This window comes from Triticum aestivum, chromosome 2D, assembly GCF_018294505.1.
Source record: "Triticum aestivum cultivar Chinese Spring chromosome 2D, IWGSC CS RefSeq v2.1, whole genome shotgun sequence".
NCBI classification, from domain to species: Eukaryota; Viridiplantae; Streptophyta; class Magnoliopsida; order Poales; family Poaceae; genus Triticum; species Triticum aestivum.
This window is the reverse complement of record NC_057799.1, coordinates 112,001,516-112,073,604: the sequence shown is the minus strand read 5'-3', so window position 1 is coordinate 112,073,604 and position 72,089 is coordinate 112,001,516. Positions and strand designations below refer to the sequence as shown.

The following is a 72,089-nucleotide window of genomic DNA, read 5'->3' as shown; positions in this document are numbered from 1 at the left end:
CCATAAAGTGGCACTTTTCCCAGTTCAAGACAAGGTTAGTGTCTTCACATCTCTGCAAAACTCGATCAAGGTTGCTCAAGCAATCATCAAAAGAGGATCCATAAACGGAGAAATCTATCATGAAAACCTCACAAATCTTTTCACAAAAATCAGAGAATATAGCCATCATGCATCTTTGAAAGGTAGCAGGTGCATTACATAAACCAAAAGGCATACATCTATAAGCAAAAGTACCGAAAGGGCAAGTAAAAGTGGTCTTAGCTTGATCATCAGCTGACACAGGTATTTGAGAGAAACCAGAATAACCATCTAGAAAGCAAAAATGTGTATGTTTGGATAATCTTTCTAGCATTTGATCAATGAATGGCAAGGGGTAATGATCTTTTTTAGTAGCTTTATTTAATTTGCGGAAATCAATTACCATCCTATAACCTGTAATAATTCTTTGAGGAATCAATTCATCTTTATCATTAGGAACGACAGTAATACCTCCCTTCTTAGGGACACAATGGACAGGACTTACCCACTGGCTGTCAGCAACGGGATAAATTATACCTACCTCAAGGAGCTTTAGTATTTCCTTTCTTACCACTTCTTTAATTTTAGGATTCAGCTGTCGTTGATGATCAATAACTAGTTTGGCATCTTTCTCCAAATTTATTTTGTGTTGACATAGAGTGGGACTAATGCCCTTAAGATCATCAAGAGTATATCCAATAGCAGCACGGTGCTTTTTCAGAGTTTTCAATATTTTTTCTTCCTCCTTCTCTGAAAGGTTAGCACTAATAATAACAGGATATATCTTCTTTTCATCAAGATAAGCATATTTAAGAGTGTCAGGCAATGGTTTAAGCTCAAACACGGGATCACCCTTGGGTGGAGGAGGATCCCCTAAGATTTCAACAGGCAAGTTGTTTTTCAGAATAGGACCCTGTTTAAAGAACACTTCATCTATTTCCCTTCTTTCATTCATAAACATATCATTTTCATGGTCTAGCAAATATTGTTCTAAAGGATCACTAGGAGGTACGGCAATAGAAGCAAGACCAATGATTTCATCTTTACTAGGCAATTCCTCTTCACGGTGTTGTCTACGAAATTTAGAAAAGTTGAACTCATGAGACATATCACCTAGACCAGTAGTAACAACATCCTTCCCGCAGCCTATCCTAGCATTAACAGTGTTTAAGAAGGGTCTACCAAATATAATGGGACAAAAGCTATCTTGTGGGGAACCAAGAACAAGAAAATCAGCAGGATATTTAGTTTTCCCACACAAGACTTCAACATCTCTAAGAATTCCAATTGGTGATATAGTATCCCTATTGGCAAGCTTAATTGTGACATCAATATCTTCTAACTCAGCAGGTGCAATATCATGCATAATTTCTTTGTATAAGTCAATAGGTATTGCACTAGCACTAGCACCCATGTCACATAAGCCATGATAACAATGATCTCCTATTTTAACAGAAATAACAGGCATGCCTACCACAGGTCTATGTTTATCTTTAGCACAAGGTTTAGCAATTCTAGCAGTTTCATCACAGAAATAAATAACATGCCCATCAATATTATCAGCCAAGAGATCTTTAACAATAGCAATATTAGGTTCAACTTTAACTTGCTCAGGAGGTGTATAAGTTCTAATATTGCTTTTACGAACCATAGTTGAAGCTTTAGCATGATCCTTTATTCTAACAGGGAAAGGTGGTTTCTCAACATAAGCAGTAGGAACAATAGGATCATTATAAGTGATAGTCTTTTCTTCAACTTTAATAGGTGCAGCTACTTTTACTTCTATGGGAGGATGATATTTAAACCACTTTTCCTTAGGGAGATCAACATGAGTAGCAATAGATTCACAGAAAGAAGCTACAATCTCAGAGTCAAGTCCATATTTAGTGCTAATTTTACGAAAAACATCGGTATACATAAAAGATTTAACACAATCAAACTTAGGTGTCATACCTGACTCCTTAACTTCGTCGAGATCCCAATCTTTAGAATTGCGTTTAATTCTTTCCAATAAATCCCATTTGAATTCAATAGTCTTCAACATAAAAGAGCCAGCACAAGAAGTATCGAGCATGGTGCGATTGTTATCAGAAAGCCGAGCATAAAAATTTTGAATAATCATTTCTCTTGAGAGCTCATGATTGGGGCATGAATATAACATTGATTTAAGCCTCCCCCAAGCTTGAGCGATGATTTCTCCTTCGCGAGGCCAAAAAATATATATATATATATATATATAATTGCGATCACGATGAACAAGATGCATAGGATAAAACTTCTGATGAAATTTCAATTTCAATCGTTTGTAGTTCCATGACCCCATATCATCACATAGCCTATACCATGTCAATGCATCTCCCTTCAAAGATAAAGGGAAGACCTTCTTCTTGATAATATCATCGGGAATACCTGCAAGCTTAAATAATCCACAAACTTCATCCAAATATATTAGGTGCTCATCAGGATGTAGTGTTCCATCTCCTGCAAAAGGATTAGCTAGCAGTCTTTCTACCATACCCGAAGGAATTTCAAAGTAGACATTTTCATTTTCAGTAGGTTCAGTAGGTTGAGGAGAAACTCTTTGCTCTACTGGTCGGGGTGAAGATACCCCGAACAAGCCCCTCAGAGGATTACTTTCCATAGTAACAAGTGACAGTAAATTTCAGCACACTATATGAATTTTTCCTTACCAAATTCCACCTACCAAAGGCGCTTCACTCCCCGGCAATGGCACCAGAAAAGAGTCTTAATGACCCACAAGTATAGGGGATCTATCGTAGTCCTTTCGATAAGTAAGAGTGTCGAACCCAACGAGGAGCAGAAGGAAATGGTAAGCGGTTTTCAGCAAGGTATTCTCTGCAAGCACTGAAATTGTAGGTAACAGATAGTTTTGTGATAAGATAATTTGTAACGAGCAACAAGTAACAAAAGTAAATAAGGTGCAGCAAGGTGGCCCAATCCTTTTTGTAGCAAAGGACAAGCCTGGACAAACTCTTATATGAAGGAAAACGCTCCCGAGGACACATGGGAATTACCGTCAAGCTAGTTTTCATCACGTTCATATGATTCGCGTTCGGTACTTTGATAATTTGATATGTGGGTGGACCGGTGCTTGGGTGCTGTCCTTACTTGGACAAGCATCCCACTTATGATTAACCCCTATTGCAAGCATCCGCAACTACAAAAGAAGTATTAAGGTAAACCTAACCATAGCATGAAACATATGGATCCAAATCAGCCCCTTACGAAGCAACGCATAAACTAGGGTTTAAGCTTCTGTTACTGTAGCAACCCATCATCTACTTATTACTTCCCAATGCCTTCCTCTAGGACCAAATAATGGTGAAGTGTCATGTAGTCGACGTTCACATAACACCACTAGAGGAGAGACAACATACATCTCATCAAATATCGAACGAATACCAAATTCACATGACTACTAATAGCAAGATTTCTCCCATGTCCTCAGGAACAAACGTAACTACTCACAAAGCATATTCATGTTCATAATCAGAGGAGTATTAATATGCATAAAGGATCTGAACATATGATCTTCCACCAAATAAATCAACTAGCATCAACTACAAGGAGTAATCAACACTACTAGCAACCTACAGGTACCAATCCCGGACTTGGAGACAAGAATTGGATACAAGAGATGAACTAGGGTTTGAGAGGGGATGGTGCTGGTGAAGATGTTGATGGAGATTGGCCCCCTCCCGATGAGAGGAGCGTTGGTGATGACGATGGCGATGATTTCCCCCTCCCGGAGTGAAATGTCCCCGGCAGAACAGCTCCGCCGGAGCCCTAGATTTGTTCTGCCAAGGTTCCGCCTCGTGGCGGCGGAGTCTCGTCCCAAAAGCTTGCTTCTGGTTTTTCTTCAAATGAAAGACTTCATATAGCAGAAGATGGGCACCAGAGGGCCAACAGGGGGCCCACGAGGCAGGGGGCGCGCCCCCCACCCTCGTGGCCAGGGTGTGGGCCCCCTATGGTATTTCTTCCGCTCAGTATTTTTTATTATTTCCAAAAACAACTTTTGTGGAGTTTCAGGACTTTTGGAGTTGTGCAGAATAGGTCTCTAATATTTGCTCCTTTTCCAGCCCAGAATTCCAGCTGCCGGCATTCTCCCTCCTTATGTAAACCTTGTAAAATAAGAGAGAATATGCATAAGTATTGCGACATAATGTGTAATAACAGCCCATAATGCAATAAATATCGATATAAAAGCATGATGCAAAATGGACGTATCAGCGAACGCCGCATCCGGAACTCAGACCGGCTTGTGAATTTAGGCTTTGCCACGCCTTCACCGCGTCACGCCGACGCCCTGTATCGACATTGACTTCGGCGCTAGGCCACATCTCTTTGAATAAATTATTTTTGCAAAAAGCAATTATGCAAGGATTATATATATATATTATTGTTGTCCTGCACTATTTTACATGTGCAGGTAATGGACTTTGACTGCATCACGTGGTCTCTTCGGCAAGCCGACGTCGTCGCCCCAATCGGCGTAAATCGGCTCGCGTGATCACCTTGTTGGTCATGTTGCCATACCGACATCGGGGACTTCGGCATCGCCGAGAGAGCTCTACCTCATCGAGTGTTCGGCGCACAGGCCATATTTCCTTTATTACTCACTTTGCATAAATTATTTATTATGCAACAATTTTTTAAAATTTATTATTATTACTATTATCTACGGTTTGCACTATTTTTTGTGCATAGGTAAATGATCCGGCTCGGGCAGTGTTGTCACCTTGGCTGGACGGGGGGCTTCGTCAACACTTCATTAACCCGCGCCGGGGACTTCGGCGTCACTCTGCCGGCCTGCATTGGCCATGCTATGTCACCACTTCGGAGTGCCGAGCTCTTCGCTCCGCCACCTCGGTACCGGCTTGGGGAATGGAACCTTGTCCCACATCAAGCTCGGACCGCGTCATCAATGTCGAACACATTAACCAGCTAAGTCGCTTTCATGCTCAAAAACTTTCAGTTTTAAATTTTGTTCGGTTCGACCAAGCATTATATTTTTTTGGCAAAAAGTTGTTTATGAAAAATTCCTTGTCAAAACTTTGTTTGTGACACACAAATTCAAATACCCCGTCTACTTGGGGGCTTCCTTTATGAAGCTTTTCCTTTGGCATATGATTATACTTGTATGGCTTCGTTCCTTGTTCGTGTATTACACCACAATATGCACCATGTTGACTTAAGTGTTCCGCAAGCTGGGTTGCCTTGCTCCTATGTTTACCCCTACGTTCACGATTGTTCGGCTAGGGAGTAAAGGGAGCACCTCTGCGATTGTCACGATCGGGTCATCCGAGCTCGGACCTCAGACTGGGTGAAGCCAAAAGCTAGCGCTCTTATTGTTTTCAATCATGGTCGGCACACAACGGAACTCATGAGTACAAAAAATCTATTGCACGAGTCTCATAGTAACAATGAGCAACCGAAGAAAGGTATCGGTGGGGGTACTATTTTCTTCGAAGATGCTTCTTACACTTCGTCAGTAATATAGCATAAGTTCCTTGAGCGCTTTGTCTGTTACGGCCTTATGGCCTGATTGCCTGGTTATCAGAAACACCGTCGATATTCTCGACAGGTGGAGTACATAACACTTTTCGGCCCTTGACCGAAGAGGGAGAAGCCGACGGTCGGTTAAGACGCATTTAAAGTTCGGGTGAACACAGATATGATATAAGTACTTTGGTACATACAATCATAAAATTCTTTTACCCAAGTCACTTGGGGGCTCTTAAATTTATGTGAGCTGTTTTATAATAAGTGTTCTTCTTCTTAGTCGTTGCAAAGTCTTTTTCTATCACTCCTTTTTTCGACGCGAGTGTGTGGTCAAATAGCCGGGGAGCCTAATTTCTCTCTCAAAGCCGCTAGAGTTTAGTTTGCTAACTGGCCCAACGAGAAGTACTCCACCTTCGGGATAGGAGGTTGAAGCCGTGGGCTGACCCGCTTTAAGTCTTGAGATAGGATGTGTCATGTTAAAGCACGACAGAAGCACAATTTTTTTCTCTAAGACCAATTTTTGGATTAGCACCGAACACTTGATCTAGTTCGGACGTTAAGTTTTTACTGAAGTTTTTTGGTTTTCCAAGCCTGTGGCACCTTTAAACTATTTGTGTGTTTCCAGCATAAGTCTCACAGTGCAACGCCGGACACCTTTAGAGGTTCGGCAAAAACATTCTCAGATATAGCTATATATGCATCGGTTTCGAATTGTGTCTTCGGTCAATAGTTGGGTTGCCCGGCTCCTGTGCTTGCCTCCTACGTTCCGCTTTGTTCGGCTAGGTGTGCAAAGGGAGAACCACTTCGATTGTGCTTACAGCTAGCATGGTTAAAGCACCTCAGTGGAGAAAGCCGAAAACTGCCTGTCACAATAAGCGCAAATTGGTCAGCGATCCGATGACTGTGTTAAACTATAAGATCGATAGAGGTCACCCCGTGTTAAATGACGGGCCGTTCATAACATTGGCTGAAGTGTTTACGGCTTGACCTTGACTATCACTGAACACTAACCGGGGGCTAGTAACTGGCCTCCCAACTTTAAACTCCTATGACTAAGTGAAAGTTATAAAGCCCGCATATCTGATTGCCTTGTTTCCGCTAACACAACCGCCTTCGGGCACCGAGACGTCGGCTAAGGGTTGTCTTGTTATTGCGAAAACACCCTGCGTAGCATCTACAAGGGGGCGGAAGCCGACGATGGGCCACTTTCAACTGATAAACGGTCGCAACGGAGTCAAAATAAACATATCATCAGCGTTTGTATTTAATATACGAAGGCCGCCTTCCGCAATCATCGTTATAAAGTCATAAATATGCATCAATTTGACTTAAGATTTTGGCCAAGCTGGGTTGCCTAGCTCCTGTGCTTACCCCTACGTTCCTGATTGTTCGTCTAGGCGGTAAAGGGAGCACCTCTGTGATTGTTACTACCGGTTCGTTTGATTTAGTACCTCAGACTGGGAGAAGCCGAAAGCTAGCGATCTTAAAGGATATAATTGGTCGGCAACGACGGAAGTTAATATTTTGGTTCATTAATACCATAGAGTTCGGGAACTTTCCCCGAACTAAATCCTCAATATTTTCCACCCACATTGAGCGGAGGTGAGGTTTCATGATCATGATCAGCATGACAACCCAAAGAAAGGAACCGATAGTGGGACTATTTTGCTTGGAAGATGTTTCTTACATTAAAAAGTAATATAACATATCTCTCCGCGTACCTTTGTTTATACAACCGTATGACCGGATTGCCTTGTCTGTCATAAATCTTTCTCTTATAAAGGCTTTATAAAGAAGGACAAACACTCCCCGGCTGCTGGCCTAGGAGGTTGAAGCCGGTGGTAGGTCAACAAAGTTTTGTACAATATGGATCCGAGCATTAATGATGTAAAATACTTGGATACATAGGATCATAAAATGCGAGTAAAGTCGATTTATTACAGCCCATCTTTTAAAGACCAAGGGGCACAATCTCACTGAGACAACTGAGCAACTTACATAAAGCTCTCCTAAATCCCAAGTGGCATCGATTTCCTATCTATTAAGCCCCTTGGGGCCAACCTTGGCGAGCCCAGCTTTCGCTGGCTCTAGCTCCTTTAAGAGATCTTTATTCTCTTTTTGAGAAGTTTGTGTTAAACACAACAAATTTTTTCTGTCAAACGGATATCGATCCTTAATTTGGCCACCCGTGCCCACATTAAGGCTCATGGGCTACTGGGCTTTGTGCTCATTATTTACTAATATTAAGGGGGCACATCGATCCCCTGATTTGGTGTTGCCACATGACCAGTGTCTCGGGGGCTACTGCATTGGCAATCCAGTGCAGAAAATTTAAGTGCAATATAGTTTTTGAGGAGATTATGACCCTCAAGTTGGTCGGCCGCACCCAACCTGAGTCTCGAGGACTTTGCACACCGCTTTTTGTGTCCCGAAGTATTCTTCCGAGCTAGGAGTTGATCCTCAGGCCGATTTTGCGAATCAACCTGAGTCTCGGGGGCTACTGGGAATAGCGGTCTTATGTCATCCTATAGGTGCATCTCCGGTTTTAGACCGATACACACCTTGAGGGCTACTGGTTATATATCTCGGCAGAGAATAAATTGCACCAATCAAAAATATTGACAAAAAATCGGCCCGCAGTCGGGGTGTGATACGTCTCCAACGTATCTATAATTTTTTATTGTTCCATGCTATATTATATTCTGTTTTGGGTGATTAACGGGCTTTATTATACACTTTTATATTATTTTTGGGACTAACCTATTAACCGGAGGCCCAGCCCGAATTGTTGTTTTTTGCCTATTTCAGTGTTCCACAGAAAAAGAATATCAAACGGAGTCCAAACGGAATGAAACCTTCGGGAACGTGATTTTTGGAACGAACGTGATCCAGAGGACTTGGAGTCTACGTCAAGAAATAAATCAGGAGAGCACGAGGCAGGGGGCGCGCCTACCCCCCTGGGCGTGCCCTCCACCCTCATAAGGCCCACGTTGCTCCACCGACGTACTTCTTCCTCCTATATATACCTACGTACCCCCAAACTATCAGATACGGAGCCAAAAACCTAATTCCACCTCCGCAACCTTCTGTACCCGTGAGATCCCATCTTGGGGCCTTCTCCGGCGCTCCGCCGGAGGGGGCATTGATCACGGAGGGCTTCTACATCAACACCATAGCCTCTCCGATGATGTGTGAGTAGTTTACCTCAGACCTTCGGGTGCATAGTTATTAGCTAGATGGCTTCTTCTCTCTCTTTGGATCTCAATACAAAGTTCTCCACGATTCTCGTGGAGATCTATTCGATGTAATCTTCTTTTGCGGTGTGTTTGTTGAGACCGATGAATTGTGGGTTTATGATCAAGTTTATTTATGAACAATATTTGAATCTCCTCTGAATTCTTTTATGTATGATTGGTTATCTTTGCAAGTCTCTTCGAATTATCAATTTGGTTTGGCCTACTAGATTGATCTTTCTTGCAATGGGAGAAGTGCTTAGCTTTGGGTTCAATCTTGCGGTGTCCTTTCCCAGTGACAGCAGGGGCAGCAAGGCACGTATTGTATTGTTGCCATCGAGGATAAAAAGATGGGGTTTATATCATATTGCATGAGTTTATCCCTCTACATCATGGCATCTTACTTAAAGCATTACTCTGTTTTTATGAACTTAATACTCTAGATGCATGCTGGATAGCGGTCGATGTGTGGAGTAATAGTAGTAGATGCAGAATCGTTTCGGTCTACTTGTCGCGGACGTGATGCCTATATACATGATCATACCTAGATATTCTCATAACTATGCTCAATTCTATCAATTGCTCAACAGTAATTTGTTCACCCACCGTAATACTTACGCTCTTGAGAGAAGCCATTAGTGAAACCTATGGCCCCGGGTCTATTTTCCATCATATTAATCTTCCAACACTTAGTTATTTTTATTGCCTTTTATTTTACTTTGCATCTTTATCATAAAAATACCAAAAATATTGTCTTATCATATCTATCAGATCTCACTCTCGTAAGTGACCGTTGAGGGATTGACAACCCCTTTATCGCGTTGGTTGTGAGGTTCTTATTTGTTTGTGTAGGTGTGAGGGACTCGTGCGTGATCTCCTACTAGATTGATACCTTGGTTCTCAAAAACTGAGGGAAATACTTACGCTACTTTACTGCATCACCCTTTCCTCTTCAAGGGAAAACCAACGCAGTGCTCAAGAGGTAGCAGGGTGGTGCACCACCTTGGAAGTAGTCCGGCATAAAGCTCGGGCGCCAGTGGCTGGCTCCATAGAGGGCATTTTCGGCATTAAGCTCGGCTAAACTCCTTCAACTTTTTTGAACCAAGGTGATCTACGACACCTCGGATACAGTCCGGCGCTAGAGCTCGGATACATTCTGGCGTTGGAGCTCGGAAGCGGCCCGGCGTTGGTGCTCGGCTGCAAAAGATACCTCGAATACAGTCCGGTGTTGGAGCTTGGACGCAAGAGGACACTGCCGCCCGGGAACAACTTCAAACCCGAGGTGTGGCATAAAAATAACAAGGCATTGATAAAGGCCGGAAACTTAAAGGGGCTCCTCGGATACCCGACGTGTAAACTCTTCGGATTTACTTCGGCGATCCTCAAGATCGAAGATAAGAAGATTTGTTGAACCAGTTTTCAAGACCGACGACCGGAGATGAAGAACAGTTCAGAAGGATCGAGGAGCGTCCCCAACTTGAAGACCGGTCCAGGGGGGCTACTGACGGTGTCCTGGACTAGGGGGTACTCACCGCATCGTCTCCCGACCAGGTGGATCGGGCCGAGGACCCCCATGGCGGTTCACTCATGGGCCACTTCGGGCAGCCCATGTCGCATACAAGGAGTATTCCAGAAGACTTGGTGATCAAGACAAGGACTCCTCTCCACCAACGTATTTGGCTAGGACTCTTGTTATCCTAGGCCTCTGGTGCATTATATAAGACAAGGCCAGGCTAGTCGATAGATTATTATGACACTAATCATCATACACCTAGGGTTTAGACCACAGCTTGTAATCTCTATATTCATCAAGATCAATCAAGCAGGAAGTAGGGTATTACCTCCATTAAGAGGGCCCGAACCTGGGTAAACATCGTGTCCCATGTCTCCTGTTACCCATCGATCCATGACACACAGCTTGGGACCCCCTACCCGAGATCTGCCGGTTTTCACACCGACAACGACAGCTTAGGTTTCTTGCCAAACCATAGTTCATACGGTGTCGTCTCAACGGATTTAGATGGTGCCCTATTAACGTGAATGCAGCCATCTCTAAAGCATAACCCCAGAACGATAGCGGTAAATCAGTAAGAGTCATCATAGATTGCACCATATCTAATAAAGTACGGTTACGACGTTCGGACACACCATTACGCTGTGGTGCTCCAGGTGGCGTGTGTTGCGAAACTATTCCACATTGTTTCAAATGAAGACCAAACTCATAACTCAAATATTCACCTCCACGATTAGATCATAGAAACTTTATTTTCTTGTTACGATGATTTTCCACTTCACTCTGAAATTCTTTGAACTTTTCAAATATTTCAGACTTATGTTTCATCAAGTAGGTATACCCATATCTGCTCAAATCATCTGTGAAGGTCAGAAAATAACGATACCCGCCACGAGCCTCAACACTCATCGAACCACATACATCAGTATATTATTTCCCATAAGTCAGTTGCTCACTCCATTGTTCCGGAGAACGGAATCTTAGTCATCTTGCCCATGAGGCATGGTTCGCAAGCATCAAATGATTCATAATCAAGTTATTCCAAAAGCCCATCAGCATGGAGTTTCTTCATGCGCTTTATACCAATATGTCCTAAACGGCAGTGCCACAAATAAGTTGCACTATCATTATTAACTTTGCATCTTTTGGCTTCAATATTATGAATATGTGTATCACTACGATCGAGATTCAACAAAAATAGACCACTCATCAAGGGTGCATGACCATAAAAGATATTACTCATATAAATAGAACAACCATTATTCTCTGATTTAAATGAATAACCGTCTCGCATTAAACAAGATCCAGATATAATGTTCATGCTCAACGCTGGCACCAAATAACAATTATCCAGGTCTAAAACTAATCCCGAAGGTAGATGTAGAGGTAGCGTGCCGACGGCGATCACATCGACTTTGGAACCATTTCCCACGCGCATCGTCACCTCATCCTTAGCCAATCTTCATTTAATCCATAGCACCTGTTTCGAGTTGCAAATATGAGCAACAGAACCAGTATCAAATACCCAGGTGCTACTATGAGCATTAGTAAGGTACACATCAATACCATGTATATCAAATAAACCTTTCACTTTGCCATCCTTCTTATCTGCCAAATACTTGGGGCAGTTCCGCTTCTAGTGACCAGCCCCTTTGCAGTAGAAGCACTCTGTTTCAGGCTTAGGTCCAGACTTGGGCTTCTTCCCGGGAGCAGCAACTTGCTTGCCGTTCTTCTTGAAGTTCCCCTTCTTCCCTTTGCCCTTTTTCTTGAAACTAGTGGTTTTGTTAACCATCAACACTTGATGCTCCTTCTTGATTACTACCTCTGCAGCCTTTAGCATCGCGAAGAGCTCGGGAATTGTCTTTTCCATCCCTTGCATATTATAGTTCATCATGAAGCCTTTATAGCTTGGTGACAGTGATTGAAGAACTCTGTCAATGACACTATCATCTAGAAGATTAACTCCCAGCTGAGTCAAGTGGTTATGGTACCCAGACATTCTGAGTATATGGTCACTAAAAGAACTATTCTCCTCCATCTTGCAGCCATAGAACTTGTTGGAGACTTCATATCTCTCAACTCGGGCATTTTCTTGAAATATTAACTTCAATTCCTGGAACATCTCATATTCTCCATGACGTTCAAAACGTCTTTGAAGTCCTGATTCTAAGCCGTAAAGCATGGCACACTGAACTATCGAGTAGTCATCAGCTTTGCTCTGCCAGACGTTCATAACGTTCGGAGTTGCTCCTGCAGCGGGCCTTACACCTAGCGGTGCTTCCAGGACATAATTTTTCTGTGCAGCAATGAGGATAATCCTCAAGTTACGGACCTAGTCCGTGTAGTTGCTACCATCATCTTTCAACTTAGCTTTCTCTAGGAACGCATTAAAATTCAAGGGAACGGTAGCACGAGCCATTGATCTACAAAAACATAGATATGCAAAAATTATCAGGACTAAGTTCATGATAAATTAAAGTTCAATTAATCATATTACTTAAGAACTCCCACTTAGAGAGACACCCCTCTAGTCATCTAAATGATCACGTGATCCATATCAACTAAACCATGTCTGATCATCACGTGAGATGGAGTAGATTTTCAATGGTGAACATCTCTATGTTGATCATATCTACTATATGATTCACGTTTGACCTTTCGGTCTCAGTGTTCCGAGGCCATATCTGCATATGCTAGGCTCGTCAAGTTTAACCCGAGTATTCTGCACGTGCAAAACTGGCTTGCACCCGTTGTATGTGAATGTAGAGCTTATCACACCCGATCATCACGTGGTGTCTCGGCACGACGAACTGTAGCAACGGTGCATACTCAGGGAGAACACTTCTACCTTGAAATTTAGTGAGGGGTCATCTTATAATGCTACCGTCATACTTAAGCAAAATAAGATGCAGAAAAGATAAACATCACATGCAATCAAAATATGTGACATGATATGGCCATCATCATCTGGTGCCCTTGATCTCCATCTCCAAAGCACCGTCATGATCTCCATCGTCACCGGCTTGACACCTTGATCTCCATCGTAGCGTCGTTGTCGTCTCGCCAACTATTGCTTCTACAACTATAGCTACCGCATAGTGATAAAGTAAAGCAATTACATGACGATTGCATTTCATACAATAAAGCGACAACCATAAGGCTCCTGCCAGTTGCCGATAACTTTTACAAAACATGATCATCTCATACAATAAACTATATCGCATCATGTCTTGACCATATCACATCACAACATGCCCTGCAAAAACAAGTTAGACGTCCTCTACTTTGTTGTTGCAAGTTCTACCTGGCTGCTACGGGCTCCTAGCAAGAACCATTCTTACCTACGCATCAAAACCACAACGATTTTTCATCAAGTGTGTTGTTTTAACCTTCAACAAGGACCAGCCGCAGTCTAACTCGATCCAACTAAAGTTGGAGAAATAGACACCCGCCGGCCACCTGTGTGCAAAGCACGTCGGTAGAACCAGTCTCATGAACGCGGTCATGTAATTTCGGTACGGGGCGCTTCATCCAACAATACCGCCGAATGAAAGTAAGACGTTGGTGGTAAGCAATATGACTATTATCGCCCACAACTCTTTGTGTTCTACTCGTGCATATCATCTACGCATAGACCTGGCTCTGATGCCACTGTCGGGGAACGTAGCATGCAATTTCAAAAAAATTCCTACGATCATGCAAGATCTATCTAGGAGATGCATAGCAACGAGAGGGGGAGAGTGTGTCCATGTACCCTCGTAGACTGAAAGCGGAAGCGTTATGTTAACGCGGTTGATGTAGTCAAACGTCTTCACGATCCAACCGATCCAAGTACCGAACGTATGGCACCTCCGTGTTCAGCACACGTTCAGCTCGATGACGTCCCTCGAACTCTTGATCCAGTAGAGGGTCGAGGGAGAGTTCCGTCAGCACGACGGTGTGGTAACGGTGTTGGTGATGTGATCCATGCAGGGCTTCGCCTAAGCACTACAACGCTATGACCGAAGGAGTAAACTGTGGAGGGGGGCACCGCACACGGCTAAGAGAACAATTGATGTGCCTTTGGGGTGCCCCCTGCCCATGTATATAAAGAAAGGGGAGAGAGGCCGGTGGCCAGGAGGGGCGCGGCATGGGGGGAGTCCTACTTGGACTCCTAGTCCAAGTAGGATTCGCCCCCCCCCCTTTCCTTTCTTCCGCCGGAGGGAAAAAGGAAGGAGAGGGAGAGGGAAAGGGAAGGGGGGCCGCGCCACCCCCACCCCCCCCCCCCCGGCTTCCCTCTCTCTCCCTTAGGCCCATGTTGTCCCAACACTTCCCCGGGGGGTTCCGGTAACCCCTCGGTACTCCGAAAAAATACCCGAATCACTCGGAACCATTCCGATGTCCGAATATAACCTTCCAATATATGAATCTTTACCTCTCGACCATTTCGAGACTCCTCGTCATGTCCGTGTTCTCATCCGGGACTCCAAACAAACTTCGGTCACCAAAACACATAACTCATAATACAAATCGTCATCGAATGTTAAGCGTGTGGACCCTACGGGTTCGAGAACTATGTAGACATGACCGAGACACATCTCCGGTCAATAACCAATAGCGGAACCTGGATGCTCATATTGGCTCCTACATATTCTTCGAAGATCTTTATCTGTCAAACCGCACAACAACATACGTCATTCCCTTTGTCATCGGTATGTTACTTGATCGAGATTCGATCGTCGGTATCATCATACCTAGTTCAATCTTGTTACCAGCAAGTCTCTTTACTCATTCCGTAATGCATCATCCCATAACTAACTCATTAGTCACATTTCTAGCAAGGCTTATAGTGATGTGTGTTACCGAGAGGGCCCAGATATACCTCTCCGATACACGGAGTGACAAATCCTAATCTTGACCTATGCCAACCCAACAAACACCTTCGGAGACACCTGTAGAGCATCTTTACAATCACCCAGTTACGTTGTGACGTTTGATAGCACACAAGGTGTTCCTCCGGTATTCGGGAGTTGCATAATCTCATAGTCAGAGGAATATGTATAAGTCATGAAGAAAGCAATAGCAATAAAACTTTATGATCATTATGCTAAGCTAACAGATGGGTCTTGTCCATCACATCATTCTCTAATGATGTGATCCCGTTCATCAAATGACAACACATGTCCATGGTTAGGAAACTTAACCATCTTTGATTAACGAGCTAGTCAAGTAGAGGCATACTAGGGACACTCAGTTTTGTCTATGTATTCACACATGTACTAAGTTTCCGGTTAATACAATTCTAGCATGAATAATAAATATTTATCATGATATAAGGAAATATAAATAATAACTTTATTATTGCCTCTTGGGCATATTTCCTTCACGTCGGTGGTGACCTCAATGGTCATGGGTGGCACCGCTTGCTTGATGTCGAGGAAGGCCACCATCTGCGCCCCCCTGATGGCCGAGAGCACGGTGGCGCGCCATAGTGCTTCATTCCCTCTCGTAAGTTTCTCGGTTGCAATGGGTGCAAACGGAGATGAGGGGAAATAATTTGCAGAGGAACTCGCCATGGATGAATCGGAGGTAGGCTCTCATTACCATGAAAGAAAAGGTGTGAAGTGTTTGATGATCTCATTAGGAACGTGTTCGTGTTAATATATATGACAAGGTACATGCGGTGATAGGCAGGTTGTTGAAGTCTTGACCCCTAGTTCAAGCTATAAAAGATAAGGGTAGACTTGCTAACAACCTTGCCTGATACACACATACACATATTTTGTACATACAAGTCGACACGCTACTAACCTATCGTTTAACACTGTGGAGTATGATAAATAATTTGAAGTTTCTTGGGATGTGCTAGCTGCTAAAATCGCAACTAACCATATTTAAGATAACATCCTTTATATTGGAAATTATAATGACGATAAAACTCCCTCAAATTTGCAGTCGGGTCTCTTCTGAAGAAAAGGATGACACTAAGAATGAACAACCTTTTAATCTTGTTGATCTAGGAAAAAGAGGAAGTCTTATACCAAAAGAACCGTTGTGGTTACTCGACTTCTTACCAGGAGCCAGAAGACTGCTCATATCTCTATCCAATCCCCTGAGAGCAACTCCAACGGGGCGACTCATTTCGTCCGCGGGCGTCCGTTTGGGTCGGCGCGGACACAAAAGTTGGCCCAACGCGTCGACCCAAACGGACGCGCGTCCGCTTTTCGTCCGCGGGCGACCCACTCCCTGCCCATTTTTTAGCTGGATTTGCATCGGCGCGGACACGAGACAGACGCGCGCTCGCCTTCTCCCCCCGGGCCCGCTAGTCGGTGGCACATTGGCCTCTCCCCATCCAACAACATACCCTCGCCCGCCTCATTCGTCGCCGACGCCGCCGCTCATTTTTTCCGGTGACTCTGCTGACGGCGCCGCAACATCCGCTCTGCAACGCTACCACCTCCCACATCATCCCACCACCGTCGTCTTTCCGCCGGGGAACCGACAGCTTCCCACCCCTGCTCCCCCTGACACAGTCGCGATCGCGACCAAGAAGCCGCCTCGCCGCCCCCCGGCCAGATCCTCATCGGCATGCTCGCCGGACGCCGGCAGGGTAGCTAGCTGGTCCGTGCGCGCCGCGACTCCCTTCGCCGGCCGTCTCCTTCGTCGATGCCCGCAAGCTGTTCGACAGTTTGCCAAGGTACAAAATGGACTCCGTCGACGAGTTCTTTTTCACAATTTCCTTTGCGACTCCGATGATTCATCGTCCGATGACGAGGAGGAGATATTGGCTGCCGTGTTGGTCCATCACCACCTCAATAGCTAGCGCCCGACGTTCCATGGCTCCATTCCGGGTCACCTTCCGGCATTGAATCCCAACCGAGAGAGCGGGCATTTCATTCTTTGGAAGGACTACTTTGATACAACAAATCCATTGTTCAAACATCAGAAAATCCGCCGTCGTTTCCGTATGAGTAGGCATCTTTTCAACCGTATTAGAGAGGGGGTGCTCGGCTATGATGACTATTTCGAGTGCAAAGAGGATGTCATTGGAAAGATTGGTTTCTCCTCTTATCAAAAATGCACTGCCGCCATCTGAATGCTTGCATACGGAGTGCCCGGTGATCTCATTGACAAGTACGTCCGTATGAGCTAGTCTACATGCCTAGACTCCCTGTATAAGTTCTGCAAGGCTGTTATTGCTGTATTTGGCTCTGAGTACTTGAGAGAGCTGACTCCTGAAGATACAACCCGTTTGTTGGCGACGAATGCCAGCAGGGGCTTCCCAGTGATGCTTGGCAGCATAGACTGCATGCATTGGGAGTGGAAGAACTGCCCTTCTGCTTGGCAAGGGCAGTATAAGGGCCATGTCAGGGCTTGCACTGTCATACTAGAGGCCGTGGCGTCTCAAGATCTCTGGATCTGGCACTCTTTCTTTGGCATGGCCGGATCACACAATGATATCAACGTGCTTCAGCGCTCACCGGTGTTTGCTAGGCTTGCCGAAGGCAACAGCCCAGCAGTGAACTTTACTATCAATGGCCACAACTACGACAAAGGATACTACCTGGGTGACGGTATCTATCCTCAGTGGACCACAACTGTGAAGACAATCTCCAACCCCGTCGAAGAGAAGAGGAAAAGATTTGTGCAAGAGCAAGAGAGTGCTAGGAAGGATGTCGAGCGTGCCCTTGGTGTTTTGCAATCTCGATGGGGCATCATTCGGTATCCTGCTAATACTTGGAGCACGCAGAAACTGTGGGAGGTGATGACTGCTTGTGTGATCATGAACAATATGATCGTAGAAGATGAGCGCCCAGAAAGTCTATATGATCAAGGATTTTAGTTTCAAGGTGAGAATGTTGTGCCTGAGCATGGAGGAGCGGCAATGTTTGAACACTTCACCCAATTTCATCATGACATGCGTGATTGAGAAACTCACGTGCAACTGCAAAATGATTTGGTTGAGTATATGTGGGCTCATCTTGGCAACCAATAGATGTATCTTCTTTATTCGGCTTGCAAAACTATGTGAGACATTTTTACTTTTATTCGTCTTGTAAAACTATGCTATTTTATTCGGTTGAAACTATGTTATTTGACTATATGTTTGAATGAAAAAGTTGTGTGTGAAACAATGCAAAAATGAGCTATTTGTTGAAATAGGGAGGCCAGCAGGCCATGCCGGCACATATGGGTCGGCGTGTTGGGCGCACTGCCGACCCAAATCTAAAATAGGGCGGACGCCGGGTGGGTGGCCGACCACGGACAAAAAGCGGACAAAAGCGCCGTCCGTTTGGGTTGGCCCGTTGGAGTTTCTCAGAAAAGAGCTATCAAACCAAGAAATATGCCCCGTTGGAGTATGATAAATAATTTGAAGTTTCTTGCAATGTGCTAGCTGCTAAAATCGCAACTAACCATGTGAAAGATAACATCCTTTATATTGGAAATTATAATGATGATAAAACTCCTTTAAATTTGCATCGAGTCTCCTCTGAAGAAAATGATGACACTAAGAATGAACAACCTTGTACTCTTGTTGATCTAGGAAAAAAAGGAGGTCTTATACCGAAAGAACTGTTGTGGTTACTCGACTTCTAACCAGGAGCCAGAAGACTGCTCAGATCTCTATCCAACCACCTGATAAGAGCTATCAGAACAAGAAATATGCCCAAAAGATTTGTCTGGAACTACAGGGGAAGGTAAGAGCATCAACAACTGGGCGCCCCAAACCAGCCTTAAACGCTCGGGCAGCCCTCCCGGTCACTGACCAGTCACGATTTTTTGACCCAGACACCCCCTCAAACGGGCCTCTAACGCCTGGGCTAACGGGCACCCCTCATATCCATGCCAAATATGGGGCGGATATGGGGCGCCCGGGCATGCCCGGCACGTAGGACTGACGGCATGGTCCCACGGGAAAATGCTCGGAAACCCGGCGTTCCGAAGCTTGTCTCCTCCGTCAGACCGATGTCGCCGTGTGGCGCCGCTCCGGCGGGCCGCGTAGTGCCTAGCCCGAATATTTTAGTCGATCGGTGGCACCGACTCCTACCATCCACATTTTCCTCTGCCTGTCCGCGGCCGCCGCCACTTTCCACTCCGCCTAGTAGCCATGCCCCACGCCGTCGGGTGAGGAGCCAGCCATTTCAAACGTCGGAGCACCGGCTCGAGCTCCTTGAGCAGATCCGGACAAGGCATGAAGGTTGGATTGCCGCGGAACTACCTTCGAATGCAGTGGACCCGAAGGAGGAGTTGGAGGAGGAGGAGGTGGTGGAGGATGACGACGAGGAGGAGGTTGAGGAGGAGGAGAATATGGGGGGCGCTAGCGACGCGGATCTGCATGTGGAGCAGCAGGCCATCCTCGATTCCCTCCGCTCCAAGTCGGCTGTGGAGGCCATACTTCGTTGCCGGCAGGAGATGGAGGCCACTGAGGAGGCGAAGATGCTCGCCTATATGGATGAGGTCGAGCAGGAGGAGGATGAGCCGGATCCCTCCTATCCGCCTGTCCAGCCGGCGCCCGACATCGTCGTTGTGGACTTCTCCGATGATGAAGATTAGCTAGGGTAGTATGTAGTACGTAGGATCCGTTTGCATGCTTTGTATGGATCTAGGGGTTTAAATATGAGAGACTCAGATGCAGAGTGGCTAATTTGAGGCGTGACCGGCCACTATCCGTGGACGGGCCCGGTCGCGTCCGCGGGCGTTTTAGGGACTGGATTTGCCAAGTCCGGCTATAGATGCTCTAAGAAGGTTATGTCTTCCTGCCTCACTGAACTTATTAGAAATCGAACCCGGCAAGAAGATAGTAAGGAGGACTCCACCCTCCTCCCCCCCCCCGCATCACTCTCGCCCAGGGCGACTCGGGGGTGTCTCCATAACTTAACCATAGTGCGCTGCCGACCAATCCTCCCCTGCCCCACGCCGCCGCCGGAGGACGCCGCCGGGCGAAGCTCGTGCGGCTCCAGCTCAGGCTGGGGCGGTGTATCTTGGCGGGAACCGGCGGTGGCCCGAGCGTGCGTGGCCCTTGACGTCCGACGGCGTGCTGGCGGGTCTCGGCGGGGGGCTGTAGGTGGTGGTGGAGGGGTCGGTCATTCCCGCTCGGGCTGTACTGCTGCTTGCGACGGCGCGCTGTGGCGACCTGCACGGTGGCAGTGCTCTGCTTTCCTTGGGCGGGCGCATCCTCGAGAGCAGGAGGGGACCGTCTTGGCGGGCTTTGGTGGACGTGGTGTGCTCGTGGCAGCGGCGCTCCGGTGCTCCGGGTGGTGTCTTCTTTGAGCGGCGTGAGGTGGGTAGCGGGCATGTGGTGGCGATGCTGATTTGCAATGGATCTAGCGAGGCATCTCGGCCCGGTGCGGTGGCGCTGCTCGGGTCTTCCGGATGGTGACGGGGCGGCATGGCCGTTCTGGTTCGACGGCGGTGCGATCCGGGTCGTTGGCGTCTTTGATGGGCGGCACGGATCTGGCTAGTGGTGGTGGACGATGTCTAGTGGCGCGCCGGTATGACGCTGACTATGTCTGTGTTGCTTGCCTTTGCGTTGCGCCCTTCTTACTTGCTGCCTGCTTGGCTCGTCGGTCCGAGTCGGGCTATCAAGGTGTTGCTGTGTCGTTTGACGGATCGGCACCGATGACCATGGATATGGCGGCGTCCGAGTGTGCTCGACGGCGGCCGTCGGTAGTCACTGGGTTGTATACCCCCTCCCCCCGGTCCACCAGGACCGGGAGGGGACGCAGGCAGGGGCGCTTCCTATGGTGGGAGCGCCGACCCAGAACCGGTGGCTGATGTCGGGATAGGAGAGAAAGGAGGTCTACCGTGGTTAGGTGGCCGTGATGTTGATGATTGGCTGTGCATGGGGGCATGGATGTCGGGGCGGAGGTCCTGGACGGCGGGCTTCACGGTTGGCTTTTCGGAAGGCTCCGTGGTGGCTTTACTTCTTGGTCATGTGGGCGACAAGGTGTGTAGTGATGGGAGGCTCCGGTCTGCCCTGGCAGTGCCCAGATCCGATGTGTATGGATTGGCCCTCATTATGGTGGTGATTGGGACTCCTCTCGGTGGTGTAGGCGAGTTTCCGAGCGAAAGCTCCGTGTCTCCAACGCCGGCGACGATGGCGCTTGTGGGTGTCGCTTGCTTCCTGGAGACGTCGTCGTGGGTCTCGTTCTTGTGCTAGGGTTCTGAGTGAAAACTTTTGTCCGGTTATTCAGACTCGGCAGCGGCGACGCTTCACGCCGTTATCCTCCTAGGGTCGTTGTCTTGGAGCTCAGGAGTCTTCGACCAGGCAGTGTGATGTTTGGCTTGTCCTAGGTTCATGTTGTATCTCTCGATCTGCTTTGTAAGGGGACCTCCCCACCATATTGTATCGTTCGGCCATGTACTTTGATGTGTTGCTTTATATGTAAAACGGGGCGAAAGCCTATTTCGGAAACTTATTAGAAATCATACCCTGCATATCATTGCCCTTCAAGAAGAATTCACGGTTGAAGTAGAATATATTTCTTGAACAATAAACAGTGGCTCGACAATATTACTGATGTTTACAACTCACAAACAAAACAACATTACACAGCACATCCATACATTTTTTTTCCAGACTGCACCCATGCTTATTTATTCGGCAGATTAACTGAACGAAGTGGAGACTTGCATGGGCCTTTATTCCAGTATAGGCTAATTAAGCTAGCTTAGCCAATCTTGGGAACCTCTGCCACCGTATCGACCCAGACGCGAACGCGATTCAAATCGAAGTCTGCTGTCACAATAGTACTTCCTACCGGGACAATTCTGACTTTGAGGTCCGGCCGGTCCGCCTTGATCTTCTCCTTCGCCTCCTTGATCGTGCGCCCGACCAGCTCCGGCCACTCCGTCTTGGGACCGTCGCCTGGCGTGCTCATGTTGGAAACGAAATTGGACAAACGCCTGCAAGTAGTAGTGCTTCCTGGTCAACATCAGCGAAATGAATTTTCAGTTCCCATTTAAGTAGGCTTCACTTTTAGCTAGGCCACATCTCAATCCAGCAGTTGGTCTTCGGCTTAATTTTTCCTTTATAAGTTTGTAAGTAGTACTCCTAGTTTGGAGCATGTAAAGAAAACACTTTCTAAGTACAAAAAAGAGAAAATAGTGAATAATATGAAAAGAGAGAAGACAATGGATACTATGAATTTCTGATCATGCTGCTAGAGATGCCCGCGATAAATGATAATCTAAACCGAAGAATAGATAGGATAACAAAGATCTACTCAAAAAATAGTGAGGAAAGACATGGTACTCACCACCAGCTCTATGTACCTCTATGTGATTTGGTCGTTTCTAGCACTGGCTTGCTTTCCAGATGTGGATGTTTGGATGAAGCTGCCATGTATTTATAGGCAATGCTAAATAAATACTCCCTCCGTTCCATAATATAAGAACGTTTTTGACACTAGTGTAGTGTTAAAAACGTTTTTATATTTTGGGACAGAGGGAGTAAAAAAGAGATGTTTGGAAGCCGTGTCTGCGCAAGCTTCTCATGGCATCCATGCACATTCACGTGCATGTTGAAATGTTGCTATTGTCAACATTTCAGGCTCCGCAAGCCCGCACACGTTGATACGTGTAGGTATGAAGGTTTGACCAAAACCTTATCATCTTATAGCAATGATGACTAGATACAAATGCAACTACTAGTTCACAAAGATAATTGAGACATTGCAAGAAGTAACGAACATTTTTCTAGTGTGTGATGCTAAATTGCGGGTCAAGGCGTGACCGTATGGTTAGGACGTGATAGCTTCACGACAAGTAATAAATTAAGTTTGGAGGAGCCGATACGGTGGAAATGTATCTATTTTTCTGGCCACTTTGTGTATAATGTGACATATAACTTTACCCTAATAAATAAATCTCATCGTTACAAGCATTGTTTTTGGCAAAAACCCAAAATTGTGTTTGTGAATGTGTAGGAATTTAAATCTAGAGAAAATAATATAAAAATATATTCCAGAGTTTCAGAAGAAAAATAATGGCACACAAAACAAAACTTGGCATGGTCCACACTTGGGGCTCTCACACCCAGGTCGTGCATCTAGGGCCTGGGTATGGGTGTGCTGGCCCTAGGTGCACCTCATGAGGCTTCCCTTAGGGCATCTACAACGCTTGCCACACATGCGCCTCATGCGGGAAAGAAAGAATGAAGCGCCCGCTGTATATCTTTGTGTCCTAGCGCATCTTCAGGAGGCATCCCGCGTTGGAGATGCCATTATGATTACAAAATAACGGGTTCAACCGAAAACCGAAAAGATTGTTTTTCCTTTTTTTTCTTCCACGACGAGAGACGATGTCTCTACCGATCTTTATTTAAGGGATAGATCAGATTGCCTTCTCCGCTGTCGGGGAGGCCTCCTCTCCGCAGTCGTTGACACCATGTGTTCCACCATCGATGATGTCATGTTTTTCCGCTCATGTGTGAGCGATTTGGGTATGAGATGGATGGGAATTGGGTGATGTCAATCATATAATAGTGTTATTTTAGCCGATGTAACAGTGTTTTGATGTTATATTAGTGGCTCTAGTTCTATTGTTGTTCTTGAACTATTGTTTCTTGCAACTTTGTTGTTTGTAATGTAGCAATGTTTTCTTTCTTCAACTAGGGACCAAAAGTAGCAACATTTTGGAACTGAATCATATATATTATCATGATGTTAATTTTTTAGATTATTTCTATAAGTTGTTTCGCCTTTATATCTCCAAATAGGTGCCCCTAAGGGCAACATACCAGAATATCATGGGTGTGGACGATGATTTGTGGATCAAATGTGTCCATTCAATGCTATTGTGTTGCTTCGATGGCCTTGAAAAATGATCATCTTAGTTAAACTATATATATTCACTGTGACTTGTGGGGTGGGACAAAAGATGGCGGATACCTATATATGTACATCTAATAACATTAGGAACACATGCCTACATAGACAAAAGTACATGTATTTCGAATTACTTGCTCAACTAAATATACACAATCATATGAGTAATTATCATCCATTCGATGTTCCATATTCCACCCTCGCATTTTAATATTCTCAGCTTGCTTTTACTAGTTTTGGCTACCATCTATAGCCATCACTTTTATTTATTTATTGTCAACAATCACCAATATCCTTGCACACCATCCAATGCCTTGATGCAACATGGAGCGTTGATGTCGCGACACCTCTCTCCTTCATCAGCTCGAAGTCGCGCATGCCGTTGAATTTGTGGTGCTTCTTATCCCCATCGCGTTAATGTTGTATGAAGCCTCAATATTGTGACCTCGCTTGCTTTCACTAAATTGAAGCCATGTGAATCCTCGACATTGCATGCCACCTCCATCGCCTCAACTCCAAATATAGCCTCGGAGCCGTGAAGTCCTGATGCGTCTCAAATGTATCTATATTTTTTCCATTTAATGCTACTTTTATATCGTTTATACACAGTTTACCACTTTTTATAGGATTTTAGTGGACTAGCCTATTATATAGTGCCCAGTGTGAACTGTTGTTTTGTACATGTTTTTGGAAATTTCAAAATTATTATTTTCCAAGCACTAAGAAATCAAATAAAAATATGTTGCAAAGATTCAACACCAGAACGACACTACGGGCCGGAGAGCCGCCAGGGGAGGCCAGGTACACCAAGCGGGTGGGCCACGCGACTAGACCCCCTAGTCGCGTCATATGGCCGCACCCCCCCCCCCTAGTGATCAGCTCCGCCGAATGTTGGTCCCCTGGATCTATATATACCCAAGAACCCTATATTTATCGAGATTTTTTACGTTGCGGCCTGGATGCATTTCGAGGTGACCCAATCTGTAGTCCTTTTCCGGTACTCTATTGGAGGGGAAAATTATTACCGGAGCCATCTACATCAACCTTATTGCTCCGATGATCATGCGTGAGTAGTATTCCTTCAGTAGATATGTGGCATCTCCTCTTGTTTCTCAATACAAAGATCACATGAGCTGCCCTACATGATTATGATCCATCCGATGTAATTTCTGATGTGTTTGTTGCAATGTGATGGATTGTCACTTTATTATATATGGATTTCTATTTGGTTTATTTGAGTTCTTTGATGCATGATTTATATACATGCATGCTCTTCAATCTAGTAGTCTTGCACTGACCATGTTTAAATGAATGATCTTCAAGAGAGAGAGTTATGTATGCAACACGGGTTTAACCTTGGAAGTAATCTATCTTAGTGACATAAAAACAAGAAAGATCTTGTATTATGTCATTGCCACTGAGGATAAAAAGATAGTTGCCTAGTTATCTACTGATAAACGGGAGGTAAAGATAATACTCTATCGACATTATGTCACCTTGCTTCATGCAATACTCTATTTTACTTAATACTTTGAAATGTATGATGGAATTGTATTTCAAGTGGAGTACTAGATATAGATGCAGTTGAATAATGGTCTACGCTATGTAAGTACGTTAGGCCCATATGCAATCATGACATCTATGATTACTCATAACACTGTAATTTAATCAATATGCAACTATAATTTGTTCACCACACATATGTTACTTTTGGAGTGATGCCACTAGTGAAATTATGGATCCCGGCACTTTATTCCTCATAAATACAACATTGTTTGCTTTTTTCTATTCTTTTACAATCCAAACTTTTACTTTCATCAATTAAAAAATCTATTCTAACCACACACTACATTAATTCTTGTAAATAGCAAAGATAGTAGGATTGACAACCTCAGTAGTCTAAGTTGGGGACCAACAGAAGTTTTCTAGTTGTGTCCATGTGTTGATAATTGACTCGTTAAAGAACTCCCCGGATTGATACATTGGTTATAAACTGAGGGAAACGCACTTCGTGCTATAAACTGTTGCTCTTTGATACTTATATCCTTCATTATCTTGTGGAAAGAGTTTGTTGGGCCCCAAAGTGCAAGTGTTTGTAGATGCAGCCAGTCTTCCCACCATTGAGACTCAGGGTATCAATCCACGGGGTCCTGATTTAAAACAAATGGTCAGTACCTGCACACAAATAAGACACTTCGCTTCGTCTGCAAGGGTATCCACCTTACTAGTCTTCCTAGTTATAAGTATTAATGTATTTTGTGGTTGGAAGTAGTGGTTGCAAGAAAGTGAACAAACCAGTTCAAAGTGTAAACAATAATAAAAAGGGTTGATCGAGGTTGTGATCATAAGGAATAATGCACTGGGATCCATAACTTCACTAGTGGCATCTCTCTGGAAAACATAGTATATGTGTGGTGAACAAATCACAGTTGCACATCGATTAAATTGAAGTTTCATGATTGACCTTACATGTCATGATTGCATATATGCGTTACCACCTTGTATCCATAGACTGTTATCCAATTGCATATGTAGCTAATACTCCACTAGAGACTGCTATTCGGCATGCATCTCTAAGTATTAAGTAAAAATAGAGCATTGCATTAAGCAACATGACATAATGTTGATAGTATATTGTCTTTACATCCGGCTCATCACTCAGACAACTAGGAAACTATCTTTTTTCCATTAACACAATACAATCCCTTTTCTCTTTTCGTCACTGAGATGGATTACTTGCAAGACTAAACCCGAATAATATACACAACTCCCTCTTGGGGATCATTTATGTAAGATTGAAACAACGACCTAGGATTTACACCCACAGCCCATGTACGGGGAGAGGAACCACAATGATGCTCCGAACAGGGGTGTGATACCCACATGCATCACCGATGCCGAAACGCGGAACTTTGTCTTGGAGTCTCACTCACGCCACACCAGGGTACCAAGGTTGCCAACCAACTCAGAGGGTAGGCCCACCACCACGAGATTGAGGCTTCTAGATCACGATTTGTGAGCTGTTAATTCCGAGGTAGAACCACCACCAGGACCACCGCCAATGTGTGGTTTCTTTCATGGTCGCTCGGTTCGCTGTTGACCGGTCATGGTCAGTTGTTGTCCATTGACTTTTCAAAAAATGAATTTAGAAAAACAGGAATTCAAAAACAAATGCTCATGAATTTTCAAAAAGTTTGTGAACTCAAAAAAGTTCACGGGTTTGAAAAAAGAACTCGCTAACTTGAAAAGTTCACAGGGTTTGAAAAAAGAAACTCGTGGGTTTAAAAAAGTAAAAAAACATGGAGTTAAAAAAAGTTCATGGATTTGAAATAAAGTACCTGCATCGATAAAGTTCATGGATTTGATAAAAGTTCATGCATTTGAAAAACTTCACAGATTAAAAAAATCATGATTTTTTTTATGAATTTGAAAAGGTTCATAAATTTTAAAAATTTAGAAAAACTTTGCTAATTTGAAAATAGATCAATAATTTGAAAAGGAAAATAAAATGAAAAATACTAAGAGACATTGAACGGAAGCTTCCAGAAGCTTCCCAAGCCAGGTTCTGGAAGCTTCCCAAACCGGAATGAAGCTGTCGTTTGAAAACGCTTATCAAACGCGAAGGAGAGCATGTGCAACAGTTGCAAAAACGCGTGTAACTGGCGCGACAGGTGCCAAATCAGGTTTGGGCTAAAAAAATGCGTGAGGGATGTATGTCACATGTATTGATTCCTCCTAAAATCTAAAAAGTGCCTACGCACTATTTGATGTTCCCGAGCGGCCGCTCTATCACACACATGCATGTGTATTTATTTTGTCTCGTAGCGCATGTGGGTGCTGGCATTAAATGTATTCACACTAGTTCTATCAGTTAGAGAAAACAGATCCACGTACATTTATTTTGGGATTTCAAATTATTTTAAAGTCATATCTTTTAAACCACATGTCGGAATTCAGTTCCGTTTTCACCGTTGGATTCATCGCGACGAGATCTTTGAAATTAGATTCTGCATGGGTATGTTTCGACGAATTGTTTTTGATGCCAACTTTTGGTGCTATATGGTGCAACTAAATTACTTCATTGTGCAATTTTAGTACTATATGGTGTAGCTTTTTTTAGTTGCACACACATTGATATTTAGTTGGCAGGGAGACTAGTTGCACACACATATGCTCTGTTGGCTTGTAATTTAGTCTAGTTGCACACACATTGATGTTTAATTGGCAGGACACTAGTTGCACACACATAGTTGCACACACATATGCGCAATTGATGCGGCAATGTAGTCTAGTTGCACATATATTGATATTTAGTTGGCAGGACTAGTTACACACATATATGCTCAGTTGGCGCGGCAATGTAGTCTAGTTGCACACATATTGATGTTTAGTTGGCAAGACTATTGGCACACATATGCTCAGTTGGCGCGGTAATGCAGTCTAGTTGCACACACATTAATATTTAGTTGGCAGGACTATTAGTATACACATATGCTCAGTTGGCGCGGCAATGTAGTCTAGTTGCATACACATTGATGTTTAGTTGGCAGGAAGACTAGTTCATCGAAATATCCCCATGCGGGATCTACTTTCAAAGAGCACGTCGCGAGGGTTTCAGCGGTGAAAATGGATCTGAATTTCGACACACGGATTGAAAGTTATGCCTTTTTAAAATTTTAAAATCACAAAAAATGCGAACAAACACATGCACATGCATATGCATGTACAGAAGGAGATGCATATGCTGGCATTTAATACGCAGCAGGAAAAGAGACTACTAGATGACCAGTCTAATTAAAAGGGAAGACAAGAAATTACCTAAAGTGCCCAGACGGCCGTGCGCCGGCTAGACCTGGCCTTGATTCCTTTATAGAAAAAGCCTACAGGCCACGTCTAGTGCGCCGACCCAGTAGTGCGGCTTGTTCCCTGCCCATTGTAGGTTATTTCAGGCTGGTTTTCTATGGGTTTTTTTCTTCTTTTTCATCTCTTTTGTTTTTTCTTTGGTTTCGTTTGTTTTCCGTGACTTTTTTCCATTTCTCTCCATTTTGCTTTTGTTTCCTTTATTTTCTCATTGTTTTGTTTGTTTGTTATACTATTGTTTTCCTTATATTTCTTTCTTGGTTTTCTTTGGTTTTCCTCTCTTTTCTTTTTTTAGTCTTCTTTTTCTTTTTAGTTTTCTTTTTCAACACATATCTCTTTTTTAAGTACACAATGTACATTTTTAGAGCACATCTTAATTAATTTTGTGATAGATGTTGGAATATATTTTAAAATGTGTCATTCATTTTTCAAAAAATAAATCTTTTGAACACTTTTTTGACTGTATGGTAACATTTTTCTGAAAATAGATGTTTTACATTTTTAATGGCAATAAAAAATTCTAAACTACACAAACATATTTTCATTTGCATACTATACAAATGTTAGAGAAACTTCATGGAAATTTTTTGGAGAGGTATGATTATTTATCTAAAATGTCACATACATTTTTAACGTATGGTTTTTGTCACATTGTATATAATTTTTTTTAAATGTCACGACATTTTTATGAAACACAGAAATATTTCCGTAAAATATCATGTAAACTTTCTAAATGATATGAATTTTATTGTGTAAGTACACAAGTTTTTTTAAAAAATATACACATTAAAAACGCATGTATTTTTTAAAACATCAGAATATTTTTATTGGGACAAACATTTTTTTTTGAAGTTATCAACATTTTATTAAAACAGTGCTAACACTTTTCTACTAGGTTATTTTTTTTCAAATTCCTGATTAATTTTCTGAAGAAAAATTAAGTTTGTCACAATATGCATTTACAATATAAATAAAAAGGAAAAGGAGAAAATCGAGTGACATCAGCCCGACAAGCCTATCATACTCGAACGGTCCACCACCGCGCCCTGCAGGCGAGGTAGCGATGTGCATTGCAGTAAGCCAGTACACAAGTGAAATGAGCTCTATGGTATGCACGACGGCAGGCCCTTCATGAAAGCATCTTTCACAGTCCGCTATATATTCACAACTTCATCATGAAGTATATCCGAGAGCTGGAGGAGTGCAAACCTAAGAAAGTACCAAGCACTGTATGTGCAAATAATTAACGATCATAGCCAAGGTGGATTCCACCACCGCTGGGGATTGCAAAGATTACAATGGACATCACTGTTTGTAGGAACAATATGGAGGGCTCTTTCAGTGCCATTTGCAGAGACTGTCGGTGTTTTCTTGGGCGCTTCGGTTATCAAGATTCAAGGGATCACGGATCCTGCTACTCTAGAAGCCTTAGCGTGTCGGGAGGCCCTTGCACTTGCATCAGATTTATCCTTGTCGCAGGTAATCATCGCTTTTGTTTGCCAAGGAGTTGTCCAAGACATCGACCAACGAACGGGGGGTGTATACGCCAGTACTGTCAAGGAGATAATGGGGACCGCAAGAATTTTTCTCCATTGTACCTTCATCTTTGAGGGTTGATCTACCAACCTCGAGGCACGCAGCCTCGTTAAGCCTACTTTCGGTCTGAATTATGGGCATCATTTGTGGCTTATAAACCCACCAAATCTTCATTGTATCCCTAAGAACATTACTGAGCAATAACGGAAGTGTATTTAGACTTAAAAAAGAGTGAAATGAGCCACAGGGCCAAAGCCAGGGGCCTGGGAAGTATCCTTGCCATGCCAATAGCTATCATAAGATACCCTGTTGTAGTACTCCGTTCCATAATATAGTGCGGTTTAGATGTTCAAAATGTCAAACTTTGACCAAATTTTATAAAGAAAAATATCTAGAATTATAATCTATACCTAATAATAAAAGGGCTATTTCTTCTGGCAGTGCGTTATCAAAATTGTCTTCGATGTTGCAAAATATTAACCACCGATGCGACCTATAAGTGATAAAAAAACATTTCGCACAGGGGAATCCTCGCCTGAGCCGGCCCATGCAGTAGGAACATTCTATACTGTGCTCTGTGCGCTGGGATAAGACACAGTGTGCCTGTTTGGCCCGGCCCATGTCTGGGGGCCTTTTTTCAAATTTCTTTTTAAATTTTTCTTTTTTCCTTTTCGTCTTCCTTTTTTTCCACTTTAAATAATTTGGGACTACCAACAAGTTCCAAAAATTAAAAAAAGAGCATTTTTCCGGTTCAAAAAATGTTCATGAATTGAAAAATATCCTAAAATTTCAAAAATTATCCGTGACTTACAAAATAGTTTATTGATTCATAACACATTCACTGATTCAAAAAAATGATCATGCATTTCAAAAATTGTCCGTTAAAACAAAAAAAATATTCGTGAATTTCAAAATTGTTCCACCAATTTCCAAAAAATGTTCATCGATTCTAGAAATGTTTGCCTATTCATGAAAAATGTTTTAAAAAATGTTTACAATTAGAAAAAGGCTTGCAAATAGTATAAATGTTCATGAATTCAAAAAATGTTCATGATTTTATAAAATGTTTGAAAATCTGTATAAATGTTCATGAATTTGAATTTTTTTCACAATTTCAGGTATTTTCATGAGTTTTAAAAAATGTTCATGATTTTTAAAAATTGTTCACGATTCCATGAAAATGAGTGATAGTGTATCTCGGTGATGCAGTAAAATGTGGTCACGGTCATTGGAGATTGTGATATATTTTTTCTCCCGTTGCAACGCACAGACCGTTTTGCTAGTATAAAATAAATACCATTAGATGCATTATGAGATATATTGTATTTATTTTGACATTTTCCTTCCTTGGATAAATTTGATCAAATTGCGCACTATATTATGAAACGGATAGGAGGGAATACACACTAAGTTAGAATAGTGCAATGGTAGTACATATCGGAAGTGGATCCTCTAACATCTTCAAGGGATGTCACGAAGCTACAGTGAAATGTGTGTGTAAAACGAAAAAGGGATGTTAGGGTACCGTAGCATGTACAAAAATATGTGTACACGATTTACTGTAGTATGTACAAAAATAAATCAAAAAATAATTTTATTGCACCATAATTTTGTTTGTACGTAATTTTTGTAAATATATATAGTAGATTTGTAATTTGCAAAATTAATTATAATCATTTTAGGCTTAATCATATGGATGTGAAGGAGGGATGTCACGGTTACTGTAGCTTACGTGACATCCTTTGAGGATGTTAGAGGATCCGGTTCCGTACATATCGTGCACAGACTAAGTGCAGTTTAATTGTTGCACACTCCTCCTGAGCGCCGTGTAATGGCCGAGGAGTTGATTGCACGCAATGGAAGCCTGGTTGCACGACGCTGAAGCTGAAGTTAACAGATCTCCAAATGAGACAACAAATCTTGCGCACCTACGTACGTACGACACATCAAGGCCATCATAATTAGCATATCCAAGGTGAGCCTGCCACGACTGGTAATGTGATGAGACACGAAACTTGAACCACCGAATCATGTCACGGGAGTACTCCGTTCTACGTGTTGTGTTGGGCAACCGGCCGGCCACCAGAACACCATGAAAATTGTACAACCTTCGTCCAAAATTAACTGTCGTTGAAATGAGCGGACGTCCGTTTGAAACTCCTCGTTTGTTCATCAAAACTTGCATGTTCTTACTGACAGCAACTTGAACTTCGCTCTTACGTGCAGTTTAACTTCGCTCATTCCGAGAAGCTTCTTATCGGTTATTGTTTCTATTACTAGTATTTCTTCAAAATGCCAAAACCTAACAACCACGTCGTGGTTGTCTGCTAATATTCGATGCTAACTAGTATCCAGCTAATCCTTTTTTTAGTGACAAGGCGACAGGGTTTTTTCCAAAGAGAATATAGGAGGCATACTAATTATCGTCTGTGGGCCTGTCAGATTAAAATACTTGTGTTAGTGCGAGTGATTAGGCCAGTCTTCAGTAAACTAGTGTTAGATCTAGATATTCGTACCACTCAAAAATAAAAAGATCTAGATATTCGAGCCGTTACTAAATCTTTCCACGTGGTGGACAGTGATCTTTCCACGGCGCAATGGTCCTCGGCAATGATTTAAGGTGATTTCATACTTGCCTATTGATAAGTTTGAGTCTCAGGCAAATACAGTAGTGTATATAGATATCTCATTAGAGATGCTTGAGCCATTTAGAAGGAAGGTCATAGCTATGTAATTGGAGGTCCCGTCATGAAATATGAAGTTGACCTACATGATATCTCAACTAATGCCTTTTTTATTCGTACAAATTTTACTGTCTCTGATACGAATCAATTGACACAGCCTCTAATTCGGATTGGAGGGAGTAACATTTTCTAACATGCTAGTCTTGAAACTCTTAAGAGATTAGACACCTTTGAAAATAAAGAAAATATATTGATGTCCCTAGATGGTCGATTGTCTTATAGTCTCAAATGGGCCAATAGCGTGTTGCACGGTTGCCTCTTCGTCATTGGAGCCCGCCAATCATTGCTAATCATGGATAAGATGGCATCAAAGCCATGGTCATAACGAACCATCGCCCTAGAGAAGAAACCATCGAAGACGTTACCACCGAAAGATCCAAGATCCCAACCTCCAAACAAGCTGACAAGCCTCACTCCGGACCGAAGGTCACACCTAGGAGGCAAAGCGAAGCTGCCCTCGCCACCATGTTGACAAACCCTGTAAACCCTAACTCAACGACCAGAGAGACTAACATGAATCTACGCCAATTGAGCCATCTACACGACCGCAACCGACACTGTTGAGATGAGGAGACTCAAGAAAACATTATTGACCAGATCGGCACCGTCGCCACCAACCTACTAAAAACTCCAAAGCGAAGGGAGGGGGAGAACTCCATTCAGTAGGTCGGGGCCTCCCTGCACTCCATTCAAGTCAATGAAGGAGGGATGACCTACAAACGGATGAGGTGTGGCGGCGCAGTGTGCCCAGAAAAATCTCAATGCGTTTTAATAATGTAAAATGTGTGAAATGAGATAAAAAAATATTTGCGTCGAAGTAAGGCAGTAGAGCGTATATATGAATGGATTATGACATCAAGCAGGTTTCTAGGTGGCCGATCCTATCAGTTTATGAGCAACAAAAACAACGACCCCATGTCGATCGAGAGAGGGAAAACGAAAGGAAAACCAAAAGTAAACGCAAAAGCCACCTTCCCTGATCCGATCCATTCCGGCACAACCCCCCACCCGGGTGGTAACTCGACCGTTAGTTCCAAACCCTCCGTCCAACATAAAAGGACTTCCACCACGCAACGCAACGCCCCCGATCGCTTCGCTCTCTCACTCACGGAAGCCAAACACTTTGCCTCCGGCCGGCCACCAGCTTACCTCCGGGTTGCCCAGTTCCAGTTCCAGTTTCAGCAGGCCAAGAGCAAGAAACCCGGCAACAATGCCTCACCACCACGGCGCGCTCCCCGACGAGGAGGCCCCGTCGCCACGGCCCTCCGCGGCCGGCTGCTACACCTTCCTCCGCTCGGCCGCCTCCCGCCGCGGCCACGGCCACGGATACCGGCGCCTCGAGTCGGCGTCCGTCGGCGTCGACGTCGTGAGGGTGGAGGTCGGCACGACGGGGAAGGCGAGGAGCGTGTTCCACGTGGACCCGGCGGTGCTGGAGGCCGAGCCGGTGCGCAGGTTGGTGGCCGCGGCGGGAAGGCGCACCGCGGGCGGCGCGGTGGCGGTGACCGTGGACGCGCTGCTGTTCGAGCACCTGCTCTGGCTGGCCGCCACCGACGGCGCGGCCGCCGACGACCTGTCGGAGATCGTCGAGTTCTACTCGGAGGAGGAGGACGACGAGGAGCACCACGACGACGGCCACGGGTTCAAGCTCAAGCGCTAGTTAAGCCTCTTCAAGCTATAAATTCGATTCATCTAATGATGATTCTCATCGTATTACGCACGTACGTGTACACCATAGCATGTACTACTACTCCGTGCAGTAATCCGATCATCCTCTAGTACGTACACTAATTAAGCTGCATGATCCACGCATGTGTCCGTGGATCGATTCAACTGGATGCAGGTTCATAGCGCGAAAGAGCGTGGAACCTGGTTGATTACTTTATGTACGCTTATTATTGGGTTAATAAATAATGTGATGATGGAAGAAACATTTGTTTGCAACAAACACATGATGGACACTTGATGTCTGGCATCCACTGCAGATTCTCTTGCGAGCCTGCTGCTTTTGGCCGTCGCCTAGGTGCGTAGAACTGCAACACCCGCCGTGGCGACGGATTTCCGAGCACGACGACTCTTGGTGAAAAAGAGTCGATGGACCGGACGTGGCAACTACCCTGAGCGGTCGTGGATGGCCTCAGTGTCAATGATCAGTAGTGTGGCAGGGGCAGGCAGGAGGCCACATGGATGATGGGCAGACGGTGTCGGCCGGCCAGCCGGAGCATCCCAAGTGCCAAGGTGTGCCTCCAACCAGCACGACGCTCCGTCGCCGGTAGGCTCCCCGGCCGGCGGCGGCGGGCCAGGTAGGTGCTGCTGCAGCGCTAGCTAGCCGACGTGCGGGGGCGAAAATTGTTGCTCCCGGGTCGATGTCGTCGAGGCGTATCTGTGATGGATTGGATCGGTTGCCTAGGCCCCAATCAAATCAAACAGAATGCAGGCGATGTACTTAAGGCTTAAAGCGACACGAGACGTGACGACAGCCGCCGGATATGCGACGAGGTCGCTGCCTGAATATGTTAAGCCTGCCTGCGTGCATGATCTTCCACGGAAGGTGCATTACATATGCAGCAGGCCTCGTCGCCATCCCTTCGTCTCTACGGGATCAGCTACGGCTATATACAGCTTACTTACTTACCCAGCACCTACCTTGCGATGCAGACGCGCGAGCTAGAATCCAACACGCCATGCCAAAAGGGTCGAGGCTCACGACACGATCCACAGCCGGCGCCCCGGTTGAGCTGAACACCGGGAGTCGTTGGTTCGCCTCCATCCCAACTTCAACTCGTGTCACCTCACCTCTCGCACCGGAGCGTCACCACGTGCAGAGCGATGCGCTCGACATGAAGAGCCCATGGCTTCCCTGGGGACTTAACTTGCTGCTACGTGGAAGGAACCCGACACCCGCATACCATACCGGCGTCGGCATGGCCAGCGATCTGGTTTCGTCAGCAGCAAACCGCCGCATGGTGGTGTCACCATCATCTGAACTTGCCATGTTCTGTCAACTGTCCTGGTATCACTTGGAGCGGCATCGCTGCCAAAAAAACAGATAACGTACAGCCGGATCATAATTGTTGAACATGTGTACATGTACGTAGGTCTGGGTTCTGTATGCAGTACCTGTAGTATTTGTCTTTCTCTGTATGTACGTGTACCTTAGGAGACAAGATACCGGACGCACCCCTTGTACCTATATATATGTGCCTAGTGCACTATCAATCAATTATCGATGCATCAAATCATTCTCTACATGGTATCTATCGCAAGTCGATCTTCCAGCTTCCGCTAACCCTAGCCGCCGTCTCGGGCCGCCGCCGCCGCCGCGACCTCCCGCCGCCGCCCCAAGCCGCCGCTACCACCCCTCCTCCCCGCGCGCCACCTCCCCACCGCGCGCCTCCACGCCGCGCCGCCCCTTCCCGCCGCGCCGCCTGCCTCCCGCCGCTGCGCCGCCTCTCCTTAGTCGCGCCGCCGCCTCCCTCCCCACGATCTCATCGCCATGTCTTCCAACGCCTCCACCTACTCCAACCCCTTCGCCGTCGACCCTGCCGAGATCCGCGACATCAACATCTATGCACGCGTCCTCGTGACCCTCGACGCCTCCAACTCCACGTACTTCACGTGGAAGACGTACTTCACGCTGCTCTTCCGCGAGAACAATCTCGTGGATCACGTGGATGGCACCGTGGACTCCCGCACCATGGTGGCCGACGCCGAGTGGACCGCGATCGACGCCACGATCATCCGGTGGTTCTTCACCACCATCTCCAAGACTTGTTCCACACGGTCGTGAGTGCCGGCGACGACGCCCACGCCATGTGGGTCAAGCTGAACGGCCTCTTCACCGACAACAAGCTTCAGCGCCGCGTTTTTTTGCAGCAAGAATTTTTTGACTGTCACCAGGATGAACAGTCCATTGATGACTACTGCCGCCGCCTGAAGACGTTGGCGGACGAGCTCCGTGACATTGGAGACAAGGTGGATGACGACCTCCTCCTCAGCACGCTCACCGCCGGCCTCAACGAGGACTTCGGCAACGCCGCCTCTAACCTCACCTTGATGCCGGAGCCCTCCTTCCCCAAGTTTGTGGCGTACTTGAGGTTGGAGGAGCGCCGGATGAAGGGGGTCAAGAAGCGTGTGCAGCACCACGCCCTCGCCGCCGGCACCTCCCGCGGCGCCCCTCCACCGACCGCCCCACCCGCGCCGCGCCAGCAGCCGCCGCCACCAGCGCCTCCGGGGTACTTCCCCCTCCCGCCCGCGCCTCCCGCCCCTCCCGCTGCCCCCAGCAGCCGGGTGGCGGGTGCCGCGGCAACCGCCGCGGGGGCGGCCGCAAGCAGCAACAGGCGCCGGGGGGGGGGGGGGGGCGTCAGCAGCAGGTGACTCCCCCATGGACGTACGACACCAACCCGTGGACCGGCGTCGTCCACGCCTACTCCATGCCGGTCCCTCGGGCTCCGGCTCCGGGCATCCTTGGGCCCCGCCCGGTGAGTCACCAGGCCCTCTTCGCCGCGCAGAACGCCGCTCCCTACAGCGGCTATGGTACCGCCCCCCTGCCGGCGCCCGCCTACGGGTCCGCGCCGGCCTATGGCGCCGCCGCCGCGCCGGCCTATGGGACCGCGCCCTCCTTGTTGGGAATCGTAGCATAATTTTAAAATTTTCCTACGTTTACCAAGATGCATCTATGGAGTATACTAGCAACGAGGGGAAGGGAGTGCATCTACATACCCTTGTAGATCGCGAGCGGAAGCGTTCCAATGAACGTGGATGACGGAGTCGTACTCGCCGTGATCCAAATCACCGATGATCGAGTGCCGAACGGACGGCACCTCCGCGTTCAACACACGTACGGTGCAGCGACGTCTCCTCCTTCTTGATCCAGCAAGGGGGAAGGAGAGGTTGATGGAGATCCAATAGCACGACGGCGTGGTGGTGGATGTAGCGGTTCTCCGGCAGGGCTTCGCCGAGCTTCTGCGCGAGAGAGAGAGGTGTTGCAGGGGAGGAGGGAGGCGCCCAAGGCTGTAGTGTGCTGCCCTCCCTCCCCCCTTTATATAGGCCCCTGGGGGGTGCGCCGGCCCTGGAGATGAGATCCAAGGGGGGGGCAGCGGCCACAAGGGGGGGAAGGGGTTGCTTGCCCCCCAAGGCAAGGGGGAACTCCCCCCTAGGGTTCCCAACCCTAGGCGCATGGGGGAGGCCCAAGGGGGGCGCCCCAGCCCACTAAGGGCTGGTTTCCTTCCACTTTCAGCCCACGGGGCCCTCCGGGATAGGTGGCCCCACCCGGTGGACCCCTGGGACCCTTCCGGTGGTCCCGGTACAATACCGGTAACCCCCGAAACTTTCCCGGTGGCCGAAACTTGACTTCCTATATATAATTCTTCACCTCCGGACCATTCCAGAACCTCTCGTGACGTCCGGGATCTCATCCGGGACTCCGAACAACTTTCGGGGTTTCCGCATACATATATCTCTACAACCCTAGCGTCACCGAACCTTAAGTGTGTAGACCCTACGGGTTCGGGAGACATGTAGACATGACCGAGACGCCTCTCCGGTCAATAACCAACAGCGGGATCTGGATACCCATGTTGGCTCCCACATGTTCCACGATGATCTCATCGGATGAACCACGGTGTCGAGGATTCAATCAATCCCGTATGCAATTCCCTTTGTCAATCGGTATGTTACTTGCCCGAGATTCGATCGTCGGTATCCCAATACCTTGTTCAATCTCGTTACCGGCAAGTCTCTTTACTCGTACCGCAATGCATGATCCCGTGACTAACGCCTTAGTCACATTGAGCTCATTATGATGATGCATTACTGAGTGGGCCCAGAGATACCTCTCCGTCACACGGAGTGACAAATCCCAGTCTCGATCCGTGCCAACCCAACAGACACTTTCGGAGATACCCGTAGTGCACCTTTATAGTCACCCAGTTACGTTGTGACGTTTGGCACACCCAAAGCACTCCTACGGTATCCGGGAGTTGCATGATCTCACGGTCTAAGGAAAAGATACTTGACATTGGAAAAGCTCTAGCAAACGAAACTACACGATCTTTTATGCTATGCTTAGGATTGGGTCTTGTCCATCACATCATTCTCCTAATGATGTGATCCCGTTATCAATGACATCCAATGTCCATAGTCAGGAAACCATGACTATCTGTTGATCAACGAGCTAGTCAACTAGAGGCTTACTAGGGACACTTTGTGGTCTATGTATTCACACATGTATTACGATTTCCGGACAATACAATTATAGCATGAATAATAGACAATTACCATGAACAAAGAAATATAATAATAACCATTTATTATTGCCTCTAGGGCATATTTCCAACAGTCTCCCACTTGCACTAGAGTCAATAATCTAGTTACATTGTGATGAATCGAACACCCATTGCGTCCTGGTGTTGATCATGTTTTGCCCTAGGGAGAGGTTTAGTCAACGGATCTGCTACATTCAGGTCCGTATGTACTTTACAAATATCTATGTCTCCATTTTGAACACTTTCACGAATGGAGTTGAAGCGACGCTTGATATGCCTGGTCTTCCTGTGAAACCTGGGCTCCTTCGCAAGGGCAATAGCTCCAGTGTTGTCACAGAAGAGAGTCATCGGGCCCGACGCATTGGGAATCACCCCTAGGTCGGTTATGAACTCCTTCATCCAGACTGCTTCCTGCGCTGCCTCTGAGGCTGCCATGTACTCCGCTTCACATGTAGATCCCGCCACGACGCTTTGCTTGCAACTGCACCAGCTTACTGCTCCTCCATTCAAAATATACACGTATCCGGTTTGTGACTTCGAGTCATCCAGATCTGTGTCGAAGCTAGCGTCGACGTAACCCTTTACGACGAGCTCTTCGTCACCTCCATAAACGAGAAACATATCCTTAGTCCTTTTCAGGTACTTCAGGATATTCTTGACCGCTGTCCAGTGTTCCATGCCGGGATTACTTTGGTACCTTCCTACCAAACTTACGGCAAGGTTTACATCAGGTCTGGTACACAGCATGGCATACATAATAGACCCTATGGCCGAGGCATAGGGGATGACACTCATCTTTTCTATATCTTCTGCCGTGGTCGGACATTGAGCCGTGCTCAATTGCACACCTTGCAATACAGGCAAGAACCCCTTCTTGGACTGATCCATATTGAACTTCTTCAATATCTTGTCAAGGTATGTACTCTGTGAAAGACCAATGAGGCGTCTTGATCTATCTCTATAGATCTTGATGCCTAATATATAAGCAGCTTCTCCAAGGTCCTTCATTGAAAAACACTTATTCAAATAGGCCTTTATACTTTCCAAGAATTCTATATCATTTCCCATCAATAGTATGTCATCCACATATAATATGAGAAATGCTACAGAGCTCCCACTCACTTTCTTGTAAACACAGGCTTCTCCATAAGTCTGTGTAAACCCAAACGCTTTGATCATCTCATCAAAGCGAATGTTCCAACTCTGAGATGCTTGCACCAGCCCATAAATTGAGCGCTGGAGCTTGCATACTTTGTTAGCATTCTTAGGATCGACAAAATCTTCCGGCTGCATCATATACAACTCTTCCTTAAGGAAGCCGTTAAGGAATGCCGTTTTGACATCCATCTGCCATATCTCATAATCATAGTATGCGGCAATTGCTAACATGATTCGGACGGACTTCAGCTTCGCTACGGGTGAGAAAGTCTCATCGCAGTCAACCCCTTGAACTTGTCGATAACCCTTAGCGACAAGTCGAGCTTTGTAGATGGTCACATTACCATCTGCGTCCGTCTTCTTCTTAAAGATCCATTTGTTTTCTATGGCTCGCCGCTCATCGGGCAAGTCAGTCAAAGTCCATACTTTGTTTTCATACATGGATCCTATCTCGGATTTCATGGCTTCTAGCCATTTGTCGGAATCCGGGCCCGCCATCGCTTCTTCATAGTTCGAAGGTTCACCGTTGTCTAACAACATGATTTCCAGGACAGGGTTGCCGTACCACTCTGGTGCGGAACGTGTCCTTGTGGACCTACGAAGTTCAGTAACTTGATCCGAAGCCTCATGATCATCATCATTAACTTCCTCCCTAGTCGGTGTAGGCACCACAGGAACATTTTCCCGCGCTGCGCTACTTTCTGGTTCGGAAGGGGTGACTATCACCTCATCAAGTTCCACTTTCCTCCCACTCAATTCTTTCGAGAGAAACTCCTTCTCCAGAAAGGACCCGTTCTTGGCAACGAAGATCTTGCCTTCGGATCTGAGGTAGAAGGTATACCCAATAGTTTCCTTAGGGTATCCTATGAAGACGCATTTTTCCGATTTGGGTTCGAGCTTTTCATGTTGAAGTTTCTTGACATAAGCATCGCATCCCCAAACTTTTAGAAACGACAGCTTAGGTTTCTTCCCAAACCATAATTCATACGGTGTCATCTCAACGGATTTTGACGGAGCCCTATTTAAGGTGAATGCGGCAGTCTCTAAAGCATAACCCCAAAATGAGAGCGGTAAATCGGTAAGAGACATCATAGATCGCACCATATCCAATAGAGTGCGATTACGACGTTCGGACACACCATTTCTCTGAGGTGTTCCAGGCGGCGTGAGTTGTGAAACTATTCCACATTTCCTTAAGTGTGCACCAAACTCGTGACTTAAATATTCTCCACCACGATCTGATCGTAAGAATTTTATTCTCCTGTCACGTTGATTCTCAACCTCACTCTGAAATTCCTTGAACTTTTCAAAGGTTTCAGACTTGTGTTTCATTAGGTAGACATACCCATATCTACTCAAGTCATCAGTGAGAGTGAGAACATAACGATATCCTCCGCGAGCCTCAACACTCATTGGACCGCACACATCGGTATGTATGATTTCCAATAAGTTGGTTGCTCGCTCCATTGTTCCGGAGAACGGAGTCTTGGTCATCTTACCCATGAGGCATGGTTCGCACGTGTCAAATGATTCGTAATCAAGAGACTCCAAAAGTCCATCTGCATGGAGCTTCTTCATGCGCTTGACACCAATGTGACCAAGGCGGCAGTGCCACAAGTATGTGGGACTATCGTTATCAACTTTACATCTTTTGGTATTCACACTATGAACATGTGTAACATCACGTTCGAGATTCATCAAAAATAAACCATTGACCAGCGGGGCATGACCATAAAACATATCTCTCAAATAAATAGAACAACCATTATTCTCGGATTTAAATGAGTAGCCATCTCGAATTAAACGAGATCCAGATATAATGTTCATGCTCAAAGCTGGCACTAAATAACAATTATTGAGGTTTAAAACTAATCCCGTGGATAGATGCAGAGGTAGCGTGCCGACGGCGATCACATCGACCTTGGAACCATTCCCGACGCGCATCGTCACCTCGTCCTTCGCCAGTCTCCGTTTATTCCGTAGTTCCTGTTTTGAGTTACAAATATGAGCAACCGCACCGGTATCAAATACCCAGGAGCTACTACGAGTACTGGTAAGGTACACATCAATTACATGTATATCACATATACCTTTGGTGTTGCCGGCCTTCTTCTTGTCCGCTAAGTATTTGGGGCAGTTCCGCTTCCAGTGACCACTTCCCTTGCAATAAAAGCACTCAGTCTCGGGCTTGGGTCCATTCTTTGACTTCTTCCCAGTAACTGGTTTACCAGGCGCGGCAACTCCCTTGCCGTCCTTCTTGAAGTTCTTCTTACCCTTGCCCTTCTTGAACTTAGTGGTTTTATTCACCATCAACACTTGATGTTCTTTTCTGATCTCTACCTCAGCTGATTTCAGCATTGAATATACCTCAGGAATGGTCTTTTCCATCCCCTGCATATTGAAGTTCATCACAAAGCTCTTGTAGCTTGGTGGAAGCGACTGGAGGATTCTGTCAATGACCGCGTCATCCGGGAGATTAACTCCCAGCTGAGACAAGCGGTTGTGCAACCAAGACATTCTGAGTATGTGCTCACTAACAGAACTATTCTCCTCCATTTTACAGCTGAAGAACTTGTCGGAGACATCATATCTCTCGACCCGGGCATGAGCTTGGAAAACCAATTTCAGCTCCTCGAACATCTCATATGCTCCATGTTTCTCAAAATGCTTTTGGAGACCCGGTTCTAAGCTGTAAAGCATGCCGCACTGAACGAGGGAGTAATCATCAGGACGCTGCTGCCAAGCGCTCATAACGTCTTGGTTCTCAGGGATTGGTGCTTCACCTAGCGGTGCTTCTAAGACATAATCTTTCTTGGCTACTATGAGGATGATCCTCAGGTTCCGGACCCAGTCCGTATAGTTGCTGCCATCATCTTTCAGCTTGGTTTTCTCTAGGAACGCGTTGAAATTGAGGACAACGTTGGCCATTTGATCTACAAGACATAGTGTAAAGATTTTAGACTAAGTTCATGATAATTAAGTTCATCTAATCAAATTATTTAATGAACTCCCACTCAGATAGACATCCCTCTCGTCATCTAAGTGAAACATGATCCGAGTTTAATTAGGCCGTGTCCGATCATCACGTGAGACGGACTAGTCAAGATCGGTGAACATCTCCATGTTGATCGTATCTTCTATACGACTCATGCTCGACCTTTCGGTCCTCCGTGTTCCGAGGCCATGTCTGTACATGCTAGGCTCGTCAAGTCAACCTAAGTGTATTGCGTGTGTTCCGATGCCATGTCTGTACATGCTAGGCTCGTCAACACCCGTTGTATTCGAACGTTAGAATCTATCACACCCGATCATCACGTGGTGCTTCGAAACAACGAACCTTCGCAACGGTGCACAGTTAGGGTGAACACTTTTCTTGAAATTATTATAAGGGATCATCCTACTTGCTACCGTCGTTCTAAGCAAATAAGATGCAAAAACATGATAAACATCACATGCAATCAAATAGTGACATGATATGGCCAATATCATTATGCTCCTTTGATCTCCATCTTCGGGGCACCATGATCATCTTCGTCACCGGCATGACACCATGATCTCCATCATCATGATCTCCATCATTGTGTCTTCATGAAGTCGTCACGCCAACGATTATTTCTACTTCTATGGCTAACGCGTTTAGCAACAAAGTAAAGTAATTTACATGGCGTTATTCAATGACACGCAGGTCATACAAAATAATAAAGACAACTCCTATGGCTCCTGCCGGTTGTCATACTCATCGACATGCAAGTCGTGATTCCTATTACAATAATATGATCAATCTCATACATCACATATATCATTCATCACATCTTCTGGCCATATCATATCACATATATCACTTGCTGCAAAAACAAGTTAGACGTCCTCTAATTGTTGTTGCAAGTTTTTACGTGGTTTGTAGGTTTCTAGCAAGAACGTTTTCTTACCTACGTATGACCACAACGTGATTTGCCAATTTCTATTTACCCTTCATAAGGACCCTTTTCATCGAATCCGTTCCGACTAAAGTAGGAGAGACAGACACCCGCTAGCCACCTTATGCAACTAGTGCATGTCAGTCGGTGGAACCTGTCTCACGTAAGCGTACGTGTAAGGTCGGTCCGGGCCGCTTCATCCTACAATGCCGCCGAAACAAGAAACGACTAGTAGCGGCAAGAAGAATTGGCAACATCAACGCCCACAACTGCTTTGTGTTCTACTCGTGCATAGTAACTACGCATAGGCCTGGCTCATGATGCCACTGTTGGGAATCGTAGCATAATTTTAAAATTTTCCTACGTTTACCAAGATGCATCTATGGAGTATACTAGCAACGAGGGGAAGGGAGTGCATCTACATACCCTTGTAGATCGCGAGCGGAAGCGTTCCAATGAACATGGATGACGGAGTCGTACTCGCCGTGATCCAAATCACCGATGATCGAGTGCCGAACGGACGGCACCTCCGCGTTCAACACACGTACGGTGCAGCGACGTCTCCTCCTTCTTGATCCAGCAAGGGGGAAGGAGAGGTTGATGGAGATCCAATAGCACGACGGCGTGGTGGTGGATGTAGCGGTTCTCCGGCAGGGCTTCGCCGAGCTTCTGCGCGAGAGAGAGAGGTGTTGCAGGGGAGGAGGGAGGCGCCCAAGGCTGTAGTGTGCTGCCCTCCCTCCCCCCTTTATATAGGCCCCTGGGGGGTGCGCCGGCCCTGGAGATGAGATCCAAGGGGGGGGCGGCGGCCACAAGGGGGGGAAGGGGTTGCTTGCCCCCCAAGGCAAGGGGGAACTCCCCCCCTAGGGTTCCCAACCCTAGGCGCATGGGGGGAGGCCCAAGGGGGGCGCCCCAGCCCACTAAGGGCTGGTTTCCTTCCACTTTCAGCCCACGGGGCCCTCCGGGATAGGTGGCCCCACCCGGTGGACCCCCGGGACCCTTCCGGTGGTCCCGATACAATACCGGTAACCCCCGAAACTTTCCCGGTGGCCGAAACTTGACTTCCTATATATAATTCTTCACCTCTGGACCATTCCGGAACCTCTCGTGACGTCCGGGATCTCATCCGGGACTCCGAACAACTTTCGGGTTTCCGCATACATATATCTCTACAACCCTAGCGTCACCGAACCTTAAGTGTGTAGACCCTACGGGTTCGGGAGACATGTAGACATGACCGAGACGCCTCTCCGGTCAATAACCAACAGCGGGATCTGGATACCCATGTTGGCTCCCACATGTTCCACGATGATCTCATCGGATGAACCACGGTGTCGAGGATTCAATCAATCCCGTATGCAATTCCCTTTGTCAATCGGTATGTTACTTGCTCGAGATTCGATCGTCGGTATCCCAATACCTTGTTCAATCTCGTTACCGGCAAGTCTCTTTACTCGTACCGCAATGCATGATCCCGTGACTAACGCCTTAGTCACATTGAGCTCATTATGATGATGCATTACCGAGTGGGCCCAGAGATACCTCTCCGTCACACGGAGTGACAAATCCCAGTCTCGATCCGTGCCAACCCAACAGACACTTTCGGAGATACCCGTAGTGCACCTTTATAGTCACCCGGTTACGTTGTGACGTTTGGCACACCCAAAGCACTCCTACGGTATCCGGGAGTTGCACGATCTCATGGTCTAAGGAAAAGATACTTGACATTGGAAAAGCTCTAGCAAACGAAACTACACGATCTTTTATGCTATGCTTAGGATTGGGTCTTGTCCATCACATCATTCTCCTAATGATGTGATCCCGTTATCAATGACATCCAATGTCCATAGTCAGGAAACCATGACTATCTGTTGATCAACGAGCTAGTCAACTAGAGGCTTACTAGGGACACTTTGTGGTCTATGTATTCACACATGTATTACGATTTCCGGACAATACAATTATAGCATGAATAATAGACAATTACCATGAACAAAGAAATATAATAATAACCATTTATTATTGCCTCTAGGGCATATTTCCAACACTCCTACGGCGCCGCCGCCGCTCCGGCCTTCGGGGCTGTTCCCGCGCTGGCCTACGGAGGGTTCTACCCTCCTCAGGCGCTGCCGCCGTGGGACCCGGCCTTGCTCGCTGCACTACACTCCGCCCCGTCACCGAGCTCCTATGGTGGCGGTGGTGACTGGTACATGGACTCGGGCGCCACTGCTCACATGACTGCTCATCCCGGTAACCTCACATCTGCCACTCCCGTTCATACTCCCACCCGTATCACCGTTGGTAACGGTTCCTCCCTACCCATTACTCACGTCGGTCATATGTCTTTTCCTTCTACTTCCACTCCTGTGCATATGTCTAATGTTTTTGTGTCTCCTGACTTAGTCACTAATCTTGTTTCCGTTCGTCGCCTTGCTCGTGAGAATCCTATAACTGTTGAATTTGACGACATCGGTTTTTCTGTGAAGGACGCCCGTACACGGATGGTGCTCCACCGATGTGATAGCCCGGACGAGCTTTATCCAGTGCATCCCTCCAGCGCCACCACCACCCGCCGCCCCGCCGCCTTCGCCGCCAGTGTCGATCTTTGGCATGCCCGTCTCGGTCATCCCAACTCCACCGTTATGCGTCAGATTCTTCAAAGTTTTTCTTTCTCATGTAATAAAGTCGACGATCACTCTTGCGAGGCTTGCCGTCTTGGCAAGCACGTTCGTCTTCCCTTTAGCGCGTCTACGAACATTTCCACCTTTCCGTTTCAGTTGTTGCATAGTGATGTTTGGACGTCCCCGGTTGCTAGCAACACGGGCTATTTATACTATCTGGTGATATTGGATGATTTTACTCATTATGTGTGGACCTTCCCTCTCCGTCGCAAGTCCGACGCTCTTGCCACCCTCACTGCTTTTTATTCATATGTCACCACACAGTTCGGTCGTCCTATTCTCGCCTTGCAAACTGACAACGGCAAGGAGTTTGACAACGTCGCCGTCCGCAATTTACTTGCGTCCCACGGCACCATCTTTCGCCTCACCTGCCCCTACACGTCTCAGCAGAATGGTCGCGCCGAGCGCGTCCTTCGCACGCTTAATGACTGTGTCCGCACGTTGCTCTTCCACTCCTACGTGCCTACTCGGTTCTGGCCGGACGCGCTCGCAACAGCCAGCCTCCTCATTAACATTCGCCCCTGTCGTTCCCGCTGGAACTACACCCCTCACCAGCTCCTCTTCGGTGCGGTTCCATCTTATGATGGTCTTCGCATTTTCGGGTGTCTCTGTTATCCTAGCACCGCGTCCACTGCTCCTCACAAACTCGCGCCCCGGTCCCTTCCTTGCATCTTCCTTGGCTATCCTCCCAACACCAAAGGTTACCGGTGCTATGATCCAGTCTCCCACCGCGTTTTCACTTCACGGCATGTGTACTTTGATGAGCTCGTGTTCCCGTTTCAGCAGGTACCGTCACCTTCGGAGTCTCCTGCGGCGCGGTTCGTCTCTGCCTCCACCTCTAGCGGACCGCCCAGCCGCGCCCCGGGTCCGGCTCTGCCCGCGCTCCCCGCGCCGGCGGCCCCTGGCGCCGCGGCCCCTGGCGCCGCGGCCCCCGACGCAGCGGCCTCCTCGGCCGCCCCCGCGGCCCCTGTCGCGGCCCCCGACGCCGCGGCCCCCTCGACCGGCCCCGCCGTGGCCCCCGTCGCCGCGGCTCCCTTGGCGGCTCCCGTCGCCACGGCCGCACCCCTCACCGGTGTGGTCACTCGGGCTCGGACTGGGACCCTGCGTCCCAGCACGCGCTACTCGTCGGACGAGTACGCATGCGCGGCTTCTACCTCGACGCCGTCACCGCTCTCCACCTCCGCTCGCGCAGCCCTTCGGGATCCGAACTGGCTAGCTGCGATGCGTGAGGAGTTTGACGCCCTGCAGCGCAACCGCACGTGGCAGCTTGTCCCGCGGCCACCCCGTGCCAATGTCATCACTGGCAAGTGGGTCTTCCGCCACAAGACTCGCCCCGACGGTTCTCTCGAGCGCTACAAGGCGCATTGGGTGGTGCGCGGCTTTCGCCAGCGCGCTGGCATGGACTTCACCGACACCTTCGCCCCGGTTGTTAAACCGGGCACGATTCGCGATGTTCTCCAGCTTGCTGTTTCTCGCGCTTGCTGTTTCTCGCGCTTGCCTGTCCACCAGCTCGATGTGTCTAATGCTTTCTTGCATGGCCATCTCGACAAGCAGGTGTTCTGTCAGCAGCCGACTGGTTTCGTCGACACCGACTATCCGGACCACGTGTGCTTGCTCTCCCGTTCTCTCTACGGGTTGAAGCAGGCACCTCGGGCCTGGTACCAGCGGATCGCGGCCTTCCTCCAGCAACATGGGTTCCGGTCCACACGGTCCGATGCCTCCCTGTTTGTCTACCACCAGGGCCATGCCACCGCATACCTCCTCCTGTACGTCGACGACATCATCCTGACTGCGTCCTCGCCAGCGCTTCTTCAGCAGATCACAGCTCGCCTCGACACCGAGTTCGCCCTCAAGGACTTGGGGGCTCTCCACTACTTCCTCGGCATCGAGGTAGTGCGCCGGGCTACTGGCTTCTTTCTGCACCAGCAGAAGTACGCCTACGAGCTTCTGGAGCGAGCGGGCATGCTTAATTGCAAGCCTGCTTCCACTCCTGTCGATACGAAGGCTAAGGTGTCCGCCGTCGAGGGCTCTCCGGCGTCCGACGCTCCCTTCTACCGCTCCATCGTCGGTGCGCTTCAGTACCTCACACTGACGCGTCCGGACATTCAGTATGCTGTCCAGCAGGTGTGCCTTCACATGCATGCTCCTCGTGACACCCATTGGGCTCTCGTGAAACGTATACTTTGGTACATACGTGGCACCACAGCCATGGGTCTCACCCTGACGGCCTCACCTACTCCGACGCCGACTGGGCTGGGTGTCCCGACACTCGACGCTCCACTTCCGGCTACTGCGTCTACCTCGGGGCCTCTCTGATTTCGTGGTCGTCTAAACGACAACCCACGGTCTCACGATCGAGCGCCGAGGCCGAGTATCGGGCCGTGGCCAACGCCGTCGCGGAGTGTTCCTCGCTACGACAGCTCCTCCAGGAGTTGCTATGTGAGGTCACCAAGGCGACGCTCATCTACTGTGATACCGTCTCCGCGGTGCACCTCGCTGCCAACCCTGTCCATCACCGACGGACGAAGCACATCGAGCTCGACATCCACTTCGTCCGGGAGCACGTCGCACTTGGTCGTGTTCGTGTTCTACATGTGCCCACCGATCAGCAGTTCGCCGATGTGATGACGAAGGGACTACCCACCTTGACTTTCGAGGGCTTTCGGTCCAGTCTTTGCGTCACCGGCGACGCTTCGACTGCGGGGGGTGTTGAACATGTGTACATGTACGTAGGTCTGGGTTCTGTATGCAGTACCTGTAGTATCTGTCTCCCTCTGTATGTACGTGTATCTTAGGAGACAAGATACCGGTCGCACCCCTTGTACCTATATATATGTGCCTAGTGCACGATCAATCAATTATCGATGCACCAAATCATTCTCTACAATAATACTATGCATATCTCTCTCTCTCCCTTGTATGACAGGCTCTTCTTGAGCTAATTATATGAAAATTCAGGTGGGCAGTCTTTTCTGACCCCCGGTGACGTTTAAAAAAAAATACTCTGCATATCTTCTCTTTTACTTCTTCGCATTAGCCAAACACCAGTCGCCTGAAAATGGGATCGGCGTCGATCAATTTCCCCGATGAGGACGCACGCCGTGGGGACGGCGACGCCAGCCACGGGTGGAGGTGAACGTGAACGGGAGTCAGGCACGGCGGGTAAACATCAGAGGATGAGGACGGCGACGGAGGAAACGACTGAAATGATTTTTCTGTCAGGCAAAGAGGTGTTTCATCCCCAACACCAACAGGTAATAAAACTTTCACTTCGAGATGGCAAAAACTAAATAACCATACAAAGCAGGATTTCTTTTTTTTCCCATTCCTTTCATTTTTTCTGTTTCTGAAACATGCAACAGACCGGACCTGAATTCTCACCAAGGTAGCCAGATATGGGGTTGAAGGTCATAGCCATGCCCAAAGATTCAGCTACATGAATAATTGGATACATACAGAAGTGTGACTGATTTGCGAATACACTATCTGCACAGAGATGTAATCAAACGGCAGCTTTACACATGAAAGAGCCAGAAAAAGAACTCACGAGTAACCGACTACCCGTATATAAACACGCACATTCAAGGTGAACGGGTCTAACTAGATTAACTCCAGGAGAAAAGAACACAACACAACAGCTCCAGTTTACCAAGACGTGGAAGAAGAGAATAACCCGGAGTGCTGGAATACCTTCATCATCTTACAAGATGTGTAGATGGCTCCTGTAAGCTGCCAGGGAGTGGAAGAGCATCGCGTATCCCGCCGAGTCGCTGGAGTTATGTACACTAAAATGAGTTCGATGCTAGTCTCGCAATGGCCTTGCTTCAAATCCCCCTTCCTTCCGGCTCAGTAGGTCGTAGGCCATGTGGGTTCCTAGGATTCTGTCCCATATTGAGAAGAACGGCTGAGAGTAATTGTACTTTGTGCCTTGGAGCTGATGGTGGATATCATGGTACGCCGTGTTATTTTGGAACAAGTGCTGGAAGATGTTATATGGCAACCAAAGTCCGCAGTGATCATCGACCGTCTTGAGCACAGCGAAGCAGAAGAAGAATACGGCAGTCCTTGGCGTCATACCGGAAACCAAGAAGGACATAGCACCACCTAAAGTGTCCAGTAGAAGCCCCTCCAATGGGTGGTTGTAGAGAGCCCCGATGGCATAAGGAACGATCAGCCGGTGATGTTGTGAGTGGATATGTTGATACAGGAATTTGTTCTGATGCATGTAGCGGTGCACGAAATACTGCCATGTGTCCATCACCAGCATTGCAACCAGGAACTGAAACGATTGAACCACCATAGATGGCTGGACTAGAACAGTTGAACTATCTGAAGTAATCTGCAAATAATCCCACAGAATCAGGTTAGATAGGTTAAACGATGAATTAGTTGTCCACTAAGGGGAAAACGGCACCTATTGAAAGTCCTCATCAACAAACAGATGCAACGTAAACAGACCAGCAAAAGCATACAGCCGTTCTAATGTTGGCACCATCGACAAACAGTTGCCTTGCTTTTCTTTGTGATTAGAAATCTTCAGGGCAGTAGAGATAACTAAAATGAGTGAATTTACGAAGCGTGCCTGAATCTTTAGGATAATATCGAGTGAATAGCATAAAACTACCACTTTTCGTGTTATGGTTCCAAAAAACTACCGAAAATTTGTTTGTGACTGATAACTACCATTTTCGGAGTCGATTGTTTCAAAAAACCCAAAACGCCCGTTGCTAAGAAATTAATCTGGTTTATGACAGGTCGGGCCCGCACCTAAATGGACCGTCAGTTTGACCGTTAGATGACATATGGGGCCCACATGTCAGTGCCTCTTCCTCATAAAAACAATTGGGTCCCCGTAAATATTCTAAAAATGCAATCAGGTCCCTGTAATCTTTTGAAAAAAGCTATCAGGTCCCTCCCATGGCCGTGCGCCCGCAGCCATGCTCGCCGGCCAGCAGCCGCTGTGAGGAGCTTGCCGGCCAGCCATGGCGCCGCCGTGGAGCTTCCTTCTGTCGCTCGTCGCCCTCCAGTACGCGCAAGGTGCAGGTGGATGGCTTCGTCGCCCTGCTGGACGCCGCCATGGAGGACCGCATCCAGGGAGGCCTCCTGCCGGAGTTAGCCGCCCGGTCCACCCGCAGCCGTGACCCATCGCCGCCTGGACCCTGCACGAGCGGTGGCTGCCAAGGTTGGCCTGGCAATGCGGCGCAGCGCCTCATGCTAGTGGCGCCATGGCTCCAGGCCGTAGAGGACGGCGCGGCGGGCTGCAGACTACGGGCAGGAGAAGAGGGTCTTGGGAGAGGAGGCAGTTGGGGAGGCGGAGGAGCGGCCGGCCGACGCCGGCAAGGTGGAAGAAGGTGCGGCTGGCGCTGGTGAAAGCGGAGGCGGCCGGCGCTCCGTGGCCCTGCTGAACGCCGCCCTCCGCAAGGACGCAGTTTCGTGGATGGATGCGGTCGTGCGCATAGGCCAGCGGTGTGGCCGGCGCCCATGGCCGCGCCGCTGTCTCCGGTGAACTTCAGGGTTTGTCACTGGTGGGAGTTGACGTCGAAGAAGGAGAAGGGAGGCAGAGAGGAGTGAAGGAAATGAGGAAGAGACACTGACATGTGGGCCCCACATGTCATCTAACGGTCAAACAAACGGTCAAACTGACGGTTCATTTAGATGCGGGCCCGACCTGTCATAAACCGGTTTAATTTCTTAGCAACGGGCGTTTTGGGTTTTTTGAAACAGCCGACGCCAAAAGTGGTAGTTATCAGTCACAAACAAATTTCCGGTATTTTTTGGAATCATAACACGAAAAGTGGTAGTTTTATGCTATTCACTCGATGATATCAAGAGGTGCAAGTTTGCTTTTAGTTCTGCAAGCATGCAATGCTTATAAGCGATGGTCCATTCATCCATTGAATGCAGCTAAAATCATCCAGAATGAAATAACCTTTCTGAGCAGATTGCATACAAACGCGGTGATGTGCTGATGTGTTACTTCTTAGGAGTCTACAAGCTGCTGTTCTTTCTTGATGAATAATGTGAACTTTAGTGAATTAGGCCAGTGAAGAGTACTGCTAATTTTGAGAAATTATGGACTGGTATACCACATTCGGTAAATATGACATCTTTTAGGAGACAGCGATTAGCCGCACTCATCGATCAATGGATGGATTATCTGTTTCACTCTGTAAATTTTAGATGACATTATGGCTGGATAGAAGCCAGATTGAGCAGAGCTTTTCAGAGCCAAATGTTTTTAAAACAGAGATGTTAAATTAGAGGAAGCCAATCGACCGATAGGTGGTAGGTATTTAAGCAATCATAATTTAACTGCCGACAATTTCTCCAAAAATTAACTAGTTAGCCAGAAAAAGGACTCTATTTGAGATCGTTACAAATGTAAATCCACATAGAGCAAAGGCCAGAAGACAATGAACATATACATTCGCTGTATCAATGACAGCAGTGATAATCTTTACCAAATGAACTGCCTACGTGAAAACTGTTAAGAAACTGCCTCCAAGTATTAGGTGTGCAGCAATTATGTAAATCTTGTTATTTCTTACGTGCCGAAGCTCTTACAATACAGCATATTATTTTTCCTTGCCTAAGAATTATCACCATAAAGACAAGAGAATCGACTCTGCTCTGAAGGTTTTCCATTGAAGTTTTTGAGTAACTTTTTATCAGAATATTTTTTGAGTAATTAACCATATTCATATAATGATGGCGGCAGCCTAATGTACCAATGGTCTGCAATGCAAAAGAGACAGAAAAAAAAGATGTAACTGTAGCACAAGCCAAAATGTGAGGAATTAGTGATTAGCTCGGCTGGGTTTCTGTTCATCTCCATGGCAGCTTACGTCACTGAAGTAATGGGAGCAGCAATGCCAAAGCCTGAAGGGATTGTAGGCTTACTTACCATGAAGAGGATCATGGCGACGATGGCCTGCACGAGCTGCTGCAGGAGCACGCCGCGCACGACGGCGGGGAGGGCGACGAGGTTCTTGTCCTCCTCCTCGGCCCGCGTGTGGAGCCTGTAGCGCTGGAGCGGGCGGCGGTGCAGGAGGAGCTGGTAGCCGCCGGCGTAGACCCAGTAGAGCAGGATGGGCGCGAAGGTGCCCATGGTCTCGTCGCTCACGTAGCCTTCCCACGGCACCATTGCTGGGCTGGCCGCCTCCTCCTCCTCCTCCTCCCCTTATCTCCCGCGGCAGGTCGCAGGAAGAAGAAGAAGAAGAAGAAGAAGAAGAAGAAGAAGAAGAAGAAGAAGAAGAAGACGCGCAGCCAGCCGCCAAGATTGGGTTTTGACGGCGGGGGCGCGCCCTCTCTGCCTCTCGCCGCCGCCACGCAGATCTAGGGAACAGGGAACGGCCGGCCGTGTTCTTGTCCGCCTCGGATGGGGGGATTGAACGTGGACGGGGCCAAAACGAAATGGCACGACCGAGGAGGGTACGGATTGTGCAGGGAGCACGGAGGGGAGAGGGGAGAGGGGAGAAGGAAGGATCAGCTGATGATTAGCAGAAGAATCAAAGAGGAGACCGGATGACAGGGAGGGAAGAGAAGATGACGCCGCCTTGAACAAGGGCGTCGTCTCCTACTCCTCGTCGAGAAAATTATTGCATGGAGGGGGATCTTTTATTTGCTGGACATCAAAAGTAAGCGCCGAAGAGGAGACCTCGCCTCGCCTTGGGTCTACGCTTGTTATTTGTGAGAGTCTGACAGGGGAGGTGATTCAGGATGTTTCCCATTCTAAGCCCTCAGCCCCTCACATGCAGCAGCATCTCGTTTCTTTCACTGAAAAAAAAAATCATATGATATGTACGTACTCCCCCCATTCAAGACCGAATGCGCCGGAAGCAAAAATTATACCACTAAATTCGTATTTTCAATATGAATTCAGTGATTTAATTTTTGCTCCCACCACAGTCGGTCTCGTTGGTTAAATATATGGTCAAACTTGAATCTCGAAAAACGTGGACGCTCCAGGGAGTACCTCTTTTCTGTCTGAAAACCATGTGAGTCCGCCTCCGCCACATGAAGGAAAAAGGTTCCATGATTGATTTCATCCAGTCACACACGTCTTCCTTCCCCCTCTCCAAAGACGACCAGGGCAAAGTCTGCGTCCCCTCGATCTTCGCCGGCGAGCCCATGGGTTTGTCTTCCCTCTTACTGCCGCTCGACGACCGGTGGTTAGTAGATAGTCTAGGGTTTTAGCCTTCGCAAGGATGACGCTCGGACGGATGTCGGTGCTTCTTTGAGTCACAGGGTCCAATCCTCCTCAACTTTATCTGTCGACACTACACGGAGCTCCAGCGTAGCTTATGCAAACTTCTCAGGCAGCGAGGTTGGGGTTTCTCGTCATGCGTACACAGCAGCGAGATTTGATATAGGATCGGTTCAAGGGTTCGGTGACGACTGTAGCTCCAGTACGACTTCCTAGCTATCATCTTTGGCTCCGGTATGTGAGTGGCGGTTCATCCTGACAGCAGCAGTGATCGTTGCATGGTCTAGGGACCTCAATGTACTAATAGTTAAGATGTTTCGTACTCAGAGGGAGTACTTCTCATGAACTTTTGTGATAAATGAGTCATTTAGAAAAAGAAAAGATTCTACATCGCACTGTGCAACTGATCCGGACGAGGTTCTTGTCAAATCTAGTACTGTATTTGTTTGTACTGCCAAATGGAGACTGATGTGACCCGTATGACCCATTTAGAGATGATAAATGGTGACATTCCACGTCAAATCAGCTGCTACTGGTAGTGGATGCTCCGAGATCATGGGAAGCATCGACAGATAAAGCCACGTTCTCACAGGTAAAAAAGGAAGGAGCGTCAAACCAAATGGAGATCCACACGTCCCAATCATTGATACCAGCGAACATGCGTACACCCACAACTTGACAAGGCACCGTCACATGCTCGCACCACAACAGCGATGCCCCGTACAAGGATGCTGCCAGATGGTCAAGGATCATAATGCAGGTCGATATACAACCAAACGATACGGGATCTGGTAATAGTTATCACAACCAGTACACTTGCCATGTTATCCTCAAGTTTTTGTCCATCATTGGCAAAGTAATCATCAGCCCCATCATCAGGGAGATCAGAAACGATAAGCTAAACCAAACTGAAACGCTTAAACAAGCTATAAGAACCATCTTAGCATCTTCTCGAGATAGATATGCATCTTTCCATGTGTTCGGTTCGGCGGTTGTGGCATGACAGGCATCAGTCACAATTACATATGGTTACTTGGCACAAGCTAATAAATAAAAAAACTGTCCACATTTTGTCTTGTGATCGAAACCAGATTTTTATGCAAACAGCGGCCCGACGACGGGGCATCACAGCTAGCAAAAGGAACAAGGGCCCTAACGTTAGCTGCTTCTCAAAAAGTTTCATAGCTGAGAACTCCTTCCTGATCTGCAAAACAGAATCGCTCGGCACCACGGTGTGTAGCTTATATTTTCTTAATGATCTGAACAACGTCCTCGTCCTCAAGCTCATGCTCCTGCAGAGATCTTGCGGATTAGTGCTAGAAAGGACACAGTGTAACACGACAGTGGTTGAAGAATGCATACCTTGCCAACTCTCTGAGGCTTATGCTTCACGCTAGAACCCCACACCAGTGCACTGCAAGTTTACCGATCAATTAGCCTCACAGATTAATGGTTACAGGGGAGCAAATAAGCCTGGAGATGTGGCTCTACTCACTATTTAAACTGTTTCGCCATGTCCTTGTGGATTTGGTTGCAGAAGTCTTCCACTGTTTTCCTCTTGGATGATAAGATCACAGGATCCTCGTAGTCTGGGTTCAGCCCTTTGGGTTTTGTGTATAGCCTGCACAAATCTAGGTATTCCCAGACCATCTCTAGAAGCCCATCAAGGTTCCACTCCAGATGTGCACTGTCAGCAGGTAACAGACAGAAGAAAGTGCTTTAGTGGCCAAGGAAAAATACATGAGAAACCACACATATCAAGAAGACAAGTGAAGACTCGCCTAATTGGGCAGTAATGGGGAAGTTTGTCCAAGATATCCAGCTCTTCAACTGTGATCTGGTCAATTTTGTTGACGACGTAGATGCAAGGCATGTAGATTCTACTTCCCTCAATGACATCTATAAGGTCATCTGCTGTTGCATCAAATCTCAGGGAGACATCAGCATTATGAATCCTGTACTCACTACAGATTGCTTTTACAGTGTCAAGGTCCAAGTGTGTGTTCGCTACTGTTGATGTAAAATTGATGCCACCCTTTTCCTTTCTCCTGAATGTCATATTGGGAGGTGTCTTGTTCAACCTAATACATGGAAAGCTCATACAGGTTAAACATCAACCTTGTCTCAACAACCAAGACATTCAGAGATGAAATCATTTCATTGGAAACAAACTGAGTAGATGACCAAGAAGTAAAGGGAATAACACGGTCCACCATGGAACACCTTAGTACAAGGCTGTTTGCTCTGTTTTTGAGTCGCCGACTAATCGCCGATTAGTCGCCGACTAATCGCCAAGTCGTCGCGGCGTGGCTGGCTTGCGCAGGCGACTTGACTCGGGGAGCAAGTCGCGCGACTCGCGTGGCTCGCCGGCGACTTGGGGCGATTAGTCGCACGACTCGCTGGCTCGCGTGGCTTGCTGCTGCTGTATATGTGATCATGTGGGGGCTGGGGAAGGAGGAGGACCGAAGGAAAGAGAGCGCAGGGTGGGCTCTATATGTGCTCTGCTTAGATGTAGTATATGAAAGAGAGTGCAGGGTGGGCTCTATATGTGCTCTGCTTAGATGTAGTATATTTTCTCTGTTGTATATGTGCTCTTCTGCTGCTGTATGTCTATGTGCTCTGCTGCTCTATGTACTGTTGTGCCATGGCGACTTGGGGCGACTAATCAAGCCAAGTCGCTGACTCAAGCCAGCAAGTCACTAGCCGCAGCCTCGGCGACTTGGCTTGACTCGGCGACTCAAAAACCTTGGCTGTTTGAGAAAGAAACACCTTACAAGAACAAATATTATCACATGCAGTATCTGGAAGTGCCAATGCCTAGTAGACACGGTTGCAACTAATGTAATTGGATAATGTCTAATTCACAACAAAGGTAAACAAAACCATTTAGCTCCCTGACAAACAATTTCAGCGTGGAAGAGCGGGACAACAAGTGCTGAAGATGGTATCAACATAGAGACTTACCGGATGCCAAATCCCTCAAGCTCCTTCTCAATGAGACGTTTGTGAGTTATTGGTTTTATGGCGTCAAGAACAATCAGAATGACATTACATGTCCTGGCTGTACTGATGACCTGAAAATCGTATCAATCATTAAGCCAAGGAGACATGACATATAACTCCTTAATGATCGGAATAGGGAATAATTCAGGAAATTCTTAGGCTGAAGTGTGCATAAATTGTACTGGGTAAAAGAATAAATTGTAACACAGGGACAAACCCCTTTGTGGTAACATAAAGCTTAGTACTTTACAGTATTGAAAAGCATATGAAATTTCCTGAAATTATTTAGAAAGGTGGTAAGTAGAACATGCAGGAAACTTAATACTCCCTCCGTCCGAAAAAGCTTGTCCCAAGCTTGTCCCTCAAATGGATGTATCTAGCACTAACTTGGTGCTAGATACATCCATTTGAGGGACAAGTTTTTTCGGACAGAGGAAGTAGTCAACAAATTACATGACTTTGAAAAAATGCGACACAAATGAAATTACTTTTTGCCATCTCAAGGAAGATTTTAAAGAATATCTAATTAACTTACCGGAAATATCCAGTAACAATGTGCTTTATGAGCTAGAAAGTTAGGAAAAAAAACAATAGTGATTGCTACAATGACAATTAGCATGATTTATATGGTGCATTATAGCCAGTTTTTTTCCTAAAAATAAATATTATCTGGAGGGAGTGACAATGCATTTTTGTACACACGTGCATACTGCTGCCACCAATGATCAATATAATAGGTGGGTGTTCAGATGATTCGCACAAAAGATGGGTTCTAAATGTTCACAAAAATATTAAACTGAAAGTGCAATGAGAACTTGTAACTAATATAACTATTCATGTATGATACATCATGACATGTTTGTTGAGACCATGCGTCCATCTATATTAACTGGACTGCAAAAATAGAGGAGAAGCTGGGCATATTTTACCTGCCTCCCTCTACCCTTTCCATCTTTAGCACCTTCAATGATTCCCGGAAGATCTAGAAGCTGAATAAGAAGTAGTGACTATTACAAAACAAAGAACAAATATTCTCTGGCAACAAAAGCCAACTCGCAGCTTCCTTTGAAAGTGAAAAAATACCTGTACTTTAGCTCCTTTGTACATAATAACTCCAGGAATACATGTTAAAGTTGTAAACTCATAGGACGCGACCTTTTGAATCATATAAGGAACAGAAAGAATGTGTTACTATATCAGCATTGAAACTAACATGATAGTCCAGATAAGTGTAAAAAAAACACTAGTACAGCAAGAGCAGACCTCTGAAAAAGTTCCCGTCAGCTTGTTCAACAATGTTGATTTCCCAACCGAAGGAAAGCCCACCAAACCAACACGTGCATCTCCACTTTTCGTCACGTCAAACCCCTCACCAGCACCACCACCACCTTTGGTTGTAGGAGTGAGCAACTCTCGCCGTAATTTTGCAAGTTTAGCCTGACGAAAGGAATAACTCTTGAGTACAGCTTTTTCTTATATATAGAAGTAGCAATGATAGCTTAAACATAAAGAGATGCTTGTAACCATCAATCCTACAGAAGAACAATGATTCAGCTAGATGATGGAATGGAGCTTGAGACCCCGTTTCAAGCATATCTCAACCCTACATGCAAGATCTTACATCATGCAGCATATAACCACAGTATTGCATTGACCTGGCCCTCATGCGATAATTATGCATCAAAGGTCCAAGCACAACAGAGGGAACCATGCTATCAGATTTGATAAAAGTCAATCTCTACACACTGTCAAGCCAATGATCCAGATTAAAACTGACAGCACCGCCATATGGTTGGACATGAAGTAAGGCAAGTTATATGCAGCAACAGCAGCACATACATTTAGGCATTAGCTTTTGTGAAATAACTAAACTGTCTATAAGCTCTTCAGAGTCCTAGATATAGCATGATATTAATATATGATGGAATTGATCCAGTAAATTGAAATAAATAGATAGGAGCTTCAAATCACCTTCAGAAGACCAAGATGGTGTGCAGTGGCTTTGTTTTTCTGCGTCTTTGACATCTGTCAAGTAAAACAGACGGAAAGAACATAAGCAGAGGGTTCAGAAAGTGGATAAATCTGGCATTTGGCCAACTATCTGAAACGTTCGTGCACACTTGTCCAATCCCTCCAGAGTAGTAAGAGCATTATGCATATATAAGTAACATTTCCAGGGTCTCACTACTTCACAACAATTTAATTATTGTCAAATGTTAATCACAAACCAAAACACACCAACGTATCATATGACTTCAGAATCATATTAGTGTCCACTTAAGTACCACTTGATTAAATCATCACTATGGCATACAAGATGCGGGTGAACAGTTACAACTACCAAATCACAAACAGGCAGATGAAGGAGTAAGTGAATTGCCATTGAACCCCGCCACTCTAGTATAAACCACAACTAACCAATTCAATATCCTCTGCACCAGTTTTTGAGCATATTTGATCATGACTTGCGAGCAAAACAAATGCTCCTTCTCACATAACATTACAGCTAACACCTGAGCGCCCATTTATATCAACCAAGCCCCGTTTGATAAGAGACGCTAAATCAGGCATATATATGGTAAAAAGCTATCAGCAACCTAAAGGCCAGTATTTGATTAACTTATATTTATTGCAAAACAACAAAATGCATCACAATTCAAAGAAATTTTTTATCCAAATCATTTCAGTCCATGACCAAAAGGTGAAGACCAGCGACGGAGAGACCAAATGCCACCAAAGCTTCAATAGCCCTCAACTAAGCATATGCCTAGAATCTATGGGTATCCTATCAAATCAAGTGTAGACGCAGCTCCACCACATGAAACATGTAGCAAAGCGAGCTGAAAACAAACAGTTCTAAATCTAAGAAGAACAAAAAAGTAAGCCACTGCTACTGCTACTTCTAAACCTAACATAACCCCCAAATCCAATCTGCCTACCTACAGCTCAAACCACACAGGGAGCGGGCCACGGCGAACCAGCATGGTAAATTTCAATTCGAAACTAAGCAAATCCCGCACGGACTACAGCTCTACCACTGCTAATCGCAGGAGCCAAATCCATCGGCCGTCGCGGCGGGTCGCTGGAGGGCCGGAGGCCACGGTCAAGTAAGTACCTCGTCCTCGATGTCCTTGATCTTCTGCATGACGGTCGCCATGGCTGCGGGCCGCGGAAGGGGGCTCGGAGTCGGAGGGCTGTAGAAGGTTCGCCTGCTCTTCGCCGGCGCGGCTTCGCTCGCGTGGATGCGGAAGGGGGGGTCGGGGGAGAGGAGAAGGACGTGAATGTTCGCGAAGTGGCTTGTGAGGGTTTTGGTTCGGAGGCGGCGGAGCGGGCCACGACTCTGCATGGGCTTACTTGCGAAATGGGCCTTCGGAGAAAAAGGAGTTGGGCCACACTTTGCTGTTTCGTTTGCCAAGGGCCCAAAACGGCAAAAATATTTAAAAAAAAAGGACCGGATTATATGTTCGGGGTATTGAACCCGACGTGAATCGAACACGCAACCTTCTGATCTGGAGTCAGACGCGCTACCATTGCGCCACGGATCCGGTGATGCTATAGTTTACACTCTATACTATCACTAAATTAAAGCAACGACAGAACCGCTGCCTACCGTGGTACCTGAACGAGGCAGGCAGCATCAAGAAGCACCTGACCCAACTGCTCGTCCCTTACCCACAATCAACGGAAGGTGAGACATCTTGCCCTCATCATCAAGTCAAAGTACCATAGTGACACATCCACTTGGAGGGCTAAACCAAATATACAAAATCTGCCTTCTGGGCAGCAATTCTCAAGGTGAGACATCTCTTGATTTCAGCCTCTTTTTACCAAATTGTTGATGGCAGTAGCTCCATTTGGAGTTCTCCTTGGTTCTCTCAATAGCAAAGTATTTATGATAATCTGATTATTCAACAACCTCCTTTTGTTTATCCTGCTGTTGTTAAGGACCTTTGGCTTCCAAACCAGAAAACTTGGAATGTAGATTTAATCAACTCTTTGTTCACTTGACATACCGCCAATGCTATTTTGCAAACTCATTTTTTTACAGAACTATTTTGCAAACTCCTATTATTAATTTTTTGGGGCAGGATGTTCTTGTTTGGAAACTAACTCCTGCAGGTGAATGTTCATCAAAAAGTGCTTACAAACATTGTTTCAATAATCTGCTCTGCAAGCTAACCAGAGACCAAAACTAGTTCCCCAACAGATTGTTGGTCTTCTTAATCAGATATGGAAAGAAAAACAGGTTGTGCCAAGAGTTCAAACTTTTGCTTGGAGCCTTCTTCGCCGAGCTCTTCCCACTAGTAAACGAGCAAGTAAGTTCTCCAAACACATTGTGGAAGAGTGTGCTAGATGTGGTACTTTAGAGGATGAAATGCACATACTTTTTCTATGCCCTTTCTCTAAAGTTGCTTGGTCTCCTCTCCACAGTTCATAAGAACGGAGGTCATCGCCAATTATCATCATTCAATTCCTCAAAAAATTCAGGACTTTGCTCACTTCTGCTCATCCACATATCAACATCCCTAGTTCATACACTTTCTTGTGGTGTATTTGGAAGGCAAGAAATGATGCTCTATTTGGTAGAAAATTTTGCGAACCATCACAAGTGTTTCATGTAGCTAATGAATGAGGGTCTGTCTAGGACACATCTAGATGTGACATAGTTATGTCACATCTAAGCTGATGTTCACTGTGTTTGTGGTCTATTTTTTTGTCCTAGTTTTTTTTATTTCTTGTTGCTACATTATATATTTATGGGAGTTTAGATGTGACATCTTTAAAAAACATCTAGATGTGAATTAGACAAACTGAATGATATTATCCATGGCTCTAAGCTAGAAGATATCATGATTCCACGGGAACAACGCTCCACTTGCTCTGCAAACCAGCTCATAGTGCCACGACAAGTGTTCCATATCCATAACTAAAGATAGTGAACAACTTAGAACAGCAAATAAAATCTACTTAGTGATAAAGCAAACAAGCACACACGAGAATATTCACCCCACGCTATTTATCCCCAGCAACGGCGCCAAAAAAGGTCTTGATAACCCACAAGTATAGGGGACCAGCTGTAGCCTCTTTCGATAAGTAAGAGTGTCGAACCCAACGAGGAGCTAAAGATAGAACAAATATTCTCTCAAGTTCTATCGACCACCGATACAACTCTACGCACACTTTACGTTCGCTTTACCTAGAATAAGTATGAAACTAGAAGTACTTTGTAGGTGTGATAGGATAGGTTTGCAAGATAATAAAGTGTAACGCCCACGATGCGGCTATATCTCCCACGTGTCGAGGCACGACTTAGAGGCATAACCGCATTGTAGGTATTGTCGCAAGAAGGGTCATCTTCACACAATCCCATGTAATGAACAAGAATGGGATAACGAGAGTTGGCTTACAATCGCCACTTCACACAATACATAAATTAATTCATACATCATCCAAAATCCACACATAGACCGATTACGGTCAAATCCAAATGAAAATAAGATAACCCCAAATGCTAGATCCCCGATCGTCCCAACTGGGCTCCACTACTGATCATCAGGAAACGAAACATAGTAACGACCACGTTCCTCGTCGAACTTCCACTTGAGCTCGGTTGCGTCACCTGCACTGGTATCATCGGAACCTGCAACTGTTTTGGTAGAATCTGTGAGTCATGAGGACTCAGCAATCTCACACCCACGAGATCAAGACTATTTAAGCTTATGGGTAGGAAAGGGTAGTGAGGTGGAGCTGCAGCAAGCACTAGCATGTATGATGGCTAACATACGCAAATAAGAGCGAGAAGAGGAGCAACACAATGGTCGCGAAGCTAGAGGTGATCAAAAAGTGATCCTGAAACTGCCTACGCACAACCATAACACAAGAACCGTGTTCACTTCCCGGGCTCCGCCGAGAAGAGACCATTACGGCTACACACGCGGTTGATGTATTTTAATTAAGTCAAGTGTCAAATTCTCTACAACCGGACATTAACAAATTCCCATCTGCCACATAACCGCGGGCACGGCTTTTGAAAGATAATACCCTGCAGGGGTGTCCCAACTTAGCCCATTATAAGCTCTCACGGTCAACGAAGGATAAACCTTCTTCCGGGAAGACCCGATCAGTCTCGGAATCCCGGTTTACAAGACATTTCAACAATGTTAAAACAAGACCAGCAAAGCCGCCCGATGTGCTGACAAATCCCGATAGGAGCTGCACATATCTCGTTCTCAGGGCACACCTGATAAGTCAAGCTACGAGTAAAACCAGCCCTCAAGTTGCCCCGAGGTGGCCCCGCAGGTTGCTCGGTTCGGACCAACACTCGAAGGAGCACTGGCCCGGGGGGGTTAAATAAAGATGACCCTCGGGCTCGCGAAAACCCAAGGGAAAAAGGCTTAGGTAGGCAAATGTAAAACCAAGGTTGGGCCTTGCTGGAGGAGTTTCAACCAAAGCGAACTGTCAAGGGGGTCCCATAAATCACCCAACCGCGTAAGGAACGCAAAATCAAGGAACATAACACCGGTATGACGGAAACTAGGGCGGCAAGAGTGGAACAAAACACCAGGCATAAGGCCGAGCCTTTCACCCTTTACCAAATATATAGGTGCATTAATTAACTAAGAGATATTGTGATATTCAAAAATATCCATGTTCCAACATGGAACCAACCTCAACTTCACCTGCAACTAGCAACGCTATAAGAAGGGCTGACCAAAAGCGGTAACTTAGCCAAACAACGGTTTGCTAGGAAAGGATGGTTAGAGGCTTGACATGGCAATATGGGAGTCATGATATAGCAAGTGGTAGGTAGCGCAACATAGCAATAGAGCGAACAACTAGCAAAGCAAAGATAGAAGTGATTTCGAGGGTATGGTAATCTTGCCTGAAATCCCGCTAGGAAGAAGAACGAGTCCATGAAGAAGACAAACGGACGTAGTCGAACGAATCCTCACAACTCCGGAACGAAACCGAAGCTAACCAGAGAAGCAACCCGGAAAAAAACAAACAACATAGTAAACAAACACCACATACACATGGCATGATGCACAAACAAGTATGATGCATGTCCGGTTTAAATATGCATGGCATGGCAAAGTGCACAAACAATACTACAAGTTAAGTTGAGCTCAATATGCACCGGGTTGCATATTGGAGAAACACCACATTTAATTATTTAGTTAATAACTCTCGTTTATGTACCCAAAAATATTAAATGTTATTAAACATGGCAAGGGGTGAAGCATATGAAAACTACCTATCTAGGCAAGTTTAAATGAGGCCGGAACAACGAACAACAATTCCGGAAAAACCTCATGTACATATTGTAGATTTGGTACTGTTCTGCCCTAAACACAATTTTAATGTTGTTAAACAGCAAAACAAAGTACACCATGTTGTTCTATGCATTTTTTCACCCCATTTACATATAAAGTTTATTAAATTTGGAGCTACGGTTATTAAGTTATGAAATAAACATTTTAGCATGGCATCTAGCAAAATAAATGCAAACAACATTTTAAACATTTTAAGCATGGATGACAGCAGCCTATTATGAAACTAGACAAAATTCTAAGCATTTTACATATAGAAAATTATTCACATATGATGTATGGTTAATTAGTTATTAGATGCATGAACACTAGGGGTTTTTTGCAAAACTGTTAAACACTGGATAATGCTAAAATCGCAGAACTGGAAAAAACATCTACGGGCCGAAACTGGGGCGGACTGGCGCAGGACTGATGGGTGGCTCACCATATGGGCTCGGCCCAAACTGTGGAGAGGCCTGGCAGGTTGGAGGAGAAGGTCGGGCCTTGGCGCTGGAGCGGCCGGCTGGGTAGCGAACCGGTCAACGCGAGCGACAGGGGCATGGCGAGGCGAAGCAGAGGCTGGGCGCTGGCCTTGGCGCGGCTGCTGGTCAACGCGGGGTCCGGAGGCGTCGGCCCCCTGGTTCGAAGCAGAGGCGAAACGCTCGCGTCCTGAGACGATGTAGAGCGACGCAGCGGCTCGATGCGGAGGCTCGGCGGCAGCGGGACTTGGCGCGACAGGTGAAGCAGAGGAGGTCGCAGGCGGGCGACGCAGTAGAGGGACTTGGCGGGGCGGCGGAGAGGCGCAGGGCTTGATGCACGACGGTGGCGCGGCGACTAGCTTGGTGGCCGGAGACGCGGATCCGGGCCAGTTCGGGTCGGGGAGGCGAGGTAGCAGGCTGGCGTGGAAGAACTCAGGCGGCCATGGCGTTTTCCTGTGCAGAGAGAGGCGAGAGGGAGTTGAGAAGGGACGCAGAGAAGAAAAAAAAGGAAGGAGGAGAAGGGGCGACGCTCATCTGGTTGGCCGCTGGTGCTGCTCCGGCAGGGAGGTGGAGGCGCACGGGAGGCTCGGGGTTGCGGCCGGAGCTGTTGCTGCTACCGGTGGACGACGGGGACGGCACGAGGTGGGAGGCGGCAAGGAGCTCCTCTCCCTGGCTCGCGACGAGGGGAACGGGGAGGTCTGCGTGGGCTGTGGTGGTTGGATGGATCGGGAAGGAGGAGGCTTCGGCTTGCTGTGGTTGGGCGGCGGCGCAAAACGAGGGAGGTGGTCGGAGCGATCTGGTTGGGTGGATGGGGACTCTGAGGTGGGTGGCGGCTGGATCGGGAGGGATCCCGAGGAAGGGAGTGGCAGCGGCAGGTGAGGGAATGGATGGATGGGACAACTAGCGACTAGGGTTTGATCTGTTTAAATAGCATGTGGATTTTTGGTTAGGGGCTAAACGGACCCTCCGATTGAGATCGAACGGTCGAGATAGATAGGTTAGGATAGTCAAAGAAGAAATCAAAGATATTTTAGGGATGTTTGGGGATGATCCGGACTCATCGATAACGACAGCTCGGGTCGGGTTCAGAGAAGTTCGGACGCGCACGAGAGGGGGGTCTAAGAGAGGTCGACAAAGACGAGGAAGAAGCGGCAACTGCGAACGACTACGAGTTTTATGAAAATAATGGCAGCGGACTACCGATGCAATGCAAATGATGACATGATGAATGCAGCAAACAAATAAATACACACAACGATAATGAAAAAATATGGAAGCCGACTGGAGCATCGGTCTCGGGGCGTTACAACACTCCACCACTACAAGAGGATCTCATCCCGAGATCTAGGATGGCACCGGAGAGAAGCAGAAAAGGAAGAGGAGAGGTAAACTAAGTTGCTTCTTTGACAAATGAGTGAAACCACGAACCTTGAGAGATTGAACGAATTAAAAGAGAGAATACAACGAAGATGAACAAAGTTGAAAACAATCCGTTAGAAAAGAGGAACAAGGAACATTACGGGAACCTTGTAGGTTGAAAGACATAAGAAAAGGGTTACAATGGACAAGAAGTACATGCAAGCACTCTGGTTGAAATGAGATGTACAAGGAACGATAAGGATCAATTACGACAACACTCCGGTTGGAAATGGAAGGCATAGAATATGAACTTGGCAAAAGAAAGCACTTGGATGAGACTCCGGTTAGAAGAGGAATGATAGACACAACACTCCGGTTAAAACAAGATAAAGAAGGAATAAGAATGATATAATTTGGACAGCACTCCGACTGAAAATGGAAGGAATTAACATGAACTTGAGAAGATGGGATGATACTTGATGAAATCAACAACACACTGCCTCCGGAACTATTGAAAAATGGCACAAGGGGTAAGAAAGATTTCATACAACACTCCGGTTAAATGGATAAGCAAGAAAAGAATATGATCTTGGCAAAATGAGATGATGGGTCGAAGAAAACATCACAATGCCTTCGGGACAAATGAAAGAGTGGAATCAAGAGAACAGAGAAAAGAACAACAACTTCTATCACAATTGAATTTAAAAGAGCCTCCTTAAAAAGAAGGATTGAACGGAGTTGTTGGAAAACCAACAACGAAAAGAATAAGCTTGTAGTGGACTTATGGAAACATCTCAACATTATGAGGTGACAAACGGCCACTAAAGGAAGCCATTGATTTGAGTGAGAGCACCAAGGCGATGAAAAACTTCTTTCATCAAGAGGATAGGAGAAAACTTGGATCATTGATATGCACCATAGTAGCAACATTCCTTAGGGAAGGCTTTAGGTGAAACATGACACAAGATAAATCCAATGAAGAGATTGGTGGATTTAAAATATCTCATTCTTGACAACATGTGAACTCAAATTGTCAAGAATGACATAACACCACCTCAAATGATAAGGTAGAACGAATTGCACTTTGGAATGCAGGAAGAAGAATATTTGAGCTCTTCCAACAAGGATCTTGAGAACACTTCGAGAATGAAATCTTGAAGAGCAATTGAAGAATGAAAAGAATCCTTGACGAACCACCATGTTTATCCTCCATGAAGAACTCCGATAATAAAAGAAGGATCAAACGAAAGGGAAAGTTGAAAAGAACTCCGGGAGAAGCCTTGCAATGATTAGATGAAGCTTTGAAATGATATAATTGAAATAAATTGGAGCTCCGGAAAGAAAAATGAACAAATGAGATCAAGAATTTTGATGAATCTCCGGAATAAGGAATTAATCACTTGGATGAAACAAGAATAAGAATTACATTATGCTTAGCCTTCACCAATTTAGATTGATGACAAGCAACGGATTTTGCATACTACTTATTCTCGTAGAAAGGATTAAGATAGATATCGCGCAAACTTGGGAAGGTCTTCATCGAACCACCGGTAGGATTGAAACAACGAATAAATTGATATGATAACGAAGGAAGAGAAATCTTGAACGAACCACCGCGAGAATTGAAAACAATTGAAGAAAAGAGGACGAAGCACCGTAAGAATTAAAGAACGCGCGAAAATACTTGAGGGAATTTAGATACATGAGAACGAATAGATCACGAGCTGACTAGAGGATACTTGAACGATGCACCGGGAGAATATGGAGATGAACGAAGAGACATCAATTTAGAATAATTGGAGAATGAAGCTGAAAACTTAGAACAAAGAAATCTTCTGAAATGATGGCCTTTGGATGATCAAGAAATGAAAACAACTCTGAAATGCTCCGGATGGGTAAGAAAAGAATTGCGCGATTGGAAACAATTTGAGAGGATGGCAACAAGTTAGAACCATGAATCTTCAAGAGAACGGACCAAGATTCAAGAGAAATTCTTCTACCTTGATCTTGAAATGTTGAGAATGACGATGAGAAACACCACCATGAGTTGTTGAGGCACTCCGGAATGAAAATTAGAAAGGTTGAACCAACGATGAAAAGAATTTGAAAGATCTTGTAGAAAGACATACGACTGATGATAATTCATTCTTACGTCAAACTTGGGGAAGAATTTGAGAGTAACTCCGGAAAACTTAGAAGAGTCAGGTAAGATCCTGGGAAAAGACCTGTGGGTTAGGGCCCACTCAAAAGATACACCGTTGAACGATTGCTTGAAAAGAGAGATTGCACCGGTTGAATTAAATGGCTTGAATGAGATAGCATCCTCAAAAGAACTTGAGTGAATTGAGAATGGAAACTTGAATCTTCTGAGATATCTTCATCACTCTGGAACAATTGAATAGCGAGAAGTGGATGATTAAGAGGTGCACCGGTACGAGAAAAACATTTGAAATGAGGAAAAGATATGATCGACAAAGCTTGAATTTAATCCACTGGAGAAGAAAGAGAACGAATAATGATGAAGTTAAGGCTCCGTTAGTATCTTCCTGAGAATCACCGGATAAGAACATTGACGGAAAATAATGGAGAGACTTCCCATCTATAAGATGGATACTTGATTAAGAAATCTGAGTCCTTGAAGAAAAGGGTGGGTGGGCGGGAAAAACAAAGGCAACTTGGGACGGATGACACAAACACCGTCGACAGAAGTTAGAATTGATCTTGCGGATGTTGAAATGATCGGATCCACTTGAAGAGAAGCACACCGGGTGGGAAAAGAATTAACATGACAACCTCAATGATCGAAAGGATTAGCAATCCCATAGAAATATGAGAACACCGTTTAGAAAAAGGTATGGAATCAACACTTGACATCGAAGCAACTCGAATACCACAAACCAAAACAAAACAAAGGATTGGCTTAGGAAATAAGCCGGAACCAAACATATGATAGATCCCATATCGTATCATGTGTCTGTTGGAAAGATAATCTAGGAGCTACTTGAATTCCCACTTATAAACTCCCGAAACTTTCTAGTTATGCAATCTGGTGTTGGGGATACAGGGGACACAAAATATATCACCCAAACTAGCAATCCCTAGATCCAGCTGTATCCATCCGTCAACACATAACCAAGAAACCTTCGGAAATTGTGTACCTCAACCTTCGAAAAGCATCCGTTATACGAGTTATGGCAATACTCCCGAACTCCCGCCCCAGTACTGGGTGGCGTCGAGGTGATCTCACCAACAACTGCATAAAAGAGATTTTTGATGTCGGCGAAACTCAGGTATTCCAGAACTGCAACGATAAAATTGTGACGACAACACCTCGGAGCTCAACTCCCCGGGACACTGCCACAACCCCTAAATGTCAGGAGGCACCAAGAACAATGTTCTCGTCACAAAACCATCGGAACGATTCCAAGATACACGCGTGATCCTAATTTTTTTTAGTGAAATTTGAGGAGAGAAGAGTCAAAACTTCTACGTCAGGAGGCCTCACCAGAGCGACGAAGGGACTGAGGAATAAAAAGAATCCTACTCTCCGATATATATAATCCTAAGACTCAAAACATTTTTGTTCTAGACTCAACAACGCCAGCGATTCGATCAAGCAGGGGGCTCCTAAGTCGGGGATAGCTCTGATTACCAACTTGTAACGCCCACGATGCAGCTATATCTCCCACGTGTCGAGGCACGACTTAGAGGCATAACCGCATTGTAGGTATTGTCGCAAGAAGGGTCATCTTCACACAATCCCATGTAATGAACAAGAATGGGATAACGAGAGTTGGCTTACAATCGCCACTTCACACAATACATAAATTAATTCATACATCATCCAAAATCCACACATAGACCGACTATAAATCCAAATGAAAATAAGATAACCCCAAATGCTAGATCCCCGATCGTCCCAACTGGGCTCCACTACTGATCATCAGGAAATGAAACATAGTAACGACCACGTTCCTCGTCGAACTCCCACTTGAGCTCGGTTGCGTCACCTGCACTGGTATCATTGGCACCTGCAACTGTTTTGGTAGAATCTGTGTGTCACGAGGACTCAGCAATCTCACACCCGCGAGATCAAGACTATTTAAGCTTATGGGTAGGAAAGGGTAGTGAGGTGGAGCTACAGCAAGCACTAGCATGTATGATGGCTAACATACGCAAATAAGAGCGAGAAGAGGAGCAACGCAACGGTCGCGAAGCTAGAGGTGATCAAGAAGTGATCCTGAAACTGCCTATGCACAACCATAACACAAGAACCGTGTTCACTTCCCGGGCTCCGCCGAGAAGAGACCATCACGGCTACACACGCGGTTGATGTATTTTAATTAAGTCAAGTGTCATTCTCTACAACCGGACATTAACAAATTCCCATCTGCCACATAACCGCGGGCACGGCTTTTGAAAGATAATACCCTGCAGGGGTGTCCCAACTTAGCCCATTATAAGCTCTCACGGTCAACGAA

General features: G+C 46.3%; 3 protein-coding genes, 1 long non-coding RNA gene and 1 other non-coding gene across 6 annotated transcripts; 1 reads left to right on the top strand and 4 right to left on the bottom strand.

Annotated features, from left to right (window-relative positions):
- Positions 1-21,727: 21,727 nt before the first annotated feature.
- Positions 21,728-22,578, bottom strand: LOC123048973 (uncharacterized). The gene is made up of 2 exons (XR_006423413.1): positions 22,527-22,578; positions 21,728-22,173 (listed from the first exon to the last, which is right to left on the bottom strand). It is a non-coding gene; the product is annotated as an uncharacterized lncRNA (long non-coding RNA).
- An 11,704-nt stretch (positions 22,579-34,282) lies between these two features.
- Positions 34,283-35,163, top strand: LOC123048972 (uncharacterized). The gene has a single exon (XM_044471982.1). The coding sequence runs from the start codon at positions 34,446-34,448 to the stop codon at positions 34,890-34,892; it is 447 nt and encodes a 148-aa protein (XP_044327917.1). The 5' UTR covers positions 34,283-34,445; the 3' UTR covers positions 34,893-35,163.
- Positions 35,164-50,542: 15,379 nt separating this feature from the next.
- Positions 50,543-54,943, bottom strand: LOC123051999 (very-long-chain aldehyde decarbonylase GL1-9). 2 transcript variants are annotated; one of them, XM_044475014.1, is made up of 3 exons: positions 54,156-54,943; positions 53,816-53,986; positions 50,543-51,590 (listed from the first exon to the last, which is right to left on the bottom strand). In XM_044475014.1, the coding sequence occupies exons 1-3, from the start codon at positions 54,393-54,395 to the stop codon at positions 51,054-51,056; spliced, it is 948 nt and encodes a 315-aa protein (XP_044330949.1). In that variant the 5' UTR covers positions 54,396-54,943; the 3' UTR covers positions 50,543-51,053. The 2 variants fall into 2 exon arrangements, with proteins under 2 accessions (XP_044330949.1, XP_044330948.1); XM_044475013.1 differs by lacking the exon at positions 53,816-53,986.
- Positions 54,944-56,384: 1,441 nt separating this feature from the next.
- On the bottom strand, positions 56,385-61,765 carry LOC123051998 (developmentally-regulated G-protein 3). Its single transcript, XM_044475012.1, has 10 exons — positions 61,576-61,765; positions 60,432-60,485; positions 59,724-59,897; positions 59,544-59,615; positions 59,390-59,449; positions 58,422-58,531; positions 57,239-57,538; positions 56,953-57,144; positions 56,820-56,871; positions 56,385-56,749 (listed from the first exon to the last, which is right to left on the bottom strand). The coding sequence occupies exons 1-10, from the start codon at positions 61,615-61,617 to the stop codon at positions 56,699-56,701; spliced, it is 1,107 nt and encodes a 368-aa protein (XP_044330947.1). The 5' UTR covers positions 61,618-61,765; the 3' UTR covers positions 56,385-56,698.
- Positions 61,766-61,933: 168 nt separating this feature from the next.
- TRNAW-CCA (transfer RNA tryptophan (anticodon CCA)) lies at positions 61,934-62,005 on the bottom strand. Its single transcript has one exon. It is a non-coding gene; the product is annotated as a tRNA-Trp (tRNA).
- Positions 62,006-72,089: the final 10,084 nt, after the last annotated feature.

Bases quoted from the DNA above. Each gene is read 5' to 3' on its own strand.
- LOC123051999 (XM_044475014.1), bottom strand. From the start codon at position 54,395: ATGGTGCCGTGGGAAGGCTACGTGAGCGACGAGACCATGGGCACCTTC. The intron at 53,987-54,155 runs GTAAGTAAGCCT...TTTGCATTGCAG, and splicing joins TCGCCATGATCCTCTTCATG to ACCATTGGTACATTAGGCTG. The intron at 51,591-53,815 runs GTAAGAGCTTCG...GATTATTTGCAG, and splicing joins GAAAAATAATATGCTGTATT to ATTACTTCAGATAGTTCAAC.
- LOC123051998 (XM_044475012.1), bottom strand. From the start codon at position 61,617: ATGGCGACCGTCATGCAGAAGATCAAGGACATCGAGGACGAG. The intron at 57,539-58,421 runs GTAAGTCTCTAT...TCCATGTATTAG, and splicing joins CTTGAGGGATTTGGCATCCG to GTTGAACAAGACACCTCCCA. The intron at 57,145-57,238 runs GCGAGTCTTCAC...ACCTGCTGACAG, and splicing joins CCCCATTACTGCCCAATTAG to TGCACATCTGGAGTGGAACC.
- LOC123048972 (XM_044471982.1), top strand. From the start codon at position 34,446: ATGCCTCACCACCACGGCGCGCTCCCCGACGAGGAGGCCCCGTCGCCA.